The sequence below is a fragment of the Octopus sinensis genome, linkage group LG5 (assembly GCF_006345805.1).
Source record: "Octopus sinensis linkage group LG5, ASM634580v1, whole genome shotgun sequence".
Taxonomy (NCBI): Eukaryota; Metazoa; Mollusca; class Cephalopoda; order Octopoda; family Octopodidae; genus Octopus; species Octopus sinensis.
Window position 1 is genome coordinate 103,329,120 of NC_043001.1, and position 57,500 is coordinate 103,386,619.

The following is a 57,500-nucleotide window of genomic DNA, read 5'->3' on the forward strand; positions in this document are numbered from 1 at the left end:
GAATAGAAAAAGTCTTTTACGTTTCGAGCCTACGCTCTTCAACAGAAAGGGACACAGAAAAAACAAGGAGAGAAAAAATGCATGTAGTGGCTAACGATCTATCATATATATATATGTGTGTGTGTGTGTGTGTGTGTGTGTGTGTGTGTGTGTGTGTGATTGTCCCCCACTATCGCTTGACAACCGATGCTGGTGTGTTTACGTCCACGTAACTTAGCGGTGCGACAAAAGAGACGGATAGAATAAGTACTAGGCTTACAAAGAATAAGTCCTGGGGTCGATTTGCTCCACTAAAGACGGTGCTCCAGCATGGCCGCGGTCAAATGACTGAAACAAACAAGAGAAAGGGTGAGATGGTGACTCGGGGCAATCAGCCGAACTGAAGTCTCGTGATCCACGTCTTGTATTCAACGATTGAAAGGAGGAATAATGAATCTCATAATGTGAATCCCAATTGGTTGGGGTTGGTTGATGGAGCACGATGAACGATGGAGATGGGTTTGTAGGCATCTTGAAAAATATTGCTGTTCCAGTTAACACCCATATTTGGATAGAAGGATAACAAATCATTTTCGACCATTTAACAGTATTTTATGTATGTAAATAATTCTAAAGAGTTCAATTGAGGCAATCGACAATTCCAACGCCAGTTACTCCTTGCAAAGAATCTTGCTATAATGTTCTAGATTAATTGTACCATGTAGGCGCGGGCGTGGCTGTGTGGTAAGAATCTCGCTTCCCAATCACATGGTTCCAAGTTCAGTCTCACTACGTGGCACCCTTGGGCAAATATCTTCTATTATAACTTTGAAGCAACCAAAGCCTTGTGAGTGGATTTGGTAGACGGAAACTAAAAGAATCCTATCATACATATATACATACATACATACATACATACATAAATACATACGTACATATATATATATGCGTGTGTGTGTGTGTGTGTGTATGAGTAAATCCCAAAAAGAAGAACAAACACAAAAAACAACAACGTGAGATGTGGTACATGTAAAATATTAGCAGACGCTCAGGGAAGGAAAGATGGTTTAACGTTTCGAGCAGATGCTCTTCTTCGGAGACTGCGGAAAGTCCAATAGAAGGAAGACGGAGGAAGGAATCGCCAACGATTCACATGTGGCTACATTTTGAATATATATATATATATATATATATATATATATATATATATATACATATACATATATATATACATACATATATATAACATATATACATACATATATATACATATATATATACATGCATACATACATACATATATATATATATATATATATATGTGTGTGTGTGTGTATGGTGGAGTATGTGTATGAGTTGTATTTGTCCAACACCACCACTTAACTGGTGTTGGTGTATTTATATCTCCATAACTTAGCGGTTCGCCAAAAGATATCTATAGAATAGGTGCCAGGCTTTAAAGACAATTAATAAGTCTTGGGCGGTGATCCAGTATGGCCGCAGTCTAATGACTGAAACAAGTAGAAGAATGAAAGAAACACACACACACACACACACACGCACAAACACGAGAGTTTATATAATATTCACATATTGGGTGTAAGTTTGAGAAAGTATATGTTGTTGAATGATGGATGCATGTGTAAATAACCTTATATCCTGCTATTTTATTGCATGTATGTATATAAGTGTGTATATGTAAGTGTCACATCACGCCCATCCATGACCTCCACCTCTCTACACAATTATATGCGCACGCATATAATTGTGGTTTGTATGTCTGCAGAAGAGAATGTATAATTCTCTCTCTCTCCCTCCTTATCTATCTATCTATCTATCTATCTATCTATCTATCTATCTATCTATCTATCTATCTATCTATCTATCTATCTATCTATCTATAAGAGTGTGTATACGTAGGTATTTGCGCATGCGTAAGTGTAAGCGCCCGTGTGTGTGTGTGGTGTGTGTGTGTGTTTGTGTGCGTGGTTGCGTGTATGTAGCGCGCGCGTGTGAATGTGTAATATGGGGCGATTGATATTAATATTGTAACACATTATTGGGAATAAACAATAATACTTGTCGCATACACAATACACACGCGTAGACGTACATACATATATATATACCCACATACATATATACAAGCACACATGCACCCATGCGTACACAAGCGGATTCTCCACTAGAGACACAAGCAAGAAGGCCGGCTCATCTCGCTTCCTCCGCACTGTTATAGGACAGACGCCATTCTGGCCACATCCCATTTTAATAATCAGTGGAAGTAAAACGAGAGACGAGGCGTTATTTAAGAAAGCTGTTAAGTTCAGCCAATATTATATATATATGTATATATTTGTAGCATTTTGTCTATATTATTATTTACTGCCAAAATAATCTGGTTGGCAGTTTTCCCGCTGTCATCTATATTACACTTAGATTTCGTATCCGATCGGACCTCTGAAGACCGTCTAAAGATAACATCTACTTGAAAAAGCGAAGGTAAATAACTTTAAAGAATTTTTTTTTTATTGTGTTTGTAATTATCAACGTTTTCTCTTGTAACGTCGCTGTTCTTCACGAACGATGGGAGCTTTTTCTTGGTTCGTTTGTTAACTATTATTATTATTATTATTATTATTATTATTACTATTATTATTATTACTATTGTTATTATTGAGGCGGTGAGCTGGCAGAGTCGTTAGCACGCTGGACGAAATGCTTAGCGGTATTTCGCCAGCCGCTACGTTCTGAGTTCAAATTCGGCCGAGGTTGACTTTGTTTTTCCTCCTTTCGAGGTCGATAAATTGAGTACCAGTTGCGTACTGGGGTCGATCTAATCGATTGGACCCCTTCCCCACAAATGCCGTGCCTTGTGCCTAGAGTAGGAAAGTTTATTATTATTACTCTTAAGGTGACGAGCTGGCAGAATCGTTAGCACGCTGCTATCGTTACGCTCTGAGTTCAAATTCCGCCGAAGTCGACTTTGCCGTTCATCTTTTCGGGGGTTGATGAAATAAATACCAGTTATACACTGGAATCGATGTCATCGACTATCCTCTCCCCCAAATTTTCAGGCTTTGTGCCTACAGTAGAAATAATTATTATCATTATTATTATTATTATTATTATTATTATTATTATTGTTATTATTATTATTATTATTATTATTATTATTATTATTATTATTATCTTTGAGAGAGTAGTGCATGCCATCAAAGTGACTCTGGGGTAAAATATACGAAGCCCAGTATACCCATCATGACTACCCGTCTGATAAGGGTACACTAGGCACATGCATCACAACCATGTGCGCGACATGATGAACTCATATCAAGATAAACAGCGCATGACCTTGCAGGTTAGAATCCGCTACAAGTCGAGTAGCCCATCCCGCTCAAAAGGTCCCTGAATAAGGTTTGTTTAAGGATGTTGAATGAAACACCGATGTTTCCAGAGGTGAATTATTCAAACCTCAAAGAATCCTTCTCAACACATGGCTATGAAGCTCCTCCACTACTTCTGCTCATGATCAGAGATGCACATTTCGTCAGCCACTAAGGGACATGCTCAACTGGTTAAGGTCAAACAACTGACAAGCAGATCTATGGTATTGAGCAGAATATTTGCTGTAGCCCATCTTTTATACCAAGACAAAACAATGTACAGGATAACACTTCCAATCAGTTAAGATCAGAAGCCATGAGAGCCACTGCCTAGTACTGCATCAGGGCATTTATTATTATTATTATTGTGTTGTTGTTGTTTTTCGTTTTTGTTCTTGTTGTTATTGTCATTATCTAAGGCAGCGAGCTGGCAGAATCGTTAGCACGCCGCGCGAAATACTTCGCGGTACTTCGTCTGCTGCTATGTTCTGAGTTCGAATTCCACAGAGGTCGATTTTGCCTTTCATCTTTTGGGGTCGATTAAATAAGTACCAGTTGAACACTAGGGTCGATGTGACCGACTTAGTCTCTCCCACCATAATAGCTGCCCTAGTGGCAAACTCTGAAACCTTTATTATTGCTGTTGTTGTCTTTAAGGCGGTGAGTTGGCAGAATTGTTATCACGCCGGACAAAATGCTTAGCGGTATTTCATCCGTCTTTATGTTCTGAGTTCAAATTTTGCTGAAGTTGACTGCTTTCCCTTCCTGCAGGGTCCGTAAATATAACGTCCCAGTTAAATACTGTGGTCAGCTTAATCCCCTAATCTTCCTCAAAATTCCAAACTTGAACCGAGATTAACTCCACCACCCCCACCTCGGAAAAATTCCCATATTATTATTATTTTATTATTATTATTATTATTATTGTTGTTGTTGTTGTTGTTGTTGCTGCTGTTTTTGTTGTTGTTATTGTTGTTGTTGTTGTTGTTATTATTATTATTATTGTTGTTGTTGTTGTTGTTGTTGTTGTTATTATTATTATTATTATTATTATTATTATTATTATTATTATTATTATTATCGTTGTTGTTGTTGTTGATTTATCTTCTCACGTTCGCCATGAAAAATGTCCTCTGCGGCTTCTCTTTCAAATTTATGTCCTCCAGTCAATGTAATAAGTTTTTTTTTTATTTCCTCATTGGGAAGCGGGACGGTAAAGAGAGACAGAGAAAGTTTTCAAAGCTTATGACATTTAGTACTGAAACATCGCTGTTCGTATCTATGTGGAAATCCAAGCCGAGTCGACTTCATATTCATTGACTGAAGTCCAGTTCTGCACAGCAATCACGCACACACACACACACACACATAACACACACACTCTCTCTCTCTTTCTCTCTCTTTCTCTCTCCCTCTCTCTCTCTCTATTTCCCTCTCTCCATCTCTCTCCCTCCTCTCTCTCTCTCGCAATGTTCTCATTATCCGAAGTAAATACATCATTGCAAAGAAACAGATGTCAGCCGATCCAGTTAAAAACTGGACAAAATATTTTCTGCTATTTACGACATTTACATTGCATTTTATTCTCGGTATTTTTTTTTTCAATGACATTCCTGCCAAATACCGATTTCGATTAAATTGTCTGCCAATCACCCCGTACCTGTTCGATACTGTTCACCCTTGGCGCGAATATAAAAATTCCCTCATATTTTATTAAACCAAAGAAATTAATTTTGTCATAATAGGGCCATCGATTGGCCGAAACGGACGGTAGAAGGGTGAACCAATGTTTCCGGGATGTGAAGCCACACTTTTACGTATCTCAGATCACCTCACATCAAATAAATCTTGCTTTACGGACTCCCGGCGAATAATATAATAACAGTGAAGTATTCAAGGGGATCTATGCTTTTATACGTACGTTCTCTCCGTAGGGTTAGAATGGCTCTCCGTCGGTTACGACGACGAGTGTTCCAGTTGATCCGATCAACGGAACAGCCTACTCGTGAAATTCACGTGCAAGTGGCTGAGCACTCCACAGACACGCGGACCCTTAACGTAATTCTCAGGAAGAGTCAATGTGATACAGAATGAGACAAGGCCGGCCCCTTGGAATTACGGGTACCACTCATTTTTTTTTTCCAGCTGAGTCGACTGAGGCAACATGAAATAAAGTGTCTTGCTCAAGGGCGCAATGTACCCCTGCGAATCGAACTCACAACCTTACGAACGTGAGCTGAATACCCCTAACCACTAAGACATACGCCTTAGGTCTAGACTACAGGATTATCTGCAGTCATAAATCTACGCAGAAAAACGCCAAGGGAAGTGACTCTGAGTGAGTCATCATGGTACAGTTGACTTCTCACCGCTACCGTGACAACAAACGTCATTTCTTCTAATATAATAAATGCAAATGTCAGTGTGTCGGTGTGTCACACTTGTTCAACTTTTCTCTTAGAGGCCGTAGCTCAACACACCATTTTGGAGTAAGGTCGACTCCGTGAGTAAATAAAAAACATTCCAGGCCGAATCTTGACCCACAATCCGGAAATTTTGGATTCCCAAGTTTTCATTACTGCAATTGTTTTCGGCGGTCTTTTTACGTGTTTTTTTTTTGCGACAAATTTTTTTGTACGATAATTTTTATAACTTAGAAATAAATTTTGGGAAGAATCGAAATTAATTGCGAAATCCAGCAACAATTTTTGGCGATTTGTTTTTTGTGATTTTTAGCGAGGAATACGATCATCATTGGGATATGACCCCGGAGGAACCAACTGCAACAAATTCTACAAAACAAGTCAGAGATCTGTTTGTAGATCTTCCCATTCAGGGCCAGTTGCTTAAAATCCGCCCTATCAGGCGGGGCGGATTTTAAGCTAGTTAACTATAAATTTGAAAAATGAGTCAAAGGAGAATAGATACGACTAGATGAAATTTCCAAGCAGTTAAAATGCACTCATCTCCGATATCCAAGTGGCTAAGAAGTGTTCGGCAGAAGGGCACCTACAAGTCATAACCTGAATGCAGCTCAGCCCTGTTAGAGTGCAAGAAATTAAGGACTGAAACATTTGCCTGACTGGGGTTTCTTTTCTGAAGAGCTTCTCCTCTGACGAAATAAATATTTCAAATCTGATTTTGTTTTATTACTTCCTTGCACCAATCGCTCCTTACCTCAACCCTTTCTTATTTTCCCCATACATCCGATTCCTATGGTTTAAATTCCCCAATGTTTTGAAAATCTATTTACTTGCAAGATGTGATATCTTTCTTATCTTCCCTTTTACTAAAATGTTTAGGTGAAGCGCGGCGTTTTTCATTCTTTATTTCGCAATGTTAAGTTCATTTCGTTCACTTTTTATTCAGAAATATATTAATGTTACCTCTTTTAGCTTTCTTTCGTTCCTGCCTTTGCGTGTCTGTGTGCGTGCACATGTGTGCATGTCTTTATTGATTCGTTTTAATTAGCATAGCCTTAAAATGGCGAGCTTGCACAATCGTTACCACGCTAGGCAAAATGCTTACTGGCACTTCGTCTGCTATTACGTGAGTTCAAATTCCATTGGGATCGTCTTTGCCTTTCATCTTTTCCAGTTCGGTAAAATGAGTACCAGTAGAGCCCTGGGTTCGATGTAATCGACCTGTCCCCAGTCCGAAATTTCAGGCCTTGTGCTTATAATAAAAAGGATTAATTAGCATATTCTTAGAGCGTATATTACTACTACTACTACTACTACTACTACTAATAATAATAATAATAATAATGATAATGATAATAATAATAATCCTTTCTACTAAAGGTACAAAGCCTGAAATGTAGGTCGATGGAAACTAGTCGATTACATCGATCCCAGTGTTTCACTGGTACCTAATTTCTCGACCCCGAAAGGATGAAAGGCAAAGTCGAATTCGGTGGAATTTGAACTCAGGACATTGTGACCGACGAAATATCGCTAAGAATTTTATCCGGCGTGCTAACGATTCTGTCAACTCACTGCCTTAATAATAATAATTGATGATAATAATAATAACAATAATAATGTTGATGATGATGATGATGATGATGATGATGATGATGATGATAATAATAATAATAATAATAATAATAATAATAATAATAATGTTGATGATGATGATGATGATAATAATAATAATAATAATAATAGAAAGCAAACGATGTTGAATCATAGATACAGCGTGCCCATCTGACAACAAGGTTTGCAATAAGGAAGAAAGAAAAGATGAGAGATATGACAGGTTAGCTTTGGAGGTTAAGCAGTTGTGGTCGCTGAAAAAGGTGGTAGTAGTACCAATAACTGTCAGAGCCCTGGGAACAGTGAGCAAAAATCTCGAGAAGTATGTGGAACAAATAGGGGCTGCAATAAGGGTGGAGCACTTGCAGAAAACAGCACTGCTTGGAACTGCTCGAATACTCCGGAAGGTGCTCGAAAAATAAGAGGTGTTACCTTAGTTCACGGGTAGTGAACAGCTGACACCATAGTACATCGCCAGTATCAGAAGTTGTGTTAAGACAATAAAATAATAATAATAATAATATAATAATAATAATAATAATAATAATAATAATAATAATAATAATAATAATAATAATAATAAATAATAATAATAATAATAATAATAATAATATAATAATAATAATAATAATAATAATAATAATAATAATAATAATAAGACACAGTCATAAGAGAGCTTGAGCAGACATAGTCATAAGAGAGCTTGAGCAAGAACAAACATACAAATATTTAGGGATAAATGAAGGCTCTGGTATTCAGCATGCAAGCATGAAAGAGAAGATCAGGAAGGAATGTTATAGGAGAGTTCGTGCAGTCCTGAAATCTGAACTAAATGCACGTAACAATGTGTTAGCTATAAATTCCTTAGCAGTTCCAGTTGTTACTTATAGCTACAATGTTTTGAACTGGAATATGAGTGAAGTAAAGAATATAGATAGGAAAATATGCAAGCTGCTGAGTTGTAATAGGATGCACCACCCAAAGGCAGACGTAGATCGCCTTTACCTTCCCAGAGCCCAAGGAGGTCGAGGCCTGATCTAATTTGAACTAGCTTACAAATCAACCACAATTGGACTGGCCAAATATCTCGAAATAACGAATGACTGGATGCTAAAGCTCGTGGAAAATCACGAGAGACGAAAGAAGCTTCATTCTATCATAAAGGAAAGCAAAAAAATTGCTATTGATCTCGTGCAGGATACCCAAACTGAACAACTCGAGAGAAGTACGGCAACTATTGTTGCAAAGAAGGTGAAAATAATGGCAACGAAAAAAGCTCACGAGCAATTGGCTGATAGGTGGGAGGAGAAACCTCTGCACGGCAAATATGTGGCCCGCAGCAAACAAGCTGATGTTGACCCGAAGCAAACCCATCAGTGGCTACGGAGCTCAGGGCTAAAAGCAGAGAGCGAAGGTTTCATCCTGGCTGCTCAAGATCAAAGCCTATTAACTCGGAACTACCAGGCCAATGTGATGAAAAATGGAGCAGACCCAAAATGCCAATTCTGCAACAACATGATTGAAACAGTGGACCACCTAATCTCTGGATGTAAAGTCTTAGCACCAGTGGAGTATAAATTAAGACATGACAGAGTTGGCCAATATCTACACTGGCTAATAAGTCGGCATTACAATATCAAAACTGCCGACAAGTGGTATAATCACCACCCTGAAGCTGTAACTGAAGGAGAAAATGTAACGATTCTGTGGACTTTCCAGTAATACAGACCGAACCATCAAAGCCAGTAAACCAGATATTGTTGTGAAGGACCAAAACCATAAAGTTTGCTTATTGATCGACATGAGCATCCCCTGTGATCATAATATCTCGGCGAAAGAGTTTGAGAAGCTCAGAAAATATAAAGACCTACTCATTGAAATTGAGAAAATGTGGCATCTCAAGGCGGTTACAATACCAGTGATCGTAGGAGCACTAGGAATGATCAAGAAGGGAACCGAAAATTATATGAGAATGATCCCTGGCTTACCATCCCTGCAAGAAGTGCAAAAGATAGTCTTAATTGGTACATCACACGTATTGAGAAGAGCATTGTCGATGTGAGAACTATTACTACCCATGTATTTTAATTTAACTTAAAAAAAAGAATGAACGAACTATTGAGTTTAGTTTAATGGCCTACCAATGTATACTATGAGTTTCTTTGCCCCAGGAGTCGGGAAGACATTCAGAAAGAAATGGAAGCAAATTTGAAAGAAGAAAAAAAAAATAATACTAAATGCTCTGATGCAGTACCAGGAAGTGGCTCTCATGGCTCCTGATCTTAACTGATTGGAAGTGTTATCATGTACATTGTTTTGTCTTGGTATAAAAGATGGACTACAGCAAATATTCTGCTCAATACCACAGATTTGCTTTGTCAGTTGTTTGACCATAACCAGTTGAGCATGTCCCTTAGTGGCTGACGATATGTGCATCTCTGATCATGAGCAGAAGTAGTGGGGCAGCTTCATAGCCATGTGTTGAGAGGGATTCTTTGAGGTTTGGGTAATTCCTCTTTGGAAACATGGTGTTTCGTTCAACATCCTTAAACAACCCTTCTTCAGGGACATTTTGAGTGGGATGGGCTACTCCACTTGAAGAAAATTCTAACTGGGCCCCAGCTGCAAGGTCATGTGCTGTTTATCTTGATATGAGATCACCATGTCGCGTACATATGTTTGTGATGCATGTGCCTAGTGTACCCTTATCAGACGGGTAGTTATGATGGGTATACTGGGCTTCGTATATTTTACCCCAGTGTCACTTTGATGGCATGCACTGCTCTCTCACTCAATAATAATAATAATAATAATAATAATAATAATAATAATAATAATAATAATAATAATAATAATAGTTTCTGCAGTAGCTCAAGAGTTAGTACATACAAAAGAGAAGATTCAAGAAGAACAAGCTTGAAAAATTGAGCGCATAACTTTGAATGGTTCCAATAGTTGGTCATTCATTCTCCCAGCCACTGAGTAGATGTTACTGTACATTGCAACGATCCAACCGCAAAAGATTGGATGAAAACCGGTTGCCTATTGCGGGCCAGGCGACTCATCTCTAGTTGGCTGTGGATGCTTCCACAAGCAGTTATTTGAATATAATTTTTTTTTAAAATTGATATTTCTCTGAAATCTCTTATTGCATTGGGATACTTGTTTCTTTTCATAGTACTGTATACGCTTTGAGCGGTTTAGATGGTTTTTATTGTGTACTGGAGTGCTTTTCGTTGGTATGATCAAATAGTTTTGACTGCATCTGTACGCGTTTCCTTAATGCTGTTGTTTGTATTTATGGCAGTATAATTTATAATGTTTCTAAGCGGCCATCATTAATGTTGGTGCATAATGGGGTTTGCTGCTGTTTGTGATGGCATTTGTCTTTGTGGTGGTGGTGGTGGTGCTGATAATGATGGGGATGGTGGTAGCGATACTGGTGGTTTTGTTGCTGTTGTTCGAGATGAGGTTGGTGCTTCGTTGTTTGGAAACATTCCTAGCGTCCGTTTGCACTTCCCAGCTTTCTGGTGGCTCTTTTTTTCTTCTTCTTCTTTTTTCTCTTTTCTTGTTTATTGTTTCCATTTTCCCTTCTCCGCCGCCTTCACCACACAATATGTTCGTGTAGTGTCAGCCAAGGAGAAGCATATATCGAGGGCCGTCATGTTTTTTGTATGATTCTCGTTATTTAAAGGCTTTCAGTTGCTGTTGTTATGGGAGGCGATGTGGTGACTCTTGAGGGTGGGGTTTCTCTTTAAGTTATTCTTGTTGCTGTGGTTTCCACTGTTTCTGCTGCTGCTGCTGCTGCTGTTACTTTTGGTTTCTCGGCTGCTGCTTTTAATGGTTGCAGTTGCCGCTGCCATTATGACTGTTGCCAATGTGCGCTGCCGTTGGTACCATTGCTATTGCAGTGATGGTGCCGACAGAAGTGAGGAACGAGTCACACTTTCTTTATTCGTTTCAATCGACAGTTCCATGCTTTTGCCCGATCAATTCTTTTCTGCAGCCTCTCAACCAGCAGAATATAATCGAAGAAAATAGCCACTACTAACCAGCAAATTCCTCTCTTCTTTTACTTGTTTCAGTCATTGGACTGCGGCCATGCTGGGGCACCGGTTTGACGGTTTTAGCTGAACAAATCGACCCCAGTATATATTAATTATTTTTCATGCCTGAGCCTTATTTTATCGGGTTCTTCTGCTGAATTGCTAAGCGTATATATATATATAAGAATATTTTGCGTAATAAGATAAAAAGCCAAGGCTGTATAGATATTAGAGCATTTATAGATAGAAGGTCTTCTATACAACCTTGTTTTTTTATCTTATTACGCACAAAAGTCTTATATACACACGCTGACATAAAACCAACATTGAACCCTTTATTCGCAATATTACCGAATCTGGAACTTAACTATGGTCTGTCTATAGCACTTATTCAGCACTACCTGACACCTTTGGGTCTCAATAACATCATTATCTTTTATAACCTCAACTTTTCGCTATATATATTGATTAGTTACTTAATAGACCGATCACGTGAAACTACTGTATTTCGGTCGTGGTGCACGAAATGTTACTTAGCGATTCAATTTCGAACCACCGCTACACACTTTTCAGATTTGGTTCTTGTCAGATCGATTCGAGAATGTTTAGGTTTATGTTTCAGCCAAACTGTATCAATAGGTTTAAATTTATTTTTAATTCCTGAAACTTTAACTTAATCACTTCCTTCTATCGCTCGGCGTTTGCGAACCCAGACAACTTCGAATTTTAGGAATTGTGATGTCTTACGTTTTATATGCGCTGCTGTTAATAGTGGTGGTGGCGACAGCGAAGGTGGAGTTCTCAAGTGTGTTGGATCGATAATTTCATCTTTCTTTTTTTATTTTTTATTATTCATTACTGTTGTTTTTGTGCCCATTATTCTTATTGTTGTCGTAGTTATATAAGCTTACATTTATATACATATATGCCTATGTATATAAGCGCACATACAAATAAATACGTACATGTACATATGCGTACATGCAGGCCTATATATGTGAATATGTGTGTGTATGCATGTATGTGCATATGTGTGTATATATGAATACAAATACACAGGTTAATATATACGTAAATGTATATATCGAATTGCTAATATATTGAGAGCTGCAATAAAATAGATACACACGCACACACACACCCACATGTATGCATTTATTGTACAACTTGTGGATTTGAATGTGTATAAAACATGTATTTATAAGTGTATAAAACATGTATCCGTAAATATATATATATATATCCACAATTCCACAATTATATATATTGTTTGTTCCTTCTCGAGCCATGCCTGGCACCTAAGGCCTAGTTTCCCGGTTTCCTTGGCCTATAGGTTCCCCACCTGGACGGGACGCCGGTCCGTCGCAAGTGAGCTGCAAGATGCAGGAGGAAAAAGTAAGCGAAATTTGTGGCGAAAGAATCAGCAAAAGTTCGCCATTACCTTCTGCCGGAGCCGTGTGGGGCTTGGGTGTTTCTCTCATAAACACACACATCGCCCGGTCTGAGATTCGAACTCTCGATCCCTCGACCGCAAGTCCGCTTCTCTAACCACTAAGTCATGTGCCTCCACTTATATACACATGCATATAATTATATATGCATATACATAAATGCATATATACCTATACACATACATATTTGCTAATATACATATATTCATAATATATATTCATATATTAATACACACACACACACACATAAACACATAAGCACACACCATCCATCAGTGAGGAGATTAAGTGTCTGCTGCTCATCTTCAGGCGCCAATCAATTCCTCTCTAGCATCGCATGCCTGGCGCCACAACCAATTCTCGAGTGTCCGTCCTGTTGCACTTAAACAACAGTGGAGTTACATCAAAACCAATGTTGAATCTGCGTGAGTGTGCCTACATATATGTTCAGAAGTATACACACGTGTATATGTATATGTATTTATTATTCTTAGAGATGAACATTGTTGACTGTAACTTCGACCAGTTAAGCCATTGAAGTCGCTGTCAATAATATTCCCGTTAAAGAATAATAATCTTTTTTTACAAAAGTATCAAGTCAGCAGATTAAAGTAAAACTGATTTTATTAAAGCTGAACATAAAGAAATCTTGAAATAAAACTGAATTCTGACATAGATAGATAGATAAATAGATACTCTTGCGTCTCACGTTTGATCTCCGACTTCTGGCCAGAATCGCCATGTTGAGTCGCTAGCTTCTGCACGCATTTTTTTCTCTCCTTGTTTCTCTCTGTGTTTCTTTTCTGTGTATTTTTCTGTTGAAGAGCGTAGGCTCGAAACGTAAAAGACTTGTTTTATTTATATTCCTGAGCGCCATACTAATACAATTGTTTGTTTGTACTCCACCTGCCTTCGTCTTTTGTTTATTTTCATAAAGCTTCCATTATATATATATATATATTATATATATATATATATATATATATAATATATATATATATAGATAGATAGATAGATAGATAGATAGATAGATAGATAGATAGATAGATAGATACATACATACATACATACATACATACATACATACATACATACATACATATATACATACATACATACATATGCTGAACTATTGAGAAATCTGCAGTTACTCTATCCAGATTACAAGTTCAGGTTTATACCTATAATTATTGGGGCAGCGGGGTATGTAATACACTACCTGAATACCAATCTCAAAACCAGAAAAGAGAAAGCTAATTCGAAGACTACAGATCTGTAACTATACGCATGAACATACATACATAAAACATACAAATTTGCGCTTTCATACATACATACATACATACATACATACATACATACATACATACATACATACATACATACATACATACATACATACATACATACATACAGTTCTCAATCCTAGCCTGATAGAGATGGACATTAAAAATGACCTTGTTCCCTCTGACTTTTGGTTGCTCCTCAAGCTGACGGACATCTTCAATGGCAGTCATTTTGTACACATCGATTAATTAGATGAAGAAGGGGACTGTGGAAAGGGTCCTGGACACGATCCCACTGGGAAACGTCCAAGGGGCCTTCACGGAGTGGCAGAAGTGCTACAGCAAATGCATTTAAGTCAGAGGATTATACTTAGTGGGAGATTAGAGTTTTGCAGTTCTTTGAAATTAACAAATGTCTTGCTTGAAAAAAAAATCCTCACAACACACACACACGTCTGTATTATTTTATTTTTTAGATGTAAAGTGTAAAGTTTCAAAATATTTCAAAAAGAAAATAGTAATACCGTTTGTAATGAAGACACAAATAGTGAAAATATTTAATCATCCATTAAAACAAGGAGGGCTACAAATGATGAAAGATATCGAAAGATTGAAGCGCAGACAGAGGTGAGATAACGGCCGTTGTAGGGGGATATAAACTTGTATTGATTTTGAAAGGAGATGTATGAAAATAACACTGTGATGTTGAAGTGAAGAGTGGTAGAACATTAGGAAGGGATGGGGAGGTGTGTTGATGCTAAGAACGAATGGTAAAGGTTAAAGTTTTAGAAGAATATTTCAGATGTAAATCGGTTATTGAGAAAAGATTTTTAAAAATACGAATTAAAATAGCAATATATTTTTGAAGTGAAGTTTGAAAGGGCACTAGGAGAGGAAGGAGAGATGCGTTGTTGGATGAGGGCGAATAGCAAAGTGAGATATTTCTATGCCTTGCTTCGTATCGTTTAAATAGGACCAATCAGGAATTCAACTACTTGTTTGGAATCGGTATCATATGCCAGTCCTACAGCAAAATGCTTGTCACGTGTACACGTTACTTGAATCTACACGAAGCATCAGTGACTGGCCTCGTTGCGCCGACTTACTGGTATTCAATGTCAGACACAGGCCCAGAAATATACCAGTTATATCATTTACAATACTTTTTTTTGTTTAACGTGTTACAATTTTTTTCCCGAAAATATATCTGATTAGCTCCTACAGCCAGATGCTCGCAGAACCAAAAGATGTCTATAATACTTCGACCAGCCCATCCATTAAACTTCATGAATTTTTACGCATTACCTTTGGTTTCGAAACTCCAGTCATGGATTTCAAAGAACACATATGGTCTATCTTTTATATATGCTTACATAAACAGTCTGTTAATCGCAACATCCACTGAGAAGGCTGTGTAGTAAGTAGTTTGCTTCCCAACCAGATGGATCCGGGTTCAATGCCATCGCACAGCACCTTGGACAAGTGACAACAAAAGCCTTGTGAGTAGATTTGGTTGACAAACTGAAAGAAGCCTGTTGCACGCACACACACATACACACACACACACACATACATACATACATACATACATACATACCACACACACACACACACACACACACACACACACATACATACATACATACATACATACATACACACACACACACACACCACACACACACACACCACACACACACACATACACACACACACACACCACACACACACACACACACACATATATATATATATTTCTTTACTATCCACAAGGGGCTAAACATAGAGGGGACAAACAAGGACAGACAAAGGGATTAAGTCGATTACATTGACCCCAGTGCAAAATTGGTACTTTATCGACTCCGAAAGGATGCAAAGCAAAATCGACCTCGGCGGAATTTGAACTCAGAACGTAACGGCAGAAGAAATACCGCTAAGCATTATATATATCTGTGAGCTGGTTGCGTTCGAGGTTGGCTGCAGGGGATTCCCAGCAGCTTCGCTCAGAAGGTTTCTGACGGTGGCTGGTGTATCTGCTGCGAGGAGGATCATCAAGGAATGTGGGGAGAAAGGAGAAAGCAGTTGAAGGTAGTGCTTGGATTTCCAGGAGGTTTGTGAAAGCATTTAAGACCACAGAACTGGCATGAATCCAGTTGCAACGCAATACGTCCAGCTGTTGCGGGCCCACCATGTTGAGAGATACTGAGCATAATGGGCCGAAACTTCGACGAAGCGCGGCACTTAGCTGATGATTGCAGCCGGACGAGAAATGGAGCACTCGGTGTTTTTCTTCTACTATATATATATATATATATATATATATATATATATATATACTCACTGAGTGTCAAGAATGTGATTTTATGAGGGTACCTTTCCTGATGAAGGGGACATTGTCTGTATGGTTTGTAAGATTTGTTTTTCTACCAGGACATGAACTCTGGAAACGGCCGTAGAAAGTGGACTTCCTCGAAAAGTTATTATATAGCCTATATACCATTTAAATATTAAAAAAAAAACACATCGGACTCTATGGATCCTTTAATTGAAACTCTTAACTGCTCTTAATTTTAGTACAAAAAAATTTCTTTCATTCCTCTTTTTATCAGGCCTCTCTTTCTCACACATCCTTCCATACGTATTCCACATAGTTTTTTTACATGTATTTTTTATGTATCTCTTTATATTTTATAAATATCCTTTAAAATATTCATGTGTGTCGATATGTATTGATATGTGTATACGCATTTTAAGTCGAATTTATAACTGTATGTGTACGATTTGCCTAATGTGAGTTTATATCTTAATTCTTATATGTGTGCGTGTGTGTGTGTGTGTGTGTGTGGAGAATAGCAACGCCAGGTATACTTTTAAAGGATACATATTATGCAGAGTTCAAATGTATCAGTTGATTGCGGCCATGCTGGGGCATCGCTTTGAAGGATTTTTTGCTGAATGAATTGACGCCAGTACTTGTATTTTTTAAGGACTTATTCTATCAATGTCTTTTGCCGAATCGTTAAGTTACGTCGACGCGTAATCACACCAACACTGGTTGTAAAGTGGTGGTAGGTGGGGTGACAAACACAGACACAAAGAAACACACGCACTCACGCACACACACATGTATATATATATATATATATATATATATATATATATATATATATATATATATATATAATATATATATATACTTTATTTAAAGCAGCAGAAAATTCAACAAAACCTGTTACTCTGAGTTTCCCGTTGCCGTTCATCGGCAACGGGAAACTCAGAGTAACAGGTTTTGTTGAATTTTCTGCTACTTTAAATAAAGCATATTACTCTACCACTGGTATTTGAGTACTCTTTTTTCCACCTTGTTTCACATTTATGTGTTTACTCCGGTATATATATATATATATATATGTATACAACGGGCTCCTTTCAGCCTACCAAATCAATTCACAAGCTTTGGTCAACCCGAAGCTAACGTAGAAGACATTTGCCTAAGGTTCCACGCAGTGGGACTGAACCCAGAACCGTGGTTGTGAAGCAAACCTCTTACTACACAGCCATGTTTGTGGCTATCTTTGTGATGGCTAAAACCTTAAACAAGATACACTTAAAATCTCTAATTTATGGATCGTAAGAATATATGATTGAGTTTTAAAATCCTTCAAAATCTTACTGTAAATATTGTTCATTATATAATCCTACAAAGGCAACTAGCTGGCAGAATCGTTAGACCACCTGACGAAATGCTTATCGGTATTTCACCCGTCGCTACGCTCTGAGTTCAAATTCCGCCGAGGTCGACTTTACCTTTTATCCTTTCGGGGTCGATAAATTAAGTACCAGCCAAGGACTGCGACCGATATGATCAACTATTCCCCTCCTCACAAATTCCAGACCTTGTGCCAATAAAAGAAAGGATTATATAGACCTACGTCAATGGTATTAACACGATTACAATTTTGCCTCGTGTTCGATATTGTTAATTTCGATCTGATCATAATTTAAGATGACGAACTTTTTTAACGTTATTAGATACCATCAGAGTCCTTATTCCACGCATTTTCAATCCATATATGTCTGCTCCATTCTTATTCATCTAACATTTCCCATCAGTGTGAAATGTTAATGTTTTCCATTAAATAATTTTAATTTTATTCAGTTCCTAACATCGATGTTTTGTTAGAACTGATTTTTCCCTCGATATCAACAAGTTTATTTCTATGCATATAAAAATACAAAGTGATCCATTTTTAGCATCAATCTAAATCTGTCAGTATTTGCATTGTGATGGGATTTTCTATAGAATATATATATATATATTTTTTTATGAAATAGTAAATCTTTTCTTTTCATGAAACGAAAAAAGAAAAAAAACAAGAAGTTGGCTGTTGCTATGTACCGTAGTAAAGTGCTGCAAAATACACAAGCCATTTACATATTTGCTTTTGTAGGGTGGTTCTAACTAACCCGAATACTTACTACTAACCGCCGTCAGTTGTGCTTATAACATTATGAGTCACTTTGTGGCACCAACAATTGTGCAACACTTTCGCCTTTTACAATTTTATATGCCTAGCTTTTATTGTATTTATTTTCTAAATGTCATAACTGTACAGTTTCTCCCCATTTCCCCTCTGGCTAAAACAGAAAAACAATTAAAATAGACGTCTATTCAAACAAGTGATGCAGCGATGAATGCGGGAATGAACGACTGGTTAGTTTACCAGAAGAAGTAAAGTGAAACCTCCTTGAAGAAGAAATTCCTCCCCAATTGGGAAATTACTTGGTTGGATGAATAAAAGCGACAACATGCTTGTACAGTTACGAATATTTATATAATGGAGAAGTCGTCGTCGGCCCGTCATATTCTCAATGGAAACTTCTTAATTTTTTGTGCTCTCTTTATTTAAGGGTCAGAAACAACAGCCAACTCTGAAATCACCTCTGATGATGTGAAGACGTACATGGAGCCACGATTACATAATTAGGCTTCCCAATCTTCATGGAAGCATAAAACATATGTACGATTTTGTCGTATTATTGGAATAAAGTCTTCCAAGATACAAGAAAACATATAAGGTTGCTATAGATAAATATTTTCAGTACATACGAAGATTTTCTTTTTTTTTTGTGTTGTATGTAGCCAGAAAGTTCGACTAAACATCGTGAATAATTCTTTTTACAGCTTTCTCCTTCAGAATACGAAGAAACACATGAAGCTCTAAATTCTGGTCTTAAGACGGGCACCTTGACTCGCATTATAGAATTAAGTATACATAAAATACTTATGAATATCGTATATGTAAATGTATATAATTATATATATGTAAATGCATATATAAATTTATACATAGGCGCAAGAGCAGATGTGTGGTAAGTAGCTTGCTTACAACCACATGGTTCCGGGTTCAGTCCCTCTACGTGGCACCTTGGGCAAGTGTCTTCTACTATAGCCTCCTGCCGACTAATGCCTTGTAGGTGGATTTGGTAGACGGAAACTGAAAGAAGCCCGTCGTATATGTGTGTGTTTCTCCCTCCAAAATCGCTTGACAACCGATGCTGGTGTAACTTAGCGGTTCGGCAAAAGAGTCCGATATAATACGTACTAGGCTTACAATGAATAAGTCCTGGGATCGATTTGTTCTACTAAATGAGGTGCTTCAGCATGGCCGTGGTCAAATAACTGAAACAAGTAAAAGAATAAAAGAATAGAATATACGTACATGCATACATACATACATACATACATACATACATACATACATACATATGTGTGTGTGTGTGTGTGGTGCGTGTGTGTTTGTGTGTGTGTGTGTGTGTGTGTGGTGCGTGTGTGTGAGTGTGTGTGTGTATGTGTGTGTGTGTGTGTATGTGCGCGCGTGTGTGTATAGTAAGAGGAGGGATATAATATCCAGGCAGATACAGAATTTCTCTATGTAAAATGCCAATACTGGTTCTTTCACAAGGTGTGTCTTGCGGTAAATTTCCTTTAACTCTCATCTGATGTTATGGATTTTTTCCTGGCTATTTACAGTGTAGAGTACAATATTGATTACAAGGAGAATGAAGAATTTGAACATTCATACTTTATGTTTAATTGTATTTGGTTTATTCATAATAATTGTCCGACATGTGTTTCGATCACATTAATTGCATATTGTTGCATATTTATATATGCAGAGATTTATGCATTATTATTACGATCTCTTCAGGGCGTATAAATATGACATTATTCGATGACCGTCATAGTTTAATACAACTGCCATCAAGCCTAGTTCAAGCTAATAGCAAAGGAAAATTCCTCTTCGAACAATTTCATATTTATGCCCCTGAAGAGATCGTAATAATAATGCATAAATCGCTGCATATAATCATGCAACAATATGCAATCAATGCGATCGAAACACGTGTCGGACAATTATTATGAATAAACCAAATACAATTAAACATAAAGACCATATATATATCTATATATATTTAGCTGGCAGATGAGATTCAGAGATTCTCCGTATAGAAGACAGTAGTGCTCAAAAGATTCAAACTTAGATATCGACGTTTTTACAGGGGGTCATTCAACAAGGTAAAGAAAGGCGATAAGAGGCATCAAGTTGAGCGGGTATACAAGCAATTATGCGGATAAACAAATTAGACACATCAGATATATTAAATATATTAAACATCAAATAATATATATATATATATAAATGTATATACACACACTCATGCAAAACTGTAGGAAGCAAAAAGTGGAGATTTTCAGACGATGAATATTTAAGTATAAATAAATAGATATTTATATTATTAGATCCGACTTACAGAGTACAAACGACAGAGAAAATTAAAGGGATGAAAAATCGGTGTCATAAGTCCAACATCTGTTTCTGGGGTTCGGCGATCCATAATTTTGTTAGTAGATTTAATACATCACAATGTGCTGTCGTATGGATGCAATTAACATTGGATGACACATGCCTTCGTCATAAGGGTAGAGAAGATCTTACATTTCAGATCTTAACGCAGAGAAATTCAAAGATATTTATACATAAAAATGCTTCGTCTGAAAGTTCCCACCTTTCGTTTTGCATGTATACATATATACATATTTTGTAAATCCTATATTTAATATATATTTTCCAGAAATCTCTATACGACCTGGAAGGGCCCGTAACCTCCCCTGCCACCGTTAAGTAAGCTACAGGCACTTCGGCTACCATAACTAGACTTAGAATGAATATTGTAATGGTTTCCTGTTGCCTTGCCACTCTCTCACCTGCAGAGCGAAGTGAAATGAAGTGTTTTGCATATCTGACCGGCTTGTGATTCTAACTGCAACAAACCGTTCTAACTGCAACAAACCGCTAGGTCATGTGCATACATACACACCACACACACACACACACACATATGTATATATACATACATACATACATACATACATACACACACACACATACACATACATACCTACATATGTGTGCATGTGTGTGTGTATGTATGCATCCCTATTTCTCTTTTTCTCTCTCTCGTTGCTCACACGTGACCATCGTCCATTTTTCTTTTCCTCTCGTGACCATCTTTCCTGCACGGACGTTCTAAGAACTGGACGTCTCCTCTCTTCTATTTTTTCTCTTTTCAAAGAAAATATTTCTCCCAGCGTTCACTATTTTCCCCCTCACTCAGTTATAACTACCCTTCATGTTGGATTTTGTTCGCTTTCCCTGTATGTCTCCACTGCCCTGCTTTTGTTCCTGACTTTGACCCTCCATAAATTCTAAATATTGTTTTGGTATTTATGGGATCATCTGTCTTCGAAGACTCATATTGCCGTTGAATACTCGAAATGAGGAGTAGATAGACAGCCGACAACTGATGAAGGGTCATTCTTTGTATTGTCCTTTTTCTCTCGTTATTTGCGTATTTATCTCATTTGTTTTCGTATTTCATGTTGTTTACTGTTGGTAACGTTCTGTACCCATATATGCATATATATATATATATAGCAAAGTGAAATTGTAAGTTACCGCACGAGTGGAAATATATATGAAAGAAGGTTTGAAAATGCAATTTTAAAGTTGTTTATTCACTTGACCGGTTTCAGTTTTTTTAGAAAATGATTGTCAAAAGTAAAATGTAAAGCTTTGTAAACGCTTTGTTGTATTCAGTATTGGTTGTCACAAAATATTACAATCCATATATACATTCTTTAGTAATAATAAGAAAATGTTAAAAACAGTTTACAAGGAAATATCTATAGAAAATATTAAACAAAAATTTCAAAAAAATATATTGGGATTTCATTAAAAGTCATGTTTGTTTGGAAGTATCTAGTAAATAACCGTTTTAGCTTCACACAGACCAAAAAAATGCTAAAACAGGTCAGTTCATCTCAAATTCTTTGTAAACTCCTAAATATATCTTCTTCTGTGTATATATATACCACCAGATATGACTGTCTTTGAACTAATACCTTTCTGTATATGTATATATATATATATATATATATATATATATAGATACTTCCAAACAAACATGATTTTTAATAAAATCCCAATATATATTTTTTTAATTTTTGTTTAATATTTTCTCAAGATTTTTCCTTGTAAACCGTTTTTAACATTTTCTTATTATTATCAAAGAATGTATATATGTATTTTAATACTTTTGTGACAACCAGTACTTAACACAACAAAGCTTTTACATTTTACTTTTGACAATCTTTTTCTAAAAAAAGTGAAACCGGTCAAGTGAATAAACATCTTTATAAAATTGCATTTTCAAACCTTCTTTCATATATATATATATATATATATATATATTATATATATTATATATATATATATACAGGTATAAGTTAGAGGTGTTTAAAGCCTCTAAGGCATGGCTATATTGTTCAAAGGCACTTTTGGTAATTACCTCAGTAGGTATATTCCTCTGACTTCTTCGTTCTGACGATGTCTACCATTGGCAACGAGGCGAAAATATAAATATATGTTTTTCTCACCATGGTAAACAGAAACGATCGTAAACAACTTCACTCTCACTCTCACATTTATTTACTAATTAAATAATCGCTTACTAGTGCAAAAGACACACTTCTGTTTGTAATGTTACCTCCATTTTCTTCTCGTCTATATATATAATATATATATATATATATATATATATATATATATATATACCGGGGTAAGCACATAAATGTGAAACAAGGTGGAAAAAAGAGTACTCAAATACCAGAGGTAGAGTAATATGGTTTAATAAAAAGCAGCAGAAATATAACAAAAGCTGTTACTCAGAGTTTCACGTTCCCGTTCGTCGGACAGTTTTGTTAAAAAAAAACTGTCTGACGAACGGGAACGTGAAACTCTGAGTAACAGCTTTTGTCATATTTCTGCTGCTTTTAAATAAAGTGTATATATATATATATGTGTGTGTGTGTGTTGTGTGTGTGTGTGTGTATACAAACGTATTTGTATATATTTTTCTATAGACATAGATACATAATGATAACTATGTATGTATAGGCGCAGGAGTGGCTGTGTGGTAAGTAGCTTGTTTACCAACCACATGGTTCCGGGTTCAGTCCCACTGCGTGGCACCTTGGGCAAGTGTCTTCTACTATAGCCTCGGGCCGACCAAAGCCTTGTCAGTGGATTTGGTAGACGGAAACTGAAAGAAGCCCGTCATATATATGTATATATATATATGCGTGTGTGTGTTTGTGTGTCTGTGTTTGTCCCCCTAGCATTGCTTGACAACCGATGCTGGTGTGTTTATGTCCCCGTTACTTAGCGGTTCGGCAAAAAGAGACCGATAGAATAAGTACTGGGCTTACAAAAAAAGAATAAGTTCCGGGGTCGAGTTGCTCGATTAAAGGCGGTGTTCCAGCATGGCCGCAGTCAAATGACTGAAACAAGTAAAAGAGTAAAGAGTAAGAGTATATGCACGAATGTATGTATGCATGCGTCTGTGTGTGTGTGTGTGTTTGTACGTACATGTAAATTTATGTACTGGGTGTGCATCGTTTCACTTTAGCACGGCTTTGGTTTGAGTTTTTTATAATTTATCTCTCATCTACTTTACAGCGTCATCTCTTCGCTGCTTGGGCTTTTAATTTTCCGTTCATTTGACTTTCAATTTAGTTCTTTCGAAATTGAGTTAGACCAGACTCTAAAATAACACTTAAGTTGGATTTTTTTTATATATATATTTTGTTAATATTTTCGAGATTGACTAATAGAGCTTCAAATGTCAAGACAATCGATTTTTTTTTCCTGAAAATATGAAATTAATATATTTTAATCAACTTCAATGCTGGAAGTGTTTTACAGAAATTGCGATACACTTTAACACAAAGAAAGCAACTTGTGGAGCAATTAAACGAAATGAAGAATAAACCAGGACCGAGGCCATCCTTGCATTTTCAGAAACGTCAAAAAACACCATAAATGTGCGGTTATATTATGAAGGTATTAGAAGCTCATATTTTTGAGAGAAAATAAAAACCGTTATTACAACAGTATTCATATGCACGTGTGTGTGTGTGTGTGTTTGTGTGCGCACGACTCGCGGAACCAGTCTACTGTGTAAACCAAATACTGTCCATATGTGTGTGCGCGCGATTATATATATATATATACGTTTAAATATTTGTTGTGCAAGATTTTTTATGTGAAGTCGTGTGTTGAAACAGATATTGTTATATTTCGGAATGGTCATATTGCCAGTTTAGCCAATAAAAACACACGCACTATATATTTGGTGTTATTTTGCTTCAGTGTTATTTATTTTTTACATTAATCTTAATCTTATTTCGGCCAGAGTTATTTCGTCACACTCCTGTGACCGCATCAGTGGTCCTTTGTTTTCTTCTTACTTATTTGTGTCTCTCCTTACTAACCGTCAGCCATTTTGATATTCTATTGTATGTCTTCATTTGCGCATGCTTATATCTCTATGTGCGTCTATGTTTATTTAGTGTATGTGGGGGGATGCCTGTAATATTTGTATCTTCTGTTTATATATGTTCATGTAATTTGTATTTTGTTTTTGTTGTTTTTGTTTTTCTTATTTTGTTCAGTGTTTACATCCACTTATTATTATCATTACATATGCTTGTATGTATGTATGTATGTATGTATAACATGTAGTATGTATGTATGTATAATAAATCGAATATATATATAATAATATATATATATAATCTAAATATATATATATATATATATATATATATATATATAGTTATTTATTTCTATTAGTTTATTTATCTGTGTATTTATTATGTTTTCAGGATTCTCTATCGTCATATGTTGTGGTGTGTGTTAGTGCTCCATTCTAGTTTTCTATTCAGGCTAGGTTATTTTCTTTATGTGTGTAGCTTCTGTAATTGTCTATTGTTGCATCTGTTCTATTGTGGACAATATTTTAATTTCTATGTTATTGATTGATCCCCCGTGTTCCTGTTCGGCGTGTTGGTACAGAATCGATGAGCTTTTACCTTCCTTAAGTTGTCTCCAATGTCCGTTTACCCGCTCTCCTATGCTTCTTGCCGTTTCCCCTACGTATGTCGTTGTCTTGTTACTGCATCCTCCCTCTATACATCTTATACTATAGACTACATTTCTGGCTTTACAGTTTGTTTTATGGGCTAAATCTACATACTGTACAGTACTTATCCGTACAGGGGGTTCTACTAAAAGGATAGGTTCTACAAATTATAGATTTGATAGAGTTGCCTGGCTTTTCAACAACCTTAATTCTTAGCTTAAGTTTGTCTAGGGTCCTTCTAAAGCGGTACGCCAGTTCACCTCCAGGGGTGGTGTCAACGAACATGACACTCTGGTATTTATGGCTATCATATCAAGAGTTGGCCTTCCTATTTTCTTTTTTGTCCTTTCTATAGTGTTCCATGACTGTTTCCTATAGAGTGGACAAATCCTATTCCTATCATTACATATATATTATCAAATTTCTTCATGGCTCCTTTGTATACTCTGATCCTTTCTTTATAGCTGTAACCTGAGAACTGCATGCGGTGAATGAAATATTGTATGTGTCTCTTTAACTCTGTGGGCTCGCACATGCGTGACACATTTCTCATTATTCTGACGAGGTCTGCCATCAAAATATTGAATTTGGCATTGTCCGCAATGGCTGAGTTCCGGTGGATCAAGTATTTTGAGGCCATAGGTTTGGCATAGTATGAATGAAGGATTTGGGTTTTATTATTCACAATTTCTAGCCAGAGTTCAGTGTTTAGTACTGGTAGTCTATGGTTGGGGTGTTTAGTGGGGTAGTCTATTGTGACCTTAATACTCTGGTGGATGGAGTTAGCTATTTGCTGGATGCTCTCCATAGTATTAGTTTCTATTACTATATCAACATTACTCTCTTGTGGGAGTGCCTTTACCACTATGTTGATATCATCAACATAGCGAGAGTACATGTTTACTAGTATGGAGTTCTGTGTTAGGCGTTCTTTAAGCCTTCTGTCCCACCATACCATGAAACGGTTGGCCACATCACTAGCGATACTAACGCCGATGGCTGCCCCCTCGCCCTGGGCATATATTTTATTATTAAACTTAAACGTGTGGCCTTTTAGGGTAACTCTTATACTAGCTCCTAGTGCATGTGCGATCATTTTCTTTATCTGATGGACATTTGCGGGGCTCCGTATGGCTCTGGTCCATCCGCGCCATCTTTCTACATGTGTTTTCCTAGCCATAGAAGTAATTGTGGGCGGTCTACCTCTTAAACATCTGCTGGGGCAGAAACTACTAAGATTATGTTTATCTAAGTATTGATTATTACATGTCAGTCTAACTAGGAGGTCCAGTTCTTCTGTGTTGACATTACGGAACTCCACCTGGCTCTCATTGATCATCTCCACGCACTTCTCCACCGCAAAATCTACGTCGATCGATGGGTATAGGGATACCACATCCATGCTACCCACCATACATCCTGTCAGGTCACAAGTGTTGTTACAGTCATCGATCCTGCTGAGGAGATCTTCTGTGCTGTCACAAACATCGGGTGACATCCGGATTATAGGGCGTATGATCATTGAGAGGAAGTAGGAGATTCTGTAATTGCTAGCGATATTCGCTCCACAGACTGGTCTTGTTGGTGGTCCTGCTATAGGGTCAGTAATTACTTTATGGTCCTTGCGAAGTCCATACAGTGCCGGGATATCATTGTTCCAGGCTTGGAAATTATTTGCTGTACGTTTCTGGGGTCCCAGAACAATTGTCCACATCATCATGTGGGCGTTGAGGACCTTTTCTCCCTCCTCATGTGCCTGTACAGTTGTTATTTTTGTATTGACGATATGAGGTTGCATTGCCTGGGTGTAGTTCGGTAAGCTGTCTATTGACATCCTGCCGGACTTATCTGTGGGAAGGCATACCGCCTCCCCGTTCCTCGTGCGCTGAATAAGCTTATGTAGGCCACTTGCAGGTTTAATCCCGAGGTGTTGGGCCTCTGTCCTATTCTGTCTCTGTCTCTTAGTGTATAATCCTAAAATCTGTCTAAGTTTGGTCCTAGCTATAGTGAACTGTGCTTCCATATAGTCATTAGTATGTCTTGGGATGTAGACTCTTTTGTTGAAGGGTAATGTTGTTGGATAAATCCGGCTCATGCAGTAAGTTTTGTCACATACGTTGAAGAATTGAGTGTCAAAGGGGTGGGTATACATGTCAATGGTCATTCTAGGGTTATCTTCATTATCGTTACTGTTTCCATCATCAGCCTCCCTATTATTATTACTACCCTTACCACTACTACTATTATTACTATTACCACCACAATTACCATCATTACTACTTCTACTGTTACCACTACCACTATTATTGTTATTACCATTATTCCTACCATTGCCATTATTACTATCATTCTGATTATCGCTAGTGATATTTTCATTGTTCTTGTTTCTGGTGTATGTGTTGTTCATATTAGTGTTGGGTTTTATGTCTGTCTGTTGGTCCCTGTCATTCCCTCTGTTGTGGTTGTTATTTTTGTTCCTACGAGTATTGTTATCTGTTTCAAGTCTACTGACTCCCTGTCCAAGGATTCTGTTGCATTCAACTTTATTTTCCATCGTGACCCCCACGACACAACTTTTATTCGTGTTTTTGTGACTGTGGTTATCTGTGTGTATGTTTGTGTGTCGGTTCTCCCTATAATTGTTGTTGTTGTTGTATACGATTTTTTCTCTCTGTTTATGTTTTTGTTTTTGTAACTATTGTTTGTGTCTATGCATTCATTTTTTCTATTGTTGTTGTTGTTACGGTTCGTGTTGCTTTTGTTGCTACGGTTGTTATTGCTGCGCTCATTATTGTTTGTGTTGTTGTTGCTGCGGTTAGTGTTTTTCACGTTGTTGTTGTTGTCGCAAGTGTTGTTGTTATTGTATCTATTTAAATTCCAACGTATTTTTGTGAACGACTTTTCAATCTCGGACAGGCATTTGATGGTATTCACCTTACTATACACTGCATACTTTGGTGGTAGCTGAAGTATCGATATTTCGTCTGGGTCCGTTGTTACTCCCCCATAGATGTTCGTTTCATTGTCTTTATTGAACTCTTCTGGTAGTAGCACATCTTCCATAATAATTCCATTTATTGTATCTGGATACTTCTGCTTTTCTTCCTTTGCGAGCTCATATTGATGTTTTTGTTTCAATCACGATAACTTCCTCTTAAAATGGATATTGCATTGGTGTATTACGTGTCTGTTTTCTTCATATATTAAATCCATTAGTGTGGTTTTCTCCTTTCGTGTGGTGATGTTTTTAATTTCTTTTAAAAATATACGTATGTAATTATACACATCACTCCATATACATATATATATATATATATATTATATATATATATATATATATATATATATATATATATTAAAAAAGAGAGTGGAACACGAGTTGTGATATATACAAAAAGGAAATGAAGAAATGCTGACAAAATAGTTTAAGTAAAGGAGAGAGTGTATTTAATTAGGTGAAGGTTCTTTTACCGGTTACGCATTTGTTATGCTTATCAAAAGATATATTTTTAGAGCGATAGAGTTCCTTTCTGATAGATTTTTTTCTCTTATCAGATAAGAGAAAAAAATCTATCAGAAAGGAACTCTATCGTTCTTAAAAATATCTTTTGATAAGCATAACAAATGCGTAACCGGTAAAAAGAACCTTCACCTAATTAAATACACTCTCCTTTACTTAAATTATTTTGTCAGCATTTTCTTCATTTCCTTTATATATATATATATATATATATATATATATACATGTATAATAGGATTATAATGGCGCAGGATGGCTGTTTGGTTAAGTAGCTTGCTAACCAACCACATGGTTCCGGGTTCAGTCCCACTGTTTTTGCCCCCTACTTGCTTGACACCCGATGCTGTGGTGTTACGTCCCCGTCACTTAGCGGTCGGCAAAAGAGACCGATAGAATAAGTACTGGCGGTGCTCCAGCATGGCCGCAGTCAAATGACTGAAACAAGTAAAAGAGTAAAGAGTAAAGAGTAATATGTTGAAATTTCAATGAAGGATCCTGGGATCTAGGTTAGAAACCAGTTCTTACTCTATTGACCTTGAAATATACTGAATAATGACATACATTCTTATGTACACACACACATATAGATAGATACAGAGAGAGAGAGAGAGAGAGAGAGAGAGAAAGAAGGGGAGGGAAGGAAGAGAGAGAGGGAAGGAGGGAAAGAAAGAGAAGAAAATTCATGCCAGCAGCGACCAGTGGGAGCGCCAGATGCATTTCACCCGTTCTGGGCCTTTTTATTGATGCGTACTCGCAGCCAGCCAGTCGTATCCTCAGACGAAGATACGACGATTCGTTGTCTCTGGTGTAAGAATATGTGACTATTGCATTCGGCAATGTTACTATCATCGACAGTGTTTACACATAAAGTTTGATACGTAGATTACTATTTTAAACAAATACTGTTTCAAAACCGTATATCAGATGCTTTGTTATCGGAAACAAAGAATTATTTTACGATCATGTGACTGGCTGAGAGTAAGCGACATTGAAAAAGCCCCTAAAAGGACCAAATGCTACTGGTGTTCTCGATCGTTGTTGGGACGAGTTTCCGTCTCCCTTTGATGTTGAATGTACTTTTAACACAGAAATTCCATAAAGGATGTTATCTCAGAACAAATACTGTAATTACTGGCCTATCGACAGTGTATATACATTAAGCATGATACATAGACAACTATTTTAATTAAACGCTGCCTCGATTGCCCAGACAGGATACATACATACATATAATATATACATATATACATAATATATAATTAAAATCACAATAAGAGTGAAAAAAATTGAATATTAATTAATAACATCAATTCAAAACACCAAGTGGCCTAGCGTAAAAAAAGACTGGGATACAGTAAAAATCATTAATACAAGTAATAAGAGAGAGACCACATGTGGTCACTCTAACGCAAGATATAGATCAAGCAATTGCTTGAGAACAATTCTTTAGTGGTGGATTCCCTTTGCGGATCTATATCTAGCGTTAGAATGACCACATGTGGTCTCTCTCTTATTACTTGTATTAATAATTTTTACTGTGTCCCAGTCTTTTTTTACGCTAGGCCACTTGGTGTTTTGAATTGATGTTATTAATTAATATTCAATTTTTTTCACCCTTATTGTGATTTTAATTATAAATTAATATGTTCTCAACCGGCAGTAAATTACTGGGGTAGTATTTACATCCGTATTTTCAACCGCGCCAAAATGAGGATATTTGAACATAACTGCAATATAATCGGCTGTGCCGTTCGCCTTTGCTCGGCTTCGTATGGATTTTGGCGTTCGGTTCAGCAAATTATATTTTTGATATACTCTACTGAGGATTCGAAAATGATTATGTAAGTAAAATTACACATCTATTAACGATGAAACAATGTATAGAGTTAATCTATTTTTTGGTTATTTTTCATTTGCCCTGCCCGCTTACATTCTTGGCGTGTTGAATTATTGCTTGAGAACAATTCTTTAGTGGTGGATTCCCTTTGCGGATCTATATCTAGCGTTAGAGTGACCACATGTGTTCTCTCTCTTATTACTTGTATACATACATACATATATAGTATATATATATATAATATATATATATATATTTATACCTACATATATACATACACACACACCCAACACACACACACACACACACACACCACACACACACACACACACACACATATATATATATATATTATATATATATACCTACATATATACATACACACACACACACAACACACAAACACACACACACACACACACAAACACACACACACACACACATATATATATATATAGATATATATATATATATATATATATATATATATATATATATATATAATTTCTAGCCAGAGTTCAGTGTCTAGTACTGGTAGTCTATGGTTGGGGTGTTTAGTGGGGTAGTCTATTGTGACCTTAATACTCTGGTGGATGGAGTTAGCTATTTGCTGGATGCTCTCCATAGTATTAGTTTCTATTACTATATCAACATTACTCTCTTGTGGGGGTGCCTTTACCACTATGTTGATATCATCAACATAGCGTAAAGAGACACATACAGTATTTCATTCACCGCATGCAGTTCTCAGGTTACAGCCATAAAGAAAGGATCAGAGTATACAAAGGAGCCATGAAGAAATATATATATATATATATATCTATATATATATATATGTGGTTAGGCTATTACGCCAGTCCAGAAACCGGTCTATGTGAGTCCAAATACTTGAATGTATGCAGAGAGATTGTTTTGGCCCGTTTGCTTTCGGACAGTTGATTTCTATAGTTATTATCAGTGTATTTTGGCGATTTAAATAAGTGTTATTTCTAGCAGATAGACAAACTTAGTATGTCCTTTGATTAATTTTTATCCTTCAGTTATTTAATGCTGTTTGGGGGGCCTGCAATCACCTATATTATTGCTTCTGTTATCATCATTTTTAAATTGTTACACTAGAAAATCACAGGGTCAATGATATATTCACAAATTATTTTTTCGTGAATTATTTGCTCCATATCGAAATTATATATATATATGTAAAGTGGCGGACTGGCCAGGTTCCAGCTTGTCCGATGGAAAGTGGGCCCCTGCACCATTAGACTCCATATATGGGGGCCTATGTTAGTATCTAAGGGGCCCATCCCCTCAAGTTTGAGAATTTTTTTATTCACTCCTGGAAGAATACATTAATTATTTCAGCCTTGCTGTGTTTGTAGACAGTTGAAAAGAATACTTTTACAAAAAAAAAAGAAAGAAAAATTAAATGATAGCATTGTAGTTGCAGGTGGACCCCTTAGTCTCCTAGCAACCAATACTTTTAGACCCAGTTCGACACTGTATATATATATATATATATATATATATATATATATATATATATAGAAATAGAAGAGAGAGAGAGAGAGAGAGACAGACAGACAGAGAGAGAGAGAGAGAGAGGAATTATTTATCTACTTCAATAAATTCGGGCAATTTTTTTTAATGACAATTTTATGTTTATTACATAATTATGATGCCAAAACAAATAGATTTATAAATCTTAGGTCAAAACCTCCTTGACAATTTTCAACATGTCCTCCGTCTGTATCACTGCAAATTTCATATCTATCGTTGCAAAGAATATTTTTGAAGTACACTGCTAACTTTACGTTCTGAGTTCAAATTCCACCGAGGTTGACTTTGCCCTTCATCCTTTCGGGGGTGATAAAATAAGTACCAGTTGAATACTGAGCCATTACCTCGGAATTGCTGCCCCTGTGTCGCAATTTTAAACCAATATTAATATTATTATAGGCGGCGAGGTGGCAGAATCGTTAGCACACCGGGCGAAATGCGTAGCATTATTTCGTCTGCCGCTACGTTCTGAGTTCAAATTCCGCCGAAGTCGACTTTGCCTTTCATACTTTCGGGTCGATTAAATAAGTACCAGTTACGCACTGGGTCGATATAACCGACTTAATCCCTTTGTCTATCCTTGTTTGTCCCCTCTATGTTTAACTCCATGTGGGCAATAAAGAAATATATGTTAATGTTATTATTGAATTATGAATTGAATAAATAAGAATAAACCTATTTGATTGATCTCTTAAATAATTTAAACAAACCAGTTAGTACAAATAAATCCTTTTTGTTTTAGTAGTGTATCCTAATGATAGCTAAATCGATGACTTAGTAGCTAGGACTAACTGTCCAACCATAATAACAGTGAAGAGGGCGAGTTTGAATCGTTGATTACATCATCGATGGATCTAAGCTAAAGACTGTAAATAAATAGGACCTCGTAATTGTAGGGGTCATGTCAGGGCTTATCTTGAAATCAATAGAAAAACCAAAGTGATGACAATAGATCAATAACTGCTTAATAATTGCGGCAATAAATTTGACTGCTTAACTGACTCTTACATACATACGTACATACGTACATACATACATACATACATACATACATACATACATGCATGCATGCATACATACATACATACATACATACATACATACGTACATACATGCATACATGCATACATGCATATATACATACATACACACAAAAATATCCTGTTGTTGATATTGAAGTTCCAGTGAAGGAGCCTTGGATATAGGTTAGAAACCGGCTCCTACTCTATTGGCAGGGAATCTTTAAATAAAACTGAATACTGACATACATACACACACAATTGCAAAAGAGCTATTAACAGTTTCATGCTTTAAGATACATTAAATTAGTAGATTTATATTACATCCTATGTATTTCCAAGAAATCATTCAGACTCAGTTAATAACGTTTTTTCTCGTATTTTCTCATAGGCCAGCATTCTTGTTTTTAATGCTATGAACTGAACCTGAATGATTTCTTGGAAATACATAGAATGTTATATAAATATGATAATTTAATGTATCTTAAGGCATGAAACTATTGGTAACTTTTTTGTAATTATTTATTTCAAATGACATTTATCTCCCACCGGATGGAGTAATTTTTTGCTGATCCTACCTATAATGGACCTATAAATAGTATATATCTATATACCGATACCAGTGTGTGTGTGCGCGATGACAATGGGCACTCAATACCGCGTTGGTGGATGAAAATTCTTTATTTGTGTTTTAAGGCTACCATTAGATTCATTTTAAGAAAATATCTTAAAAATTTTCAAGCCGATCACATGGAGAAATTGTGATATTTTCTTAACATGAAATACACAAATAAAGTTTGTGTGTGTGTATGCAATTATTAACTTGTGCGTATGTAATGTCTTTAAAATATAAAATAAAAACAATAAATTTTAAAATAATTTTGACTTAAAAAAACATTAAAATGTGTGTTTCGAAGATCTGCGATCTTCTGGACAGCGGCATTATAGTCGCTCCAATTCATTGATTGTTGGCTTTCTAATATAAATCGTTTAAAGAAATCTTTTAAAATTCCCGAAAACAATTCCTGCTTGTTCGGCAAATAAGCCGAGGTAACTTTTTCAACGTTGAAATCTGGGACCAAAATTTCGGCTTTTATGCCGGCATATCCTGTACTTTTAATGCATGGGTTAGTATTAGTACAGTATACCTCTTAAGGGTCTATGAAACAAACGCCCGCATCTGTGTGACTGTGTGAAATGTTTGTTCACTATTTTAAGGAATATCCTTCCCACACAAGTTTTAACGGTCAGTGAGAAGGGTGACACAAACCAAATGACTTTAACGGTGGCATTTCCTTTGCAGGTGTTAGGGCCCGGCATATAGGAGATACGGTCCTTAAATCCACTGGACACCAGAGCCTCGTTGTAATATAGAGCAATAGTAGAAGACACTCGCTCGAGGTGCCACGCAGTGGGACTGAACTCTGAACCATTTGGTTGGGAAGCAAACTTCTTACCACACAACCATATAGAGAATTCTTTGACATAGGCGCAGGAGTGGCTGTGTGGTAAGTAGCTTGCTAACCAACCACATGGTTCCGGGTTCAGTCCCACTGCCTGGCATCTTGGGCAAGTGTCTTCTGCTATAGCCCCGGGCCGACCAATGCCTTGTGAGTGGATTTGGTAGACGGAAACTGAAAGAAGCCTGTCGTATATATGTATATATATATGTATGTGTGTGTTTGTGTATCTGTGTTTGTCCCCCTAGCATTGCTTGACAACCGATGCTGGTGTGTTTACGTCCCCGTCACTTAGCAGTTCGCCAAAAGATACCGATAGAATAAGTACTGGGCTTACAAAGAATAAGTCCCGGCGTCGATTTGCTCGACTAAAGGCGGTGCTCCAGTATGGCCGCAGTCAAATGACTGAAACAAGTAAAAAAAAAAAAAAAAAAATGTGTAATTTCGTCATATTAAGTCGTCTTTTTTCTCTTCTCTTTCAGATTCTTTATTTTCTCCAACAGCGATGGCCATACTTTACTATCTCCTCACTTTGCTTCTTGTGCTTCCTTATAACTGGGCTTGGTATGATCCGCAACTGAGCGAATTAAACAGGTAAAAGCCTTTCTGTTTTTTTCATAGGGTTGAATTAAATTGAACTATCGAAGATATAGATGCGCGCGCACATACACACACGTTATTAAATGCCATGTCTATTTCTATATCACGTGATCGACCAGATTATAGGATGCTGTTATACATCGCTGGTCACAATGTGCTTTGCATCATTTCAGTTTTTGCATGATGTCACCACGCATCATTCGAAACACAACGCATCGTTTGGTCTGGGAAGCGAACCCACGATCACTAGATCGCTAGTGCAAAACTCTAACCACTGGGCCACGCGCCTTCTCCTATTTCAATTCCTATTTCAAAATGTATTCAATACACGAAGATTAGGCAGGAAATCACACACTCACCTATAAGAGAACAGGGCATGCGCAGACTAGAAACAACAGCCACGCTTAATGGATGTTAGCTTACAAGGCATTAGTCATACACATCAAACATATTAGACATATACATCAAACATATTAGTCATATACATCAAACATATTAGTCATACACATCAAACATATTAGTCATATACATCAAACATATTAGTCATACACATCAAACATATTAGTCATACACATCAAACATATTAGTCATATACATCAAACATATTAGTCATACACATCAAACATATTAGTCATATACATCAAACATATTAGTCATACACATCAAACATATTAGTCATATGCATCAAACATATTAGTCATACACATCAAACATATTAGTCATATAATCAAACATATTAGTCATACACATCAAACATATTAGTCATACACATCAAACATATTAGTCATATACATCAAACATATTAGTCATACACATCAAACATATTAGTCATATACATCAAACATATTAGTCATATACATCAAACATATTAGTCATATACATCAAACATATTAGTCATACACATCAAACATACATGACGGCGTCTGATGAAAAAGTATCCGGGCCGATGCTATATAAAGAAAACTACACACACATGTTTTGTTTTTGGATTTAGTTTGCAAGATTCTTTATATGAGTTCGTGTGTTGAAGTATATTCTGTTGTGTCTGGGGAGAGTCATTTTCTTTTTGTGCTTTATAATGTAACACACTCACCGGTAAAATTTCCACTTGTTTCTTGTTTTTATTTTCCTAAAATTTTCGTTGCGTCTTGCAACCCTTTCGATAGTTTCTCGGTGATTGTGTTACATTATAAGGCAAAAAATGAAAATGACTCTCTCCAGACACAACAAAATACACACACAAGAACCCGGCATTTAATCCCCTTCGAAGTGGTCCCCTTCCTGCGCCATTTCCATTGATGGAAGCATTCCTGGAACTCCTTTTAAGGGAACGCGAGCAGCTGTCTCAGTGCATTCGCTTCTATTACTTCGATGTTTTGAAATCTTGCTGGGGGGGGGGGGTCTTCCATTGAAAAAAACTAAGCCTTGGATTCGGGATCGTAGCTATAGACCCACCGTTCGTCACTTGTTATGACCGTTTTCAAAAGGTTTTCGTCTTCTTCGACACAATCAAGGAGATCCTGCGCAGCTAAACCTCTCTCATATCTTTGAGACCACCACACTCTACACACTTTACTTCAAAGCACTTCTATACACAACGGAAGTGAACGAGAACGTTATAACTTAACGATCAGATAATTGGTGATCATAGGGTTACTAGTGCAGTTCGAATAAGGAATTTACAAAAAAAAACCTATTTTCTAAGTATTTTTTCTTTTATTCTTTTATTTGTTTCAGTCATTTGACTGCGACCATGCTGGAGCACCGCCTTTAGTCGAGCAAATCGACCCCAGGGCTTATTCTTTGAAAGCCTAGTATTTATTCTATCCGTCTCTGTGGCCGAACTGCTAAGTGACGGGGACGCACCAGCATCGGTTGTCAAGCGATGTTGGTGCACAAACAGACACACAAACTTATACATACATACGACGGGCTTCTTTCAGTTTCCGTCCACCAAATTCACTCACAAGGCTTTGGTCGGCCCGTGGCTTTAGTAGAAAACACTTGCCCAAGGTGCCACGCAGTGGGACTGAACCTGGAACCACGTAGTTAGTAAGCAAGCTACTTACCACACAGCCACTCCTACGCCTAAATAAGTTAAATAAAATTAAGCTAGGCAATAACTTAAGTTTTAAAACATAAAAAAATATAATATGTTGCATAACTATGAATTTGTAAAATTAAAAATTCATAATGTTTATATTCACAGATGCACCCCTGCGGGTTTTTAGACGCTTGTAATTAATAATTAGTACTAAACAGTTCTGAAACCGTTGCCTGGAACAGTGGGTGGCAACACCATTTGGACTGAAAATGTTTTGATGTCTTGCAGGCCAAAGCGAACGAAAATAAAATCTCAATTACAGCCTCACACAATTACAAACACACACACACACACACACACACACACACACACACACATCGGGCCTGTCTACCAAATCCATTCACAAGGCTTTGGTCGGCCCGAGTCTATAGTAGAAAACACTTGTCCAGGTTGCCATGCAGTGGGACTGAACTGGGAACCATGTAGTTGGCTTTTAGTTCTATTATTTATCAAAAAACTATACACAGACATTCAAACATATAATGGGCTTCTTTCAGTTTCCATCTACCAGATCCACTCACTAGGCTTTGCTCAGTCTGAGGTTACTGTAGAAGACACTTGTCTAAGGTGCCATGCAGTGGGACTGAACTGGGAACCATGTGGTTGGCTTTTAGTTCTATTATTTATCAAGAAAACTATACACAGACTCACAAACATATAATAAGCTTCTTTCAGTTTCTATCTACCAGATCCACTCACTAGGCTTTGCTCAGTCTGAGGCTATAGTAGAAGACACTTGCCCAAGCTCCCACGCAGTTGGACCGAACCCGGAACCAAGTGTTTGGTAAGGGACAGCGAACAGCTGTCTCAGTGCATTCGCTTGTATTTCTTCGATGTTTTGAAATCTTTCTTGGGGGTCTTCCACTGAAAAAAACTGAGCCTTGGATTCGGGATCGTAGCTATAGACCCACCGTTCGTCACTTGTTATGACCGTTTTCAAAAGGTTTTCGTCTTCTTCGACACAATCAAGGAGATCCTGCGCAGCTAAACCTCTCTCATATTTTTGAGACCACCACACTCTACACACTTTACTTCAAAGCACTTCTATACACAACGGAAGTGAACGAGAACATTATAACTTAACGATCAGATAATTGGTGATCATAGGGTTATTAGTGCAGTTCGAATAAGGAATTTACAAAAAAAAACCTATTTTCTAAGTATTTTTTCTTTTATTCTTTTATTTGTTTCAGTCATTTGACTGCGGCCATGCTGGAGCACCGCCTTTAGTCGAGCAAATCAACCCCAGGGCTTATTCTTTGAAAGCCTAGTACTTATTCTATCCGTCTCTGTGGCCGAACTGCTAAGTGACAGGGACGCACCAGCATCGGTTGTCAAGCGATGTTGTGGCACAAACAGACACACAAACATATACATACATACATACATACGACGGGCTTCTTTCAGTTTCCGTCTACCAAATTCACTCACAAGGCTTTGGTCGGCCCGAGGCTTTAGTAGAAGACACTTGGCCAAGGTGCCACGCAGTGGGACTGAACCTGGAACCACGTAGTTAGTAAGCAAGCTACTTACCACACAGCCACTCCTACGCCTAAATAAGTTAAATAAAATTAAGCTAGGCAATAACTTAAGTTTTAAAACATAAAAAAATATAATATGTTGCATAACTATGAATTTGTAAAATTAAAAATTCATAATGTTTATATTCACAGACGCACCCCTGCGGGTTTTTAGACGCTTGTAATTAATAATTAGTACTAAACAGTTCTGAAACCGTTGCCTGGATCAGTGGGTGGCAACACCATTTGGACTGAAAATGTTTTGATGTCTTGCAGGCCAAAGTGAACGAAAATAAAATCTCAATTACAGCCTCACACAATTACAAACACACACACACACACACACACACACACACACACACACACATACACACGTCGGGCCCGTCTACCAAATCCATTCACAAGGCTTTGGTCGGCCCGAGGCTATAGTAGAAGACACTTGCCCAAGCTGCCACGCAGTTGGACTGAAATTGGAACCATGTGGTTGGCTTTTAGTTCAATTATTTATCAAGAAAGCTATACACAGACACACAAACATATAATGGGCTTCTTTCAGTTTCCATCTACAAGATCCACTCACTAGGCTTTGCTCAGTCTGAGGTTACAGTAGAAGACACCTGTCCAAGGTGCCATGCAGTGGGACTGAACTTGGAACCATGTGGTTGGCTTTTAGTTCTATTATTTATCAAAAAACTATACACAGACACGCAAACATTTAATGGGCTTCTTTCAGTTTCTATCTACCAGATCCACTCACTAGGCTTTGCTCAGTCTGAGGTTATAGTAGAAGACACTTGTCCAAGGTGCCATGCAGTGGGACTGAACTGGGAACCATGTGGTTGGCTTTTAGTTCTATTATTTATCAAGAAAACTATACACAGACACACAAACATATAATGGGCTTCTTTCAGTTTCCATCTACCAAATCCACTCACTAGGCTTTGCTCAGTCTGAGGTTATAGTAGAAGACACTTGTCTAAGGTGCCACGCAGTGGGACTGAACTAGGAACCATGTGGTTGGCTTTTAGTTCTATTATTTATCAAGAAAACTATACACAGACACACAAACATATAATGGGCTTCTTTCAGTTTCCATCTACCAGATCCACTCACTAGGTTTTGCTCAGTCTGAGGCTATAGTAGAAGACACTTGCCCAAGCTGCCACGCAGTTGGACCGAACCCGGAACCAAGTGTTTGGTAAGCAAGCTACTTATCACACAGCCACTCCTGCGCTGGAAGTCTGGAAAATAAAACTATAGACATCAATCGCTTATTTGGTTTATTTGTTATATTTGTGAAAACAGTTCTGAATAACAATGCATCGAAGGCGCTCTTGTTTTAGGATGAATTTCTAAAAACCGTAAATTAGATTTTTAATAAACGGCGACGCCCATGAATGTCTTTTTTCGGTTCCCAGTTCAAAGAACGCTGCTCTTCTCTCTTACAAAATGAGAACAAATTCGATTATGAAGTTATATCTGTTTGCGATCGTTGGCCAACCCGAACAAAGCTGACCTCGCGCGAATAACAATTCATTTACAAAAACTCCAAAATGCAATCAATGAAATCCACACACATTGACAACGACACACGCATAAGCCTATAAACACTGACACACACACACACACACACACACACACACACACACACACACACTCACACACACACACACACACACACACACACACACGCACACACACACACACACACACACATACACACACACACATAAACATACAAGCACACAAATAAACACACACACACACACACAAACACACAAGCACACAAAGAAACACACAGAAACACTGATACAAACATACACACATTTATATACACACACATATATACACACACGCATATACGCACACACAAATACACACTCACGCACACACACACATGCACAAACACTGATACAAACACATACGCACATAAACGCACACGCACACACACACACAAACACACGCACGCGCGCACACACACAAACACAAATGCACTCACACACAAATAAACAAACACACACACACACACACAAACACTGATACAAACACACACACACCCGAACACACGCATGCACACACACACGCACACAAACAGAAATGTACTCACACACAAATATACAAGCACACACATACACAAACACCGATACAAACACATACACACCCAAACACACGCACACACACGCACACAAATACACAAACGTGCTCACACTCAAATGAACAACCCCCCCACACACACACATGGACACACACTCATGAAAACGTTGGTCCACATAATGTTGTTGATATTCAAGCTTCAGGATGTCCCGAGCGCGTTTCTACGACTGAAGAATACGAAGAAAAGACATTCCTATCAGAAGACCGGCTTCATTTTTTTTTCCCCCATTTTGAAGTTTCCTTCCTGTCTTGATATCAGTCTTCCGTAGAGTTGCATGGGACCCGAAGGTAAGGTTTGTAGAGAAGTAAGTGGTGAGTGGGGGGGCGTACAAAAAGGTTTTAAAACCTACTTCGCAAAGTATAGGATTAACTTAAGATTCGGTCGCTGTTTTTCAAATATTGGTTTCAAATTTTGGCACAAGGCCAGCAATTTCGGGAGAGGTGGTAAGTTGGTCCCAGCGCTCATTTGGTGCTTATTTTATCGATCGCGATAGGGATGAGAGACAAAGAAAACTTCGGTGGAATTTGAACTCATGATATAAAGATGGACAAAATGCCGCTAAGTATTTTGTCCGGCGTGCTTACGATTCTTACTCTAGGCACAAGGCCTGAAATTTTGGGGGAGGGGGCCAGTCGATTAGATCGACCCCAGTACGCAGCTGGTATTTAATTTATCGACCCCGAAAGGGATGAAAGGCAAAGAAGACCTCGGCAGAATTCGAACTCAGAACGTAAAGACAGACGAAATACGGCTAAGCATCTCGCCCGACGTGCTAACGTTTCTGCCAGCTCGCCGCCTTAAGGCTGCTTATCAAATGCTAACAGGAAGTAATTATATAGTGTTGCAATGAGGGACCTAATCCAATAACATAAATTTCCACATTCGTCATTTTAGCCTTAAGCTATTGTCCTGCAATACACACGCACTGACTAGTTCCCCTTACTATACTACCAATGTGTCTCGAAGTTTATCCCACACCGTTGTTATTGCCTGGAAACACGCTGCGGTAGTTAAGAATCTCGTTGTTAAATATATAGCTAAACACTACATCGATCTAGGAGACGTTAGTGGTTATAGCCTGTGTGAACTGGTATCCAATAGCAACTTGACCGACGTGGTACGTTTAGGTCACCATCTGACAACCGTTACAGTGAGTGAAACTGTAAAAATGTAGCAAATCTGTTTTAGTTTGGATTATTGTTTGCGTTCTTCGCTTCAGTCGTGCGATATTTCGACAATAATGGAATGCTATGATGATCATACTTAATTTGGCACTCTGTCGGTTACAATGTCCTGCGGGTTCCAGTTGATCTGACCTGCGGAATAGCCTGCTCGTGAAAATTAACATGCACGTGGCTGAGCCCTCTACACACACGCATACGCTTAAAGTAGTTTTCAAGGGGAGTCAACATGACTCAGAAGGGTACAAAGCTGGCCCTTTGAATGGCGGGTACGACTCATCTGACAAAAATGAGTTGTACGTCTATTCATAGCTATTCGCTGGGGCATTAGGAGAGTCAGTTAAGTTGGTTTGCAAGACTGGGTGACTCAACAGACGCTTATATCTTCGCCTTTTTCGTTCGTTCGTTAAACAATGTCTGCATGCATGAAATACACAGTATTAAACAGAAAATATATCACAGGATAAATAACTCTTTTATCTTCTTTTCTTTTTTTCTGTTGTGGTTTACAGTATTCGTGTCAATCCTAGTGCAAGGGATGTACCGCTAAACAGGTTCCAAAACAGACTTCAGACTCTTCTCAGACAAGCGTGAGTATAATCGTGAGACAACGATTTGTTTCATGACTTTTAATCTTTTATCTTTTACTTGTTTCTGGCATTAGACTACGGCCATGCTGGAGCACAGCCTTGAAGAATGTTTAGTCGAATTAATCGACGCCAGTACTTGTTTTTAAAAACCTGGTACTTATTTCATCGGCTCCTTTAGCTGAATTGCTAAGCTACAGGGATGTAAACACAACCAGCATCGGATGTCAAGTAGTGGTCGGAACAAATACAGACACAAGGACACACACACATAATAACGAAAGTGGTTCGACACAATACAAAACCAAAATGGAACATTCAGTTGTCACTAATAGTGGCTGAGGGTGTAGGGTAGCACCTACATTGCTAGAAACAAGAGTCAAAGAACCTGATAGCTACAAAAAGCACATCATCTATATACTGACAGGGGTGATAACTGCCCCACAGCGAGCGACGTCACTATACTAGCACGCTAGTTTCCGTTGAAATTAAAGCTCATCAGTAATGATATATATATATATATATATAATATATATATATATATATATAGAGAGAGAGAGAGAGAGAGAGAGAGAGGTTATGAGAGATAATGGTGTCAATAAGACTATTGCTTAACTATTTTCTCACACCGTTTCCGATGAAGGAATATAAAAAAATATCCCGGAAATAGCTGTAAAACCTATTTATAAATGTTCTAAAATGTTCACAGCCTTGGTTTTTTATCTCATTCTGAAAAAAAATTATATATATATATATATATATTTAAGTAGGCGAATGAATTATCCTTATATACACAAAGGTACTACATGAGTACCTATATCGCTAATGATAGAAGTCAAAAAATACTTCTGTACCACCGAATCGTCACAAATCTATTACAGACAAGACAGGAAAAAATATCAGAGAACAATAATAATGTCTTACCTCAAATGGGTCAGAACAAGAAAATGCTGGTCAACCTGGTACCGGTTTCGCGAACTTTCGCAGGAATGACGATTTATATAATCGTCAAAGTTTCATAAACGTATTTATATATTTTATAAGGTTATACTCCAAACAAAGATGTGAGTAAACAATTTCTTTCTTTATACATTAGCATAAATGCGAAACTGTGGTGGGGAATAAACACACTTTAGATTCGTTTGGATTTGTTTCTGACATATTTTATATTCTAAAAAGAAGTTCACTGCAATTTACCGTGAAGAAAAAGAAATTGCTCGATTATAGTAAGGGATAAATATATTGTTGTCAGATCAGTTGCGCCCTCCTTTGGGTCCCTAGATTCATTTCTGGCTCGTTATCCTCCTATGGCAGAGAATACCTATTTCTTTATTACCCACAAGGGGCTAAACATAGAGGGGACAAACAAGGTCAGACATAGGTATTAAGTCGATTACATCGACCCCAGTGCGTAACTGGTACTTAATTTATCGACCCCGAAAGGATGAAAGGCAAAGTCGACCTCAGCGGAATTTGAACTCACAACGCTGCGCCTGACGAAATACCTATTTCTTTATTACCCACAAGGGGCTAAACACAGAGGGGACAAACAAGGACAGACATAGGTATTAAGTCGATTACATCGACCCCAGTGCGTAACTGGTACTTAATTTATCGACTCCGAAAGGATGAAAGGCAAAGTCGACCTCGGCGGAACTTGAACTCACAACGTAACGCAGACGAAATACCGCTAAGCATTTCACCCGGCACGCTAACGTTTCTGCCAGCTCGCCGCCCAAAGAGGGGTGACCCTCAGCTGATTAGTAAACCGCCGTAGCTTTATAATAAATTAGTCAATACTAGTGACTCACTGGCATTCGTTGACCGCCCAGTCTGAACAAATACTTAAGTTGAAGCGTGAAGCAATGATGGGAAATAAATTTTAGGTGAGTTCAGATATGTTTGTAACTTTTAAAAGCAATTTCCCTGGAGTTTACCGTGCTAGAAATTTATAACGAGCCAGAATTCCATTTTGGGGTCCAACAGAAGGCGCCACTGAAGTCACGATGATGTATTTATATATAAGAGAGAAATTTTTCATGGTAAACCGCAGTGAAATTGCTTTTAGATGCATAAGTATGTCAGAAACATATTTGAAATAACATGAAGCTTCTTCCTTTCTTTATGTAAATAAAACAAAAAAAAACACACTTCGCTCAGATTCTTGATAAATATATTGTTTTCATTTCCTTTCTGTTATAGACGGAAGAGAGGCTGTGATAGTAAAATAGGCGGGCTTGGAGGCCAGTGTCCAACGTACCACACCTCGTTAGATTTAGACAGATGGCGTTATCTGGACAGTTCGCAGAGTCCCGGCCGGAGGAAGAGGAATATCATTCAATTAAAATCAAAACTGCAGCAGAAGCGTGGCACCAATCTTATGTGAAGAATGCTTTATTAATTCCTAAACAAAAACAAACATTATTTATCTCGTGTTTATGTTTCGAGAATAAAGAGAAATATTTCGGCAACATCTCGGTTTTGTTTCCTTTGTCTTTTGTTTGTTTTCAGCTATGAGACGCCGGTCATGCTGGGGCACCGATTGAAGAATTCTTGGTCAATCGAATCTATCTCAATCCTTTTATAAAACCTGGTACTTACTACTATCGGTCTCTTTGGTCGAACTGCTAAGTTACGGGAACGTAAACACACCAACGCCAGTTGTCAAGTGGTGGTTGGGGACAAATAGAGTCACAAAAGCACACACACACACACACGCACAGATACACACACGCACACATATGCACGCGCGCGCACTGCGGTCAATGTTGATTAATTTGCGATGAAATTTCTGTAAATATTTGTTTACCAATTATAATTACTATTGTTTGAAATTGGTTGCTTTAAAAATAAATTCACTTAACCCAAACAAATCCAATGTGTTTTAAAAGGTTTCTCATATTATAAGATTTAAGCTTTATTAATCCATTACTTTTGGCACAAAAACAAAAATTATGGAAGCCGGATTAAGTCAATTCGAATAACAATAGAACAGCTGGATGTGAAGTCAGATCGTGAGGAACGTCTGCCGCTACGTTCTGAGTTCAAATTCCGCCGAGGTCGACTTTGCCTTTCATCCTTTCGGGGTCGATTAAATAAGTACCAGTTACGCACTGGGGTCGATATAATCGACTTAATCCGTTTGTCTGTCCTTATTTGTCCTCTCTGTGTTTAGCTCCTTGTGGACAGTAAAGAAATAGGTATTTCGGCTGTCGTTAAGTTCTGCGTTCATATTCCGTCGGGATCGACTTTGCAAACATAACTTCTTATGTAATTCTTTGACTTTTAAGATTATAAAGATTAAAAAAGAATATCCAGTAACGGATTCGGCATGAAAATTACATCGACGAATAGGTACGAACATGCTTGATGTAGCGAGTAAGAAATTTTGATCAATTAAAATTGCGTCAACAGTAACGAGAAAGAATGATTATAGTAAAGATTGTTTGCCAACATAAAGTGGCAGTCCCGGTTTAGGACGAATGTTGCTGTAATTCAGCCCCAGGAAACATCGTCCCTAGCTGGTTATACGACAAGATCTGAGTCCTTTTATTTTCGAACAAGGGAATCTAGCATCCCCACTCAGATCTCTGTATCGCGATTTCCAGGTTATTTCCTTTCATCAACACCGGATAATTGTTTGGCTAGAGGTGGCGCTAGCAAATTCCCGTTCGAAATATATAGTTTTCAAAGTAACAACTAGTCACTGATCTATAAATTAGAAAATTACTATTTTTTAAATCTCACAATGTGAGATATTCAGTGAGATATTGTTCGAAAATATAAGGAGACAGATCGTGTCGTATAGCCATCTAGAGACGATGTCTCCTGGGGCTAAATTACAGCAACATTCGTCCTAAACCAGGACTGCCATGTTATGTCGGCAAACAATCTTTACTACAAAGAACGATTAGTTCAATTATTTGTGTTCGTTAAGTAAGTCAGAGGAGATAAGCTTAGAATTCCAATAAAAATTTAAATTAAAATGAGAGGAATGCAGTGATAGGAATGAGAGTGATCTTAGCAGTGTGCGAATAATTTCGCATGTTTTGTTCTTATTCGGCCTCATCAGTATAGGATATACTGATTAAAGATAAGATATAAAATTCTAAATACTGTAACTCTGCAGTGTTCAGCACTTTATGTCAATTTGCATTTAAGTTGCTGACATAAATTACAGCTGCCGCCACCGCCGCTGCTACTGCTACTGCTACTACTACTACTACTACTACTACTACTACTACTACTACTACTACTGCTGCTGCTGCTGCTGCTGCTACTACTACTACTACTACTACTACCACTACTACTACTTATACCAACCCCATTAAATTGGTAAAAAAGTTCTAATCGAAGAATTTTACTTGATGTTCTTCAGACTTGGCACAATCTCATTATAGAAGCGAAATCTTGAAGACTAACAAGAAGCGCAGACAGATTGGACAACAACAACATGAACATGACAACAACAACAACAACACACAAACAGCAGCATCGAGAAAATGAATAACACCAGCAATAAAAACTCTCATTTCGCCCCTTTGGTGCCCTTCATTCGCACCAAGCATCTATTTAGTCATGTCTCTCTACATAGTCTCTTTCAAAAGCCCAACGCCGTAGATCTCCAAAGTCCCAAAGCCGCAGCTCACCAAGCAAGAGTATGGAGACTCTCTCTTTCGAAAACGGAGTGGCCTTCACCCAGCAACGAAACTCTAGCAAGTCCATTGCCCAGTCTTCTCAAATGGCCCCCTGCCTTTCTCGCCTCTGACATTGCGATCGATCTTTTTAGTCCCTTGTCAAAGGAATCTTTAACAATTTCGTGTAATACTCTTTTCCTTTATCTCGTAACAACGATGGCACCGTGAGATGTACACGCCTTGAGGAAAGCTTCCATCTTCGTTTAGCAACAAACTCCATGCTACGCATTCATTGTCAATCTCCACCGAGTTTATCCCCTTCCAACCTTCGTATGCCTTTGTAATATCTTAAATTTTAATTATGAATGATTGTACTTATATGTCAATAATAAATATTTAATTGCTGATAAGGTAAAGATATTTCGTTTTGTTACTATAATGTACAGGGTGTCCACGAATTATCTTTGCAATTTGAAAAATTCAGAAAAAATATTTGAAAAATATGTATAATTGAGCAGAATTTATTGGAAAACACAAGCAAAGAAATAAGTTTTATTAGAAACATCAGAATACTTTGTCCACATTGTTCATTCCATCATGCCTTAATTTTGTACCTCAGGACGTGCTCTTACACTCACTAATCTCTTTAATCTTTCACTCTTTATTGGGATACAACCTGACATTCAGAAACGTGTCATGGTATTCCAAAGAAAACAACCCCCTTGGCTCATTCAGTCTGCCTTCTTATTGCATTCATTGCTAATATCTCTATGCTAATAGAAACAGTTATAGACAATGGCGTTCTCTACCATCTTCAATCTCTAGCTGCAGATCCGAAACCGAATCGCTGGATAGCCGAGTAGATATCACGACCAAGCCACTGTTGTTTCATGTGCTCTGCCGATTAGCGACCAATCTGCGTCAATCCGTCGAGTAACAGATTGAAAGCACACATTTTGCCGTCAATAATATAACGCGACTATTTTCCTGTTGTGATGGATCAGCCACAGATTGATCCGTACCAGAGAGTTTGTCGCGGATCCCAGTAATACATCTCTTCCGTTCTACAATTGTTGCTTTTATTTTTCATCCAAAGAACATCACAGAAAACATTATGTGCAGTAAATAAAGGTTCTCTGAATATTTCGTGAATATTGTTGATTTTTTTTTAACACTCAGACCTTATCGTTTTGCACCAATATCAATGCAGAGACACATCAACACCCATTCTTTACTGTCTTTAATGACTCCCAGAATGGCTTGGCTCGTGCTGAGGCAGATCTATTCGGGACCTATTCTGTGTATGACAATCAATGATGGGTTCTTGCCTCGGAGAATTTCGATGAAAGCAATCTTGTTGCTTAAACATCAGAAAAGCCATCGATCGTGTCTTCTGAGATGCGAGTCCCTTATCGAAGTTCTTCACCTAAAGGTACCACACATCTTTTATCTCTTGGATCGACAGCTTCCAATCAAACCGCATCGTCGCGATATCGTGTTGACATAACTCTTCCTGCCCCACTCTCAATCAACAATGGGGTGTTCTCTGTTTTCTTTCTAGACATCAATTACCGTCAAGTCCAACAACAACACGTGCGCGCGCGCAAACACACACACTGATGATTTCTCCTCCTCCTCCTCCTCCTCCTCCAACCCTACATCTTCCCCATGCAACCTACACATCACGTGATCTAGTTGGTGGCGTGGTTCCATGGGCGGAGACCTCGACAGCATCCTCGAACAAACTAAAATATTTCTCATATCAAGAAAGAAATCTCATCCCACACCCCCACCCAGTCAACGAGTGTAACCCCCCCCACCTACAGCCTCCGTAGTTGGGCCCAGATTCTTGGCCTCACTATTACCAAGGATCACTGTTACCGAAAGTAAATCCTTAACATAATTAGGATCGCATCCTTGAGATTAATCTTTCTCGTCAGAAGAAGAAAATACTTTCGCTCCCGAACAATTGCCGGCACCCTAGAAAGCTAAAGTGAGGTCCACAATGCAATGTCGCTTCCACAACTGGGCCGGTGCTGTTATTACACATTTGAGGCACTCCGTCGGTTACGACGACGAGGGTTCCGGTTGATCCGAATCAACGGAACAGCCTGCTCGTGAAATTAACGTGTAAGTGGCTGAGCACTCCACAGGCACGTGTACCCTTAACATAGCTCTCGGGGATATTCAGCGTGACACAGAGTGTGACAAGGCCGGCCCTTTGAAATACAGGTACAACAGAAACAGGAAGTAAGAGTGAGTGAAAGTTGTGGTGAAAGAGTACAGCAGGGATCACCACCACCCCCTGCAGGAGCCTCGTGGAGCTTTAGGTGTTTTCGCTCAATAAACACTCACAACGCCCGGTCTGGGAATCAAAACCGCGATCCTACGACTGCGAGTCCGCTGCCCTAACCACTGGGCCATTACACATACAGACATCCAGGACCGCATTCGGAGAAGGGTCACTCGACATATACACATTAAATGATTCACAGACACATATCAGCTTCTAACCCACAGGTTAGCTCTCTCTGCTTTCTGTATGGCAATTATAACACGTCTCTTCAATCCATGCCCCTCACCACCTTCTATTGTGTGGAGGCGCAATGGCCCAGTGGTTAGGGCAGCGGACTCCCGGTCATAGGATCGCGGTTTCGATTCCCAGACTGGGCGCTGTGAGTGTTTATTGAGCGAAAACACCTAAAAAAAAGCTCCACGAGGCTCCGGCAGGGGATGGTGGTGATCCCTGCTGTACTCTTTCACCACAATTTTCTCTCACTCTTACTTCCTGTTTCTGTTGTACCTGTATTTCAAGGGGCCGGCCTTGTCACTCTCTGTGTCATGCTGAATATCCCCGAGAACTACGTTAAGGGTGCACGTGTCTGTGGAGTGCTAAGCCACTTAACGTTAATTTCACGAGCAGGCTGTTCCGTTGATTCGGATCAACCGGAACCCTCGTCGTCGTAACCGACGGAGTGCTTCTTCTTCTATTGTGTCCAACCCTGCACATTGTGGAAACTTGAGGGAGAAAGGGCTGCGGCAGAACCCTGTTTGGCATTCCTTACAGCTGCTTGTACTGGAGCAATAAGAAATGAATGAAATGAGTGAAATGAAATGTCTTACAGTTCTATATTTAGGAGATGAGGAATTATGCCCACGGGCATAATAATAATAATAATAATAATAAAAGCAGAGAGCGAAGGTTTCATCCTGGCTGCTCAAGACCAAAGCCTATTAACCCGGAACTACCAGGCCAATATGATGAAAAATGGAGCAAACCCAAAATGCCGATTCTGCAACGACATGATTGAAACAGTGGACCACCTAATCTCTGGATGTAAAGTCTTAGCACCAGTGGAGTATAAATTAAGACATGACAGAGTTGGCCAATATCTCCACTGGCTAATAAGTCGGCATTACAATATCAAAACTGCCGACAAGTGGTATAATCACCACCCTGAGGCTGTAACTGAAGGAGAAAATGTAACCATTCTGTGGGACTTTCCAGTACATACAGACCGAACCATCAAGGCCAATAAACCAGATATTGTTGTGAAAGACCAAAACAATAAAGTTTGCTTATTGATCGACATGAGCATCCCCTGTGATCATAATATCTCAGCGAAAGAGTTTGACAAGCTCAGAAAATATAAAGACCTACTCATTGAAATTGAGAAAATGTGGCATCTCAAGGCGGTTACAATACCAGTGATCGTAGGAGCACTAGGAATGATCAAGAAGGGAACCGAAAATTATATGAGAATGATCCCTGGCTTACCATCCCTGCAAGAAGTGCAAAAGATTGTCTTAACTGGTACATCACACGTATTGAGAAGAGCATTGTCGATGTGAGAACTGTTGCTGCTCATGTATTTTAATTTAACTTTAAAAAAAAAAAAAAAAAAAAAAAAGAACGAACTACTGAGTTTAGTTTAATGGCCTACCAATATACACTATGAGTTTCTTTGCCCTAGGAGTCGGGAAGACACTCGGCAAGAAATGGAAGAAAATTTGAAAGAAGAAAAAAAAAAAGTAATAATAATAATAATAATAACAATAATAACAATAACAATAATAGTAACAATAACAATAACAATAATAATAATAACAACAACAACAACAGCAACAACATCGAAAGATACCTTAGGAATGAGAACCCAGGTTCCAAATTTCCCCAAGACACCTGATGAAGGCTGGAGGGTATATCAGCTGAAATGTTGTGTTAACAACAAAGAAGGTGAGGGCAAATATCCGTCAAATGTAAATAATGTAAATAATGAAATGTCTTGATCGAGTTCATAACGTCTCGCCCGGCCAGGAAGGGAGCTCATAACTCAATGAATATGAGTCAAACAGCCAAACTGCGAGGTCCCATGTTTCCATTTGAACACGAATTAGATTTCAAGTATTTCTAACAAAGCCCTTCATCAGTAATATAAGTATGCATTGCCTTATGTTATTCGGTGCTAAAGCTTTCTATATTTATTTCATCACCAACAGGAATTGATACCGCCTCTTGTCCAACATCTGTAGTCTCATTGTACTCTAGTGGTTATATAAGTATTTCAATGTCTTCAGCCTGCCACGCTCCTCCCTATTTTTCTGTTTCTTTTCTCTCGTTATATCGTCCATTGGCTCAATCTACTTCACCCACTCACCCGTTTCTAACATCTCTCCCCTCTCTCAATCATTCTCTTTAATCAAATTATCCACCCACCATAGACGACTTTGTTTCTTTTAACATGTCTCTGGTTTCTTAACGTTTTTATGAAAGACATCAACATCAAAACCGAAACTCGATATATCGGCCGTGAATGAATACATCTATTCTTAAATTCTATTGCGCTGCTTCCTTCTATTAAAGATTGTTTTGTTTCACAATAAGGAGACGTGGGACTTGACCAACCGAAGAATACAAGACTCACTACTGAATACACAAAACAGAGAGAAAACGAACAAGAACAAAAGAAGAAACCTTACCAACAGCATCCTTTATACAACAATATCAATGTCCCTTGTTTCGCCATGTTATTCATGTAAATGCAACTTGATACGTTTAAAGCTATTCATTGGAAATTTCATAAAACAATTGCTAATAATTGGCAGATGATAAATATAATTGTTCAATAAAGACTAACTTTGGAATTTGAGAGAGAATCTATTATATTAACTAAAGCAGTAGAATTTATTGAAAACGGGCCATGAATTATGATTGCGTATTGCATATTTTATTTTCATTTTATGATAATATTGGTGAACAATGGCATAATGGGCCTTAGGATTTGATCTGATCAGTCACGAGTTGCCTGCATTCCTGACGCTCATAACGGAAAGGAATTCAGTGCAACATATATCAGATAAAGCTATAAATACTAGCATGGAGGTTTTGGGCTGAAAGCCATTTGGGGTTTGAAAGAAAAAAGCTGAAGAACGCCCGAGGGTCTCGAACCCACAGACACGATAGGCATTCGACCATTGGACCAATGCAATCCTTCAAATTTCTCGAACCATTTTAGAAACTTTATTCTTACCTATTTCTTTACCACCCACAAGGGGCTAAACACAGAGGGGACAAACAAGGACAGACAGACGGATTAAGTCGATTACATCGACCCCAGTGCGTAACTGGTACTTAATTTATCGACCCCGAAAGGAAGAAAGGCAAAGTCGACCTCGGCGGAATTTGAACTCAGAACGTAACGGCAGACGAAATACTGCTACGCATGTCGCCCGGCGTGCTAGCGTTTCTGCCAGCTCGCCGCCTTAACTTTATTATTACCAGCGAGAATTGTACGCTGTCAGTTTTTTCTAGAAGGTACCGTGTTGGTACAGAGGGTAGAGGTAGGGAGGCTCAGGAATGTAGTTTCCAGTAAAATAACACAAATGATACATAAATTCATAACTTATTGAAGTTTGTTAATACATCAAATACAAAATATACGCACCATCCAAACATCCATACGGAAGATGACAAGTCTTTCAGCAGTTTCACCGATATTGTCTGTCCAATTTTTCCGAAAAAACAAAAAAACAAAACAGAGGACGTTGAAGACTTCACAATATAATAAGATTCCATAAATGCAATTAGAAATAATATTCAGCCATATTGATAGATCATCCATTAATGGTGACTATATCGATATTATGAAATTGGTTGTTGATCAAACGTGATTTGGAAGTATTGGTCATTGTAATAACGATTTCTTACAAAAATGGTCGACATTTAAAACGTCTACGTCAGTATATTACAATATCGTTTTTGTTCTTTCTCAGCTCTCTAATCGAATCTCACTGGAATCAATAAAACATGAGTTCTATAGAACCAAGCCATATTGTAGGAGGGGCGGCATATTTGATTAACTTTGTTTTGCCACCCATTTCTCGATATGTTCCCTTGTTTTTATGCGACGGTTTACGTACCCCTCTAATTTATGCGCCGGTTGATGATTAATTCTGAATACACCCCACCTCCACCCCAACAGGTTTATACAAACTAATTGCAGAGCATGTGCGGTTCTATACACAACTCAGTAACGCATTCAACTGTGTCTCGCACCAAAACTTCTGTTTTTCATCTAGACCAGCGGTTCTTAAGTGAGAATTCATATGACCCTTGCTGTTGTTGTTGTTGTTGTTGTTAAGCAACAAGACGGGTAAGGGTGATTAGGTGATGGTATAGGGCTTAGGAGCGGGAGACTCCAGACCTTGGGAAAAAAAATCTTTGGACGTCTTGTTGTAGTCGAGGGCTCTTCGTTGACGCCCGACACCACTGGGAGGTGACCCTCGAAGTCGCTAGAAATGGAGATCTCCAGGTTCAAATTCTTGGACGACTATGACCCTGACCGGGGTGTGGTGGGGGGTTACAATATAAGATTTAGTTGTTAAAATTTCTGTGCAAGAATTTGGTTATGCTTTTCTACAATACACAGAATATTTTTTTTAAAATTTCAATACAATTCCTATTAATATTAAATTCTAAAAATATACGATTTTTTTAAACATCGAATGGCTGTAAGGGTCTACCCAAGCACAATAAAAAACAAAAAGGCCCACAGATAAAAGAAATGGTTGAGGAACACTGGTCTAGTGGATCGGAACCTTCTTTCCAGGGTGTGCAGATAGACCTGTCTGTGACCCACGCTCTATCAGCTCTGTTGTACCTCGGGTGTTTCTTCCTCTAAATCAATGACCTACTTAGCATCACTCATAGTAACGCTTCCTCCAATGTAAACTCTATCACGCATCACTCTTATGTAATTTTCCTCACCCAAATCTCATCCATATGTAATCTAGACATTTTCTGAACCGCATCCATGAAGCGGGACACCGAGAAAAGTCTCCATTGATGTTATATTCATCTTGTCCCGTTCATCGGCACAAAGCCACAATACATAAATATTGCAAGCAAAACGTATTGCGACCCTAGTCGTGGAAAAATGCAAACTGAATCTGAAATTGTTCGAAGCACATTATCTCAGAAAATACCTGTACTATCAAGGGCCAGAAATTGCCTCAGCTCACTCAAATTGCTGTATCTCTAAAGGGTCGTGCTAGAGCCAAAATATAATACGGTCTTCACACGTTGAATGGACGAACCCCGCCCCCAGACCACATCCAGAAAAAGCCATCACACTAATTGAAATGGCGTTTCTCACAACACTAAACAACGGACGTGTTCCCTCCTCGCTAAGCCTCTTTTACTCCTCGGAGTTGGTTGGTCACACTCTACTTCACCGAAATCAAACTAGTTTACACGTCTCTTTTCTGTCACTCAAACTGTGGTCTTCCCCACTATTTCCACCGGAGAATCTATAGGGAGACTATATGTCACAAAACCAAATACCGGAATCCCGAAAAGCCAAATTATCGAAAGTTTTAAATAACGAAAATTAACTTACTGAATCCTATAATTTTGATAATATTGGAAGATGAAACGCTGAATTTTGAACTAGTTAAGGATCATATTTACAAAAGAAAATTTAAAGTGTACTCTTGTGATTCGATATCAAAGACTTAATCGAAAATGCAAGTAGTTTATTTATAGAATATGACAGTTCTTTTAATTTTTTGGTATTAAATAATTTCATTCTTTCAATACAAGCATAAGTGTATCGATACTGAGTCAGCAATGTATGCCTGGTCGAGTGGGCAAGTATTTGCATTTCTAAAGTTACATTTTGGAGTTGGCGTCTGTTGTGACTTACGTGTAATAATGTTTAACACGTTTGAGCAGAAACTGTGAGAAACTTTCACGGAATATCTATTAATATTTTTATACTTATGGCTATTTGGGAAATGGTTTTTTATCAAGGCTAGGAATTGCCTATCTTCGTTTTGTCTTAGCATTCAAAGACAAACGAGAGTGAACCATTTGACCTTCCTTGGTTTATTTTTAGGCTTCGTACTTTTTATGGTAGGAGTGTAAATTATCTTCTCTTTTAAGCCACTGTTAACTATGGCTGTGTATGTACGTTAGAAGAATTAGCGTCCTGCTGAACAATCTACACCAAACCCTGAAATTTACAAAAGAGAAGAGCCCTACAACATTATCATTTCTTAATAGAATGGTAACAACAGTTGTATATTAAAAAGTTACAAACTCAGTGCCTAAACGTTAAATCATATCACCTAGCACATGTAATATATAACATTCCATACTATCTAACCAAGAAAATTTGCACCGTTGTTGATGATGTAAATATCAGAGGAGAACGACACGCAGAACTCAAAGGATTTCTAGTTAAACAAAATATCTGCTCCTATTTATACAAATGGAATTGATTGCGCAAAACAAATACCTTTTGAGCAACCCAAGAAAGAGAAAAGGAAAGACGAGATTGCAACTTTTGTAGTGATCCATAATACACAGAATCGTATTTTTAACGTTGCCAAATGAAAATTTTCTAAAGTCAGACAATGTGATAAGTTAAATGACTTAATTATCATTCGAACAATTGTTAACGAAGGTAAAGTTTGATGTAAACATCAGCGATAAAGAAAACATAATGGTTTCTAATTGCAATGATATTCGTTGTTATACATGTCAGTTTCTATATGATGATCATTATATCAACACAAACCCAGAAGACAAATATTTACAAATACAAATATGATCTGTGAGGACAGAAATTTAGTATACTGAGTCAAATGTTGCCAGACTAGAGATTCTTTATCAGAACGCACGCGAATACACCGGCAGCAAATTTGGATACATCTGTCAGACAAATCTCTTCATGTACTCGTGTAGAAACATGCAGCTATAAAACAATTTCTAAATTACAATTTCATAAATTTTATGATTCAAATGATGTTAAAAAACAAAAGAATAGAGATTTACTCAGATGTGCAAACTAGTTTTGAATGGATATGAATTTTGATTAAAGTTTATTTGAAATTAACATTCATTTAAAAGTTCATGGAATACGGTAGCATTCTCTCCATTTAAATACACTTCGATTAATTGTAGCCACTGTTGCTATGGAAAGATCAATATTCATTTAAATATCCACCTAAATGTATTTGCTATATAAGTATTTATCTAAATACAGCCGCTATTATAACAAACGTTCACCTGATGTTTGTTGCAAAAGA

At 37.8% G+C, this 57,500-nt stretch overlaps 1 protein-coding gene across 1 annotated transcript; it reads left to right on the forward strand.

Annotated features, from left to right (window-relative positions):
- Positions 1-2,300: 2,300 nt before the first annotated feature.
- Positions 2,301-45,745, forward strand: LOC115212395. The gene is made up of 4 exons (XM_029781283.2): positions 2,301-2,481; positions 35,608-35,719; positions 43,198-43,275; positions 45,475-45,745. Exons 2-4 carry the CDS (start codon positions 35,631-35,633, stop codon positions 45,656-45,658), a joined length of 351 nt encoding a protein of 116 aa, XP_029637143.1. The 5' UTR covers positions 2,301-2,481; positions 35,608-35,630; the 3' UTR covers positions 45,659-45,745.
- Positions 45,746-57,500: the final 11,755 nt, after the last annotated feature.

Coding starts and splice junctions, on each gene's coding strand:
- LOC115212395 (XM_029781283.2), top strand. CDS start 35,631: ATGGCCATACTTTACTATCTCCTCACTTTGCTTCTTGTGCTTCCTTAT. Junction 35,720..43,197: donor CAACTGAGCGAATTAAACAG/GTAAAAGCCTTT, acceptor TGTGGTTTACAG/TATTCGTGTCAATCCTAGTG. Junction 43,276..45,474: donor CAGACTCTTCTCAGACAAGC/GTGAGTATAATC, acceptor TTTCTGTTATAG/ACGGAAGAGAGGCTGTGATA.